Source organism: Lissotriton helveticus, chromosome 8, assembly GCF_964261635.1.
Source record: "Lissotriton helveticus chromosome 8, aLisHel1.1, whole genome shotgun sequence".
NCBI classification, from domain to species: domain Eukaryota; kingdom Metazoa; phylum Chordata; class Amphibia; order Caudata; family Salamandridae; genus Lissotriton; species Lissotriton helveticus.
Genome location: NC_136069.1, coordinates 753106875 through 753178963, shown reverse-complemented (window position 1 = coordinate 753178963; position 72089 = coordinate 753106875).

Genomic DNA, 72089 nt, shown 5'->3' with positions numbered 1-72089 from the left:
GGGACTTATACGGTGCACTCAGGTTTTTAGATTTTCATACACTGAAAATATTGTACAACTTGTCGGAAACAATGAGATTTAAATACTTTCAGCTACATGATTTTCTGATACGGAAAAACAAAATCTATGAAATCTTAGATTGCGATATTTGGAATTGTCTATATGCATCCAAAAACAAGTCGACTATAAGTGAAGCTTACAGGCGTCTCAGTGCTTTTAAAACTGATGATTGTTTAAAACTAGCAGAGAAATGGAGCAGTAAAATGGGTTTAAATATAACATCTAAGCAGATAGCTAGTTCTGTCTCTAACATTAATAATTCTGTGCGATCATCAAGTTTAAGGCTGCAACAGTTTAGAACCACCTGCATGTTGTATTATACACCAGAAAGGATTTCTAAGTGGTCCCTTAACAATACTTATAGTGACCGTACTAAATGTCCTAAGTGCCAAGCAGTTGCAGTAGATTTGGAACACATGTTGTTTTCTTGCCCAGCCTTAAGGGAATTCTGGGCGGAATTACATAAAGTTTTGGAAATTAAGGAGATTCATCTACCTTCTACTACTGCTTTAACCGTACTACTCGATATGCACCCTGTTTCTCTGCCCCGGCCTGCACTGGTTACGATCCTTTTTTCTTGTGCAAAATTAATATTGGCTGGAGCCTGGATTTCTCCTAAACCCCCTAACATTTCGGATTGGTGGTCATTAGTAAATGAAATTCACTCTATGGAGCTAGCCTTGGCAAAACTTAAAGGGGTTCGGTCACTAAAAAAAATTGGAAATATCTGGGGTAACTTTATCTAAAAATTTAAACCGGAAATACAACATTATTAGGAAGTCTTCTTCCCGTAGTGGGCCATTAGTAGGCCGTAGCATTCCTGCTGTTCCGCTTTTTGTATGTATAATATGAACTATGTTTTTTTCTTTCTCTCTCTGAGCTATGAAGCTAAATTCTCTCTATGTGTACTAAGTGGAATCTGAAATATGTTTTGGGTACCATTTATATTTATTTTGTAAACTTTGGCTTTCTTTATTGTATTTGTACTGGTATGTTTTCCTCATTAGTTTGTCAATAAACATAATTAAAAAAAAACCTTTCTCAGAAGAAAAAAAAAAGAAAGAACAGCATTCATTCTCATCTTAGAAGCACCGACAACTGACAAAGTATCCATGCAGGCATCAGGTGCACAGCAAAAGAGTTGCTCTTCCTTACTGTTCAGTTGAACTCACTTTGTGGGTGCCAAACCATATTATTAGACCTACTGGTGGTTAACACAAAACTATTCTTTATGCTTCTGCAACCACAGAAGGTGACATGAGTGTAATGAAAAAGTGTAATAAAATGCTAATGAAATCAAGTGACATCTAAAGTCTCATTGTAATAAAAGATACTATTTATGCGAATCATGAAAAACTGTTACATCTTTTGAAAGTTTGCAAGAATGTTTAGTTTGTGAATGGCTGCTGTTGCATAGGTGGCCCTTTCAAGATGTCTACTTAATTTATAGTCGGCGGCTCTGCTTACAAGGAGACAAGAGATGGGCACACGCAGCATGCCGGAATCGGATCAGGTTGCGCGCGTTAACACGCGCTCCGATTCCAGCATGCTCTTCAGTCACCATGGATCAGGACGCATGCATGCACGCACACAGACACACAGCCACATATATACACACGCACAGCTAACAGACACACAGCCACACATATACACACGCACAGCTACACACACGCACACACAGCTACACCCACACACGCGCACACCCCCCCCCACTCGCCCCCCACTCACCGGGATCTTTTCTCACTGCGCTGCTACGGGATGTTCTGGGAGTTGGAGGACCTTCCTCGCTTGAACCGTTATGCCTTGCCTGCTCTCTCCCGGGAACCCCAGCACTCCCGGATTCCCTGCTTTCTTCTGGGCTCTCCACTACCCACACCCCTCTGCCTCCAAGGTGCCACGCTCCGGACGAGCTACGTCACCGCGAGCCTGCTACAGAGGCGGAGCATCTCCCGGAACTTCGCAGGCTCCAAGGATCTTTCCTGCCTATCAAAGTAGAGCCCGCCTCTCTCGCCTGCGTTCCAGGCCTCGTTATTAGTAAAGTACCTGATAGAGTTGCCGGATTTCTCCCCACCCACTTACTGGAGTTGCCAGCTACGAGTCATTATCTGGGAGGGGTAATGGGGGGGTGTCAGGGAAGGAGGAACTCGACGCTCCTGCGACTTTTTTTCTCCCCTAGAGCCAAAGATCAGGGAAGGCTCGCTGCGTGTTGGGCGCGAGCCGTCGGTGTCGGCGGGGCGGGCGGGTTCTCGTGCTCCGGGGTCGAGCTGTGAGCGCGAGCCATGAAGACCTTCGTGGCTGTGATCCTGCACGCGCTGTCGGTGTAGGTGGCAGTGATGTTAGTTCTCATAATGGTGCCCTCCATGTTTGGCTTCTCGCTTGGGATCTCGGAACTGTACATTAAGACTTTGGTGAAAACCCTGGAGGTGAGTGACTTTGCCTTTTCTTTCAAAGCGAAAGTGCACATTGCCAAACAGGAGCACAGCTGCTGCGAAAACACGACCCTGAATACCCGCTTGCTTTCCGCGTGTGTCTGTTTACAGTTTTGCCAGCTCAGTCAGCACTTTTCCAGTCTGTCCAGAAGCACTCTGTCTCTAGACCTAAAAATGCTTGACTTTGCTGTATTATTTTTTTGCTTTATCACGCATAAAAGGATGCCTTACTCCGTGAATTTGAAGACCGCGAGCTGAAACCTGCCTGTTGTTATCGCTCGACCTGCAAGAAAGAGTCTTTGAATATTATATCCGGAATTAAAGGGTAAGCTGGACGACGTCTGCCAAGTCTAAATTTCTGTCTAGTATGGGAGACACATACTGTGTTCGTAGAATGTTTCCATAACAGAGTGTAGAGCCAAAATACTTTACTGTATTTTAGAGCCAACGCCTTTAAAATAAACATTATTTAAAATAGGTCAGTTCCTTGTCATACAGAATCTAAAACCAGGTGATAATGACCAAACAAAATTTTCTAACGAAAAAGGGAGCTCTCAGCGTAGTGTAGTTCCTACAGGGATGCCATGTTTGTTCTTTATTGTATGTGACAAGACAAACAGTTGTTTTGCTAATCAGGTATTATTTTGAAGGGTGTAAATTGAGGTTATAGTTAGTAAATTTAAGATCGTTAACCCCACCTCCGTAATTATGTTTATCGTTCAAGAATGTAAAACATAAGTGTTCCTGTTTAAACCCATGCTCTGCAGTATGTATTTCATACTCTATAAAATATAATTTCCATAGCATTTAAAACATATTTAACTCGTTTGCTAATAGCACCGCAAATTTGAGGCAAACTCTTCATTGAATGGCATGCCTCCTTATGTAGATATTGAAACTATTTCCCAATCTAATTCAGATAGATACAGTTGCTAAGGTTTCTTTCATAATAGAAGCTTCACTAGTCTGCAGTGGTTTCCCTGAATTGAACCCCTTGCTTCTTCTCCTATATCCTTTAACTTGTTTCTCTATCCTCTCACTCCACCCTTTATTCTCTGTACACCCTTTCTATCTCTCCATCCTCTCTAATTCTCCCTCTCTCTCTCCTCTATCGCTCCACCCTTTATTCTCTGTACACCCTTTCTCTCTCACTAAGGAACACCACAGCGTCACTCAGCGCCACCGGAGCGTCACTATACGCCACCGCAGCGTCACTATACGCCATCACAGCATCACTATACGCCACTGCAGCATCACTATACGCCACCGCTGCATCACTATACGCCACTGCAGCATCACTCAGGGCCAGCACAGCACCGCTCAGGGCCAGCACAGCACCGCTCAGGGCCAGCACGGCACAGCTCAGGGCCAGCACAGCACCGCTCAGGGCCAGCATAGCATCAATCACCACAACAGCACTCAGCATCACTCAGAAACACCACAGAATCTCTCAGTACAACCAGAACATCACTCTGCAGCTCCACATCATCAATCAGCATCACCACAGCGTCACTCACCACCACCACAGCGTCACTCACCACCACCACCACATCACACAGCACCACCACAGCATCAGTCATCACCACGACATCATCGCTCAACACCAACACAGCATCACTCAGGGCCACCACAGTATCACTCACCACAACAAAAGCATCACTCACCAGAACAACAGCATCACTCAGGAACACCACAACATTACTCAGGAACACCACAGCATCACTCAATACAACCACAACATCACTATGCGCTACCACAGCATCACTCTACAGCACCACAGCATCAAAAAACATCAGCACATCAGCAGTCAGCACCACCACAGCATCGCTCACGGCCACCACAGCATCACCCCTTCATTGTAATAAAGGATTATTCATTTCTAACATTGTGCGCAACACCCTGAATTAAAACATTAAAGCATTCAAACCACAATGTGTTGCTGTGGCATAGACCTATGATGGTGATTTACATTTTCAATGCAGTGAGTCCTATTGGTGGACTCACAGCATTGCCTTTCTATTGGCCGTTCTGCTATTTAAGTAACTATAGAAAAACAATTGTAAACTTAGGTAGAAAAATCCTATTACACATGGTTTCTACAAAACCCATTTACGATCTGTAGGGCTTCAGACATTGCACAGCCTGTGTCCAGTGCAAACACAAGGCTTTCTAGTTGCTTATTAATAAATTAACAACTGATGTCGATACACTTCAATATCCATGTGCACAATGCAAGTGGAACCTGTTTTAATTGACTCCATTACAATTGGGGAGAGTAGTTGGCCTAACGGCTAGAGCAGTCGACCTCGAATCTGGTGACAGGGTGCAAGTCTCGGCAATGATGCTGAACATCCTGTGATTCTGGGCAAATCACTTAATCTCTCCATGCCTAACAAAAACAAACATTTGCAATGCAATAGGTCCCGCATTTACGCAATTTTAAGCTATTGCCATTGTAAATGGCAATGCCTTTTATTTATGTTTAAAACACCAAATCATAAAAAAGGCATGGTCATTTAATGCCAATTTCTCAAACTTACTAAATGCGAGACCTATTGCATTGCAAATGCTTGTTATTCAGTTTGCTGGCACAGCACTGTACTGCCCTGTTTATTCACAGGAAGTTCCCTGGCAGAGGTGAGTGCGGGTGGCGAGCAGGAATTCTAGCGGTCAGCAGGGTGAGGTATTTGCTGCTGCGTCACGCAGGCTGCTGACAGTTCATCTGCCCCGGTGCCGGTGTCTGCCGCCACTTGTCTCCATCAAAGGCCCTTTGTCCAGGCGACACAAAAGAAGGATGTGTGCGCGCGCTGCGTGCCCCGCGAACATTCTCGGCGCCTTATGTAATGTATGCCTCGTGGACAAAGAGGAGGAATCCTTGTCTACCGGGCAGAGCACAATGTGTAGAAAAAAAACAGGGCGTGGCAGAGGGCAGCCAGAAAATAAATCATGCTCATTGCACACTGATATATGGGAAAGGAGCGTCAGTTTTGGGCACGAAAGTATTTCGTTTTCATAATATATGTGCTCTTCTTTTACTTGGAATTTGGTTTAAGGTGACATTTTATAGTTTCTCAGCCCTGCTTTCAGGATTTTGTTTTCCAATTTGATATAGCTCAAACTCGACCCAAAGGTATTGGAGCGCTTTACGTGAGCATCAGTTACGTTACACAAGGACGCATTCATTTTTTGGTAGGCTTGAGGGGCCTCATTTATGAAAAGTGACGCATCGCTGCGTGAAAACAGCGATGCATCACTTTTCACTGCGCTCTCCCTGCGACACTTATGATGCGTCATATTTACAGTATGACGCATCATGTCGCAAGGAGTTACAGATACGTCAGTATTTCTGACGTATCTGTAGGCGCAAAAGTGGCGCATTGCTGGAGTGTGTCACAAAAGTGACGCAACTCCAGCAATGTGTACTTTCACATGGGCAAGTTCCATGTTGTTAGTGCCTGCGTCAGTCTTACGCCTGCCATGAGGCACTCTGTAATGCGTCACTTGGTAAATATGGTGCAACACTTGCACCATATGCGTCACTTTGTAAATATGGTGCAACAAGGCACATTTTTTACTCCACTGGTGCGTCACAAAAAGTGACGCACCAGCGGTGTAAAAGTGACACACGGGCTCATAAATTAGCCCGAGGAGTTTAAGGGTGATCCATGCGATGCAGCGCAGCACCCCCGAGGTTGTGCTGGTTGCGCGACAGAGAGAGAGCACGAGAGAGCCATATTTTTAAAGATATGGCTCTATCCTCCCCTTTCCCTTACGCCGGTGTTTATTTCAGCTGCCATGCACATGGCAAACACCTTAGCGCCATAGCGCTAGGATGTGTGTGTGTGTGAGTCAAGCATAGGTTTTGTATAGGAAGTTTACCCTTCCTGCACAAAATACAATGCCTAGACACGAGGCAAAGCTTTTCCCACTTTGCATGTGTGCTGCACAGTACAGCACACATGCAAAGTCAGAAAAGGAAGGAAAAATCCTTGCGCTTACTTTAAAAGGGCACAGTTTTCTCACGCTAAACGCGATCTACTTTACTTAGTAAATTGGTTTTCTTCTTCTTATTATTATTATTTAGAGTTTTGTATAGCGCAAACTAGACCCGAGACATTGGGTATCAGAGCGCTTTACATGAGCACCAGTTTTGTTACAGATAGACACATTCATTTTTGTTAGGCACAGGGAGATTAAGTGATTTGCCCAGAATCACACGATGTTTAGCACCCTTGACGAGACATTGAACCCGGTTCCCCGTCTTTGAGGTCGACCGCTCTAGCCGTAAGGCCACACCCTCGTAGAAAACCTTGGGTGGCTGCATTGGAACGGCCATGCACCACCCTTGGTACACCCCCATGGCGCAAAGTAATGCAAAGCTGCACTATGCGCGGCTTCATGGCGCAGAGTAATGCGAAGCGACGCTATGCGCGGCTTCGTATTACTTTTACATTATTTCCAGTTTAGCCCTGGAAAGTAAATTAGGAAAAAAAGATTTTGCGCTGATTTATGTCTCTTTTGTGAAGCAAACACAGCACAAAATCATTGTAAATCTCCCCCTAAGTGATTTGTCCAGAATCACAGGAAGTTGAGCCCACGCCGAGCCTCGAACCTGGGTCCTGCGCTCCCAAGACGACAGCGCTGGCTGTCAGGCCACATCCTTGCCTCCTCAAATCTAAACCTATACTTTTTGGAGGAAGAAAAATTAGTGAGAAGGGGATCATTGGAATTCCTTTGAAACTGAATTCAGATTAAATTCGGTGCTCATATTGTTGATGATTTTTTTCAGCCATTTTGCTTGGCTTACTGCTGTTTTGTGCACTTTTTTTTTAAGGAACTGTATCTGGTCGTAAAATGGACATTTCACTAAAAGTAAATCTGCCCATTCCAAAACGTTTATCAAAAGGAGTATTTTCCCCTGACAGATTTTTCCTGACTTCTGAAGCTCGTAGTATTTCTTCCTCCGAATGAGTGCCATGGAGGGATGTTGCGGAACAGAGTGTGCAAAATATGCAGCAAGCCTCAAAATAAAAAATATGCACCTTTTTACCCAGCACCTATACTTAAATATACATATGGGTGGCACATGGCAGGGAGATAGGTAAACAGATAGACATGTTTATCCTATCAGAGGGACTGGGTGACAAAGCAACATGGAAGAGTAGCATTAATTTCATAGTATATAATAACTGTAGATACTCTTAACAGATGCAAAGGAGTTATGTGGTATCCACAGTAACATATTGCAACAAAGATTCATTTTCTTTTCCAAGATGTTTCCGCACGATTTGTGTCAGATTTCAATAGTTATGTGGATCTGGGCTATTTCGAATGACAGGATATTAAGCACAGACTCTACTTTGCATGGATGTCACTTGGAGTGTCCAGGGCACTGCCCTTTCTATTCCTGTCCTCAGAGGTCGTGACAGCAGTTGCACAAAGAGAAAGTAACCAGGTTTCTGAGAGTGCTGTTTCCTATCTTTTGTTTCAACTACTTGCATTGTCCCTTATGCCCAAGCAGCGAAAAAAAAAGCGGTGGGGCCGGCTGGGGGGGATTTCGAGTGACGACCACTAGTGACAATTATTATTTTTTTGGCAGAGTTTTATATAGCGCGAACTTGACCCGAATCGGGTATCAGAGACCTTTACATAACACCAGTTACGTTACATGAGGACACACATTCATTTTTGTTAGGCACGGGGAGATTAAGTGATTTGCCCAGAATCACAGGATGTTCAGCGTCATTGTCAAGACTCCAACCCAGTTCCCTAGATTCGAGGTCGATCGCCCTAGCCATTAGGCCAACTCCTCTAAGTTTCCCATGTGGTCGTCTCTCCAAATCCCTCCCAGCCGGCCCCACCGCTCTTACCTGCAGCTTCCGCGGCTTGATAAGGCATCAAATATGTGCAGTCATCAGGGGTCAAAGGTTCTTGATGTCTCTTGCACTGCCCTGGCATTCTGGTGAATCGACGACCATGCTGCTTTGTGCAGATGTTTAGCTACAAGGATCACACCTTCAAGCCTAGGAATACCAGGGGGGGGGGTGGGGAGTACCAGGCACTTCCAGAGCTTCAATTACCATTTAATCAGGTGGCAGAGTGTGCACACACAGCACCAATACAAAGAGATTGGTTATTACTGCTCTCCTGGACTGTCCATTTAACTATCAATATAATACTCAAAGGGAGCCTACATTGGAGTCTTTGAGGCAGGACCCTTGCTTGTTTAGGGGTGCCTCACTGCCTGTTAAAATATGTCTCTTTAGCATCTCTAAAAGATACACTTCTTTGTAAATGGCATGGCCCATTTTTAGGTCTTCTCTAAGACAGGGCATTAGCTGTCTCTTGCAAAATCTTTTGTTAACTTACAGTAGGCTTAGATGCCGCCCATTGCTTACCATTGGTTTACTGCATCGCTATAATTTGCTTGCTTCTTATTAGTCAGCTTCAGTAAGCTTTCCTCCCTCTCCTTGTGTTTGTCCCTCCACTAGAACATCAACACATTACTGTGTCCTTCCACTGCTTCCTTTTTAACCCCTTGGCTGCGGCGGTAATTCTGCCGCAGCGCTAGGTGGGGGGGGGGGCGCGCGGCACCGCCATGCTCGTGACGGAGCCCCTCCGTCACGAGCCTCGGGCGCGCTGCGCTTGTGACGGAGTGGTTCCATCCCGGCCCCGCCCACCCAATAGAACGCGCCACCCAGGCGCAAAATCAGCGCCGTGCAGGCACGGCGGCCGGGCCGCGACGGAACCACTCCGTCACCAGCACAGCGCGTCCGTGGCTGGCGACGGAGTGCTTCCGTCACCAGCATCGATGGTGTTAAGGTGCTACTTTTGTATCATTTTTAAGCACTCTATAGGAGTGCATGTGTTTTCCAGCTATCTGACTTGTGAACTTTTCCCCTCTCAATGTTTCTCCAATTCCCATCCCACTCATCCTCTTTTGTTTGTGTGCTTTCCCATCCCCTCCCGCCCACCCTCTGTTGTCCGTGTGCTTCACCTGTCCCTCCTGCCCAGCCTCCATTGTCATTGTGCTTCCGCCAGCTCCTTCTGTCCAGTGTCTATTGTTCATGTGCCGGCCCCAGCACCTCTCACCCACCCTATATTGTCTGTGTTCTTGTACCAGCCCCTCCCGTAGGCCCTCCTTTGTCCGTGTGATTGCCTTAGATAATACCCGACCATTCTCTGTTGTCTGGGTGCCTGGTCCAGATCCTACCGGCCCACCCTACTTTGTGTGCTTGCTCCAGGACTTTAAACCCCCCCTCAGTTGTCTACTCTATGTGCTCTCCCATCCTCTCTCACTTATCATCTGCCCCAGCTATATCTTTTTCTTCCATCCCCCTTCCTCCGTATTGCTTCATTTCAAACAGAGAAAGAGAGGGTGTGAGGGAAAGACACAGAAGGGGAGCAAGAACGGGCGAGAAGAGATGGTAAACACATGCCTCAAAATAACTATAAACAAGCTTTGGGAATGCAATAGGTCTCACATAAATTAATTTTAGAGCTATTGGCTTTGCAAATGAGAATGTTTTTTTTTCCCTAAAAATATCCTTGCAGTAGCACAGCTACAAAAGTAAATAAAAGTTATGCGGCTGCCATATTCTTTTAAAATGTATTTACTTCTATAAAAATACAGTTGTGTCAGCTGGGCACAACAAAACAAACCACAGTGGCCAAGTGGTACGATAATACAACAGAAACAAGACTGTGACTGCCATTGTTAACATTTAAGTGTGGTGTTCAAGAACTGTGGTTGGGTATGTAAGTAGCTGTTCTGCCTGTAACACAAGCAGACCAAAAGTCATTAACAAAATAGTGCAAACAAATTGTAAATAAAACATCCCAAGTAAGATTATATGTAATAGGGTCAGTCCTCATAGGAGACTACAACAGTAGAAAGGGAGGGACTACTGAACAAATTAACCAATGAAAGAAAAGCATTTACAAAAGACAGTCAAAGAAGCCAATTGAAAACATGAGCACGCAATGGGCGGAGTTTAAAGCCCATATCCTGAACATGGCATGTCTCGCAGAGACAGCAAAAGTGCTGCCTTGGTGAGACCGAAAAAAACTCTATGGCTTGGCCTCAACCACTTCACGTTAAAAAGAAATGCATTAGCACTGGATGCGATATACCATATTTTTGAAATTATTTTTTAATCATGCTGTACAGCAGGTGCTCTGCTGTACAAAATGGCTGCAAATTATTACTAAAACCAATATCTGTCATAGAACAGACATATTTCATTTGCCAATGCTTGTTTGAACCAGTGTTGGGACAGAAAAGTCCTCTGCATGGTAATGGATATGTACATCTGCATGGACGGCCAACTGTACAGTTGTCTGGATCCCTGATGTTGATTTTTGTTGTCATAGGCAAACATGGATCATTCATTGCATGTGCACCATAACATAGGTCTGTCTGAGGATATGTGGTCTTAGTGGACCGGGAGGGACTCCCAAGGTGCTACTCTCATAGTGTTGGAAGGTTACTGTCTTCACCAGGAATTAAGAAGCAGGGGCGCACCAATGGCAGCTTACCATGTAGTGCTCAATAAGAGTGAAGTTTAGATTTCACCTGCACAACGCTTACACTGTACTTGCAAAGTATTTCGTAAATAAAAAAAAATCTTAAAAGGGACTTAGAGGCCACCCATTACTTACCTTTATTTACCATTGGCTGGCTCCCACGCCACTCTCATTTCCTTGATTCTTGTAGGTCAGCACCTCCTCCCCGCCTCCGTCTTCATCCTGTGCTTTGGAGTTTTCGTCCTGCTGTGGAGCCTGGCCCAAATACTGCTTCTGGTGTCCAGTGGCCTTCCACTGCAGGTACTACATGTTTTTTAAAAAGATTTTCAGGACTGTTCTTTTACTCCTCCCCTCCCCTGATCTCTGTTATTTTTAAAACTCACCCCCACCCTCCTCCTGCTTTCCGTTCTTTTCAATCCCATCAATATCATTCTTTTTAAATCATCTGTTGCCCTCTTCCCGCCTATTTAAGCCACTCACCGCCCTCATCCGGGTGTCTGTTTTTTTTACGCCCCACTCCTGCCATTCTCTTTAACTCATCCCACTGCTCTCCTTTCAATTGTCCTTTCTGCGCTTGTCGAATTGTACATTGTACATGGAGCAGAGCACCAAAACGCTCTAGGTCACATCACAGATACCTTTGCAAATACAGCACATTCAATGCAGGCTTTCCATTAGTAATTCCGGTCCTGGTAACTTTAGGATTGGGGCATCTTCCCCATCTCCGTTTACAGACAATGGTGTTTTTTTACTCCCTCTTTTAATGCAAGTCCCTTAAATATTTAATTCAGAAACCAAGGTTAGATGTCTTTAAAACCTGATTGCTTTCTATGTTCAAATACACAAGCTATGTTTCTCTTGGGCTCAGACCCAATGTGCTATGTTCTTTACACAGAAACAAAATGCTGTTGTTATATATTTAAAATGCCAAACTGTGCTTATAGTGTCAGCACACACTCCCATATTCTGGTGTTTATAACCATTCTTTACACTTTGTTGAAACTGTAGGGCCTCATTTACTATATTTTGATGCATGGCAGCGCAGCAAACCTTCCTGCTGCACTGACATGCGTCAAAGTAAAAGGGCATGACTGTGCCATATCTGCAAGATATGGCGCATTCCTGCCCTTCTCCCTGTGCTGGCGCACAAACAGCAGACACCCTTGCGTCATATTGCAAGGGTGCCTGCGTTGGCGGTATAAATGTTTTTGTGCAGGAAGGTACGCCTTCCTGCACAGAAAACAATCATTGATGGCACTTTCCTCTTTCTATGCATAGATAGAGGAAACGATGAAGAGGAATGAAAGTATTTCTCCTCTTTGAACAAGTGTAGGATAATGATGCACTCCCAGCTTTACAAAACATTGTAAAACTGGGAATGTGTCAGGTTCCATGGATGTTGTGAGGGAACAACTGCAGCAAAAGCCATGGAATGCCTCTTTCACGCAGAGTAATGCATGAAGGGGGGCCATATTTACAAGGCCATTAAAAGTCACGCAGGGTGATTTTACATGGCCCTGTAAATATGGGCAAGCCTATGGCTCTGCCGGTGCATAAAAAAAAAGTCACGCACTGGTGGCACAATGAGCTTGTGAATGAGGCCCATAGTGTTTGCACATGGTTTGCGTCACTTTTACATTTAAATTAAATTGAGCGCAATGTAGGACCGTTTTCAAAACATTTGTGCACCTCCCTCCACACTGAGGGGCTTATTTACAAGCCCCTTGCGCCACCTGTGGGTCACTTTTTGTGATGAACCACCTCCTGCCCCATATTGACAAGGAACCGTAAAGCCACTCTGCGTGTTTTTTCCGGTCCTTGTAAATATGGCCCCTTCTCCTGCAACAGTTTGCGTGAAAGGGGAAAAACATGGGTGTTGCTTGGGTATTCCCACGCAACATCCATGGATTCTGATGCATTTCCAGAGTTACGAGATTTTGTAAACTCGGAAATGCGTCAGAATGCTACGCCACCCCATGGGTGGCGTAGCGAGGCGAAACAAGGAGAAATGTTTACATTTCTCCAAATTTTTTCCTCTTTCTAGGCGTGCTGCATTCTGCGTGCCGCGGGGGGGAGTGTGCTGCATTCCTCGTGCTGCGTGCAGATGGGGAATGACCCTCACAGGCTGCCACAAGTGAAGGGGAGAGGGTGAGAGCAGCAGACTCGTCACCTCCTCCGAGCAGGTCGCAGCACCTGTAGACAACCTGCTTGCGACCGGCCCTCCAGCTATGATACAACGCAGGGGACAAAGGGAAGGTGGACAACAGGAGGGGTGTGTGATAATGGTGAACACAGACAATGGGAAGGGGTGGGAACAAAAGGTATGCGGACAACGGGAGGGCAGCGGCAGCATTTTGAACAAGACAGTGGGAGGGGGCGGTAACAAAGGGAATGTGGACAACAGGAGTGGGGTGGGAACATGGTGAACTCTGACAACGAGAGGGGGTTAGGAGGCAAGTAAAACACAACAGGAATTTAAAAGCAAGCCGAGGTAAAAGAAAAAGCAGTGCGAGTGCCAAAACATATGGCGCGTATCGAAAGGATTCATACAGTAGGGCCAAATGCCATGGCTGAAACAAAACAGCCACATGTCGGAATGCATTTACTCCATCCAAGAACCAAAAGTATAGCATTTAGAAAGGCTGACTAAGTAACCGATCACAATCGGTGGGCATGTGGTGGGTGTCTCCTAACTTCACAGAAACATTACAGCGTGCCTCGCCCTAAAAAGCAGGTGTTGAAACAGGTCCCTATCAGGCTCCCAATTTTTGCCCTCATCCCTCAGGATGAAAAAAAATCTTAACTCTGCTGCAGGGCCACCCTTCACTGCCTTTGATGTAACTTCAAAGAGACTCGTTATAGTTCTTTCACAGTCCCATCATTTGAAAACAGAAGCATTTTTAACCCCTTCCATGCTCATGACGAGCTCAGCTCGTCATGCAGCACAGTGCTCTTGTGCTTATGACGAGACCACACCCGTTTTTATTGCTGTCCAGCATGGCTGGGGAAACTCTCAAGCAGAGATGAGGTTAATATTCCATACAACAAACCAATAATTTATACTTTTTTTATCTTATGCAACTAACAGCCATTGTCAGAGCCAATAGCCCTGGCTTGTTGTTGGTGTAATGTTACTTGTTGTATTATATATCTAGATGCAATGGCAGAAGCAGCAAAATACCATTCGAGCGGCATACTATGGTAGCACAGATTTTTAGCTTAAGTGTTTTTTAGCCACAACCTTAATTACATCAGTCACGCTCCTTTGAGAGACCGCCCCAGTTTTTTCATGTATCTTAAAGCCCTGAGTGAGGGGGACTTATTTACGCGCCTCATCCATATTAAGCTAATTAAAAGATTGAGCAGTGCTGAATCAAAAGGCAGGCATGAGCCTCCTTGCCGCAGATCACCACCTCCAAATTGCATCAACTTTGCAAAATGAATTATGGATTAAGAAATGTGGGGACTCTAGTCCAGGGGAGGGGTTTGAGAGTGAAGCTGAATAAATTCCCTTTTACCTATTGGCCTAACTTGACCCCTTGGAAGGTTACTGTACAGGATACACAGTCCTCATTGGCAGCAGGTGCAGGGGTGTAACACAGGCCCCTGCAGCCCTGCAGTGCGGGCGGGCCCCCAAGCTCCAGGGGGCCCTCTCAGCACAGTACTCTGGCCAGAGAGCTCCTGATTGAGTCCGGAGGGTGCCCCTCTACGTACCTTGCTGGGGGATGTGCCCTCATGATTCCTTACCCCGTGAGCAGGCGAGCAGGACAGCGTAGTGGGTTTGACGCCTTAAGCTAGGACCATGTGCCTCCTGGAGTCCTGGTTAGACTCACTGTCAGTGTGCTCAGACTTTCACTCTTCCACACTAAATCCACAGTTATCACTATGGGCCCACTGACTTTATGGGGGATATTCTCAAGACCGTGTGATAATTATCGCAAAATTAGCTAAACGCAACTCTTCACATCGCAGTCTATCACGACAAAATAACACAGTGTTAACATCGTATTCCCAACCCGGCAGCACCATGCGATAGTCTCAGGATAACGTGCCAAATGACTGCGTAAAAATCAACGTTACTCCAAAAAAAATGCGAAAATAGTTGCAATTAGGCCAATCTCAATACAAAAATCAGCGCTGACCAGCGACTGGCCTGCAATTCCCATGCGTCATGCGGAAAAATGCACCATAAAAGCAGAACAAAAAAAAAGGGTGAAAAAAATAAACTGTGTAGCACCATGCATGCACCCAGACCGAGTGCAGATGCCAACGTGATCCCCACAAGCCCCACAGACCACCAGCAAGGAACCCCGGGGTCGGGGAAGGCCAAGGAAAAGAGGAAGACAGGGTACAGTCTGCAGGAAAACCGGATATCCGTCACAGAGGAGATAGAACACTAGCAACAACTCAACTGTTCGTCACCTCCACTGTGTCATTGGCAACGCAAACGGGAACATGCTAGTCCATTGTGAACAACGGCAATGCAGTCGCAGTGTCGAGGAGGTCAATAGGCACTGGCATGATTTGAAAAGCCAAACCAATTAGAAACCTGCTGCCAACAGGAAGGCAGTCACGGCGATTGGAGGTGGGAGTCCTGCACCACAGGAGGAGCAAGAGGAAATGGTGGCCACAGTCATCAGTATGGAGACGGTGCAAAGAGTTGGGAGTCCGGACACAGCTCGATATTACCTGACACTACATCAACAGGGTGAGTAACAACCAGGGACTGGGGGGACGGGGGGAGATGGGCACAATGGCACACATGCACAATCATGTGTAGCACACTGCACACCCACAATGACCCAGGATCATGTCCCTGATCACCGTGGCACACTGCAGCACACATACAAACACCAAGTAGGCCCCTGTCCACCATGTGCCCAATGGGGTCCCACCCCACACATCAACAATCCCACAGCCAACACATGCAGATGTGCGAAACCCAGCAAAGATGCGTATTTGTGAGCCACACTGACAATGCAAGTGACACTACATGACGATCAGCATGGCTGCAGTAGAATCATCATGACATTGTGCACACCACAACACTGAGGTGGCTGAGTGTGGACCACATCCAGAAAGGAGCAGGTCACAGTCTGACACATCCACATGCACAAACAACCCCGGACGTCACCAATACATCTGCAGACAAACAATGCACAAGAGAACAAAAACCCGTCCAAGAGCACAAATTACCTAAGTCTCCAACATCTCAGCACCGTAAAAGCACAAAAGTCAAAGGCACACTGCCTCAAAGGGATAAGGAGCAGCAAAATTACTGCTGCGGGGGCTACTCCCCCACAATGCAGCACACACACATAGCAATAACAGCACATCCATATTGACTACAATGTGTACAAAGTGCAACACTTAAACTGCAGAACAGAGGACACAACTGGGTCCACTTGTGCGTAGAAACTGGCCAATCACACCTGACATAGCAGGAAAGTGTGAGAGGAAAATGTACGTGTACAACCTCACATCCGTGATGTAGTCCAAATGTCCAATGTCCCGCATCAAATAGTCCGCTCCTCCCAAACAGTCACAATGTACATTGTCATGCAGTCTGCATGTAAACATGAACAATGCGTCAACATACATGTCAACACAATGTCAAAATTGATTGCCTTTTCACATTGCAGAGGGACAAACAACACCTCCACAACCGTTCAGGGACATCTTAGGCAATCCACCTCTATGAGCAGGGCAGCCCAGCTGCATCAAGGAGACCCCACCCCCTACATAGACCACACAGATGGTAGGACCCACCACCACACTTGACTCCCAGCACCCCACCGAAGCACACATCGCATTCCAAGGGCAGGTGTCAGACTGCCAGAAGGAGGTGGCTGAACAGGTGCGGGTGGAGTTTGACCTCATGGAACCTGAACTCGATCACATACATGGGTGTCAGGGACCACTTACACTCTCCAACGGAGACCCACACTGCGATAGAGACACATGCAGTTGCACATTTCCAGTACTGAATCATGCCCACATCCCCGTGATAATCATTCACACCCCACGCTGGACTTGCAAACACCGGCCCAGTCCACTCCTCTTACGTACTGAGTGGGGGGGCGACAAAGCTACATGTCCAAGGTCTTACGCGCTGCCTGCGGTGACATGTTTGCATCCGCTGTACACAGCACAATGTAATGTTGTAGGGCCTGGGCCCTCATGCATACATTATGACCACATAGACACACTCAGATAGTTTGTGGAACTGGATACGGGCACGTGCGCCCTGCACCTTTATTGCCAGGGTCACATGTACAGTGACGCCTGTGCTGGATGTGTGAGGGTTGAGTGTAAGCCAGCCCTCATGGAGTGGTTGGTCCTGGCAACAACATGAACAGGTATCACAATTAAAAGCGGAAACAGAAGACACCAGCATAACAGTAACAATTGTGAAGCATCATGGTGGTAGCCAGAGCAAGTACAGAGGTCACCCAATATGCAATCAGAAGGGTCTGTGAGTTGCAGTGCACTGAGGTTGAGGCACCAGAGCTGAGCGTGCTCATGTGAACAAATTGTCTAGCATTGTGTCCTTTTGGGATATTCCTGCTGCAGCTGCAGTGGGGTGCGTTAACTTCTGCATCATCTTCTTCATCATTGTCCCAGTTCTTCCACACTGCCTGAGGTGACATTGCTGCATGATCTGTCCATAGCACAAAACTCAATCAGAAATGGTCCATGAGTTGTGGTGCACTGAGTTAGTGGCGCCTGAAGAGCTGAGCAGGGTATCAAGCTGATGATGGCACCCACAACAGGTGTGAGCAGCTCTGATAGTCTGGCAGTAAGACTCTTTCGACTCTGGCAGTTGTTGTTTGGTGGTGGTCCTGGAGGTGGTGGTGGGTGCTACCTGTGGCGATGCGATGTTCGGGCACGTCAGGACTCGATTTGAGGTGTGAGCCCAGGTGGACCGCAGTTGAGGCCGGGGGCAGCGGACAGCGCAGGGCCACAGACACATGGCATTGAAGACCCCCAGTCCATCGACCCAGAGGTCATCCAATATTCAATCCGACAGGGTCCATGACTTGAGCTGCACGGAGTTAGTGGCCCCAGATGCACTGCGGCCGGCACAGGCACACCGCCACTGTACGGTGACATGTGGTGCAATGAGGTAGGGCCACACGAGCTCAGCGGGTCCTCGTCGATATCAAAGGTGAATGTCTCGTAGGTTTGCTGGGGTCAGTTGAAGGTGTCCTCAAGGGCATGATGCAGAGGGCAGAAGCCAGCAGGAAGCAGCAAATGGAGGAGTGGAATGCTACAGCCTCGGTTATTACCACCAGGTCAGTATCACCTACATGATGATGAAGACAATCCCCAGTCCATAGACTCAGACGCCACCAAAGTTGAACCAGAGAGTGTCCATGTCGGGGAGCAGACTTAGTGGCACCGGAGCTGAAAGAGGATGCCGTCTGCGATGAGGCCTGTACAATGATATAAACTCTGCTATAAATAAATCAAGGCTCAGTTCCAAATGTGTGACCTACTGGACCGCAGTGTAGGCCGTGGGCAGCGGACAGCAGGGGCCCACAGCCACGTGTCGTTGGCTCGCGATGCACAGAGTTAGTGACAACAGAGCAGTTGTTGGTAGTGTTCGCTCACCTCTGTAACGATGATCCTTTATACTCCTCTTACACCTCTCCTTGTGTGCAATGATATGAACTCTGCCATTGAGAAATCAAGACTCAGTTCCAAATGTGTGACCTACTTGACCGCAGTGTCGGCCGAAGGCAGTAGTCAGCGAGGGACCACAGACATGTGTGGTTGGAATGCTATACACAGACTTGGGTTAACCAGAGGGAAGTACTTGGACATATCATTAACCCGTATTTATTTTGAATAATCCTTCTTTTTGACAAATAAGCAAGGTTTGGTGTTTTTTATTTCACCTATTTAATCTCACTGTTATTTTTTTGACATAGAACAAACATTGAAATCATGTCAAGAGAAACAAACACATATATTTAAACAAAAACATCAGAAATCACATACAAAATCTTTCACATTTGATTATTACAAGAACAAAACGACAATTTTGACAATCACTAACATGAATGACCAGTCCATAAGTTCGAAGAAAGTCTGTAGCAGTGCAGAATTGTTTACACTTTGACTACTGCCACCTGCTACAAACAACTAGACATGCTGCCTTGTTTGTCCACTGTATCAATCAGTGCAATACTAATTATTTTGTCTGGTTGTGTACGGTCAATGCGTTTCTGAACCCTATTCTCATTGGAGAGTTCTCATCAGGACTCGGTCAGGTTCTTTCTTATATGTTAGATAATTACGATGGCTTTTGATATTCTGATTCGAGATGTGTCAAGGTGTTCAATGCGTTTCTGTGAACTTTCACAGATGGGGCCAAGTCATTAGTGCCCAAGTTCCAGCGTAGCGAGGCGTGGATCGGGGATTGATCAAATCAGCAGATGCGGTGGGGATTCCTCAATCGTGTATCTTTTTCAACAGTGGAGGTGCTGGAGACATATTGGTAGTGGGTTAGTCACCACTCCTGGGCAGTTGCTCCTTACCTCCGTGTGTCTTCTCTTGACATCTGATACTAAGCGGACTACACAGACTTGGTGGCACCGCATCGAAGGGAGTACAGTGATATCAAATGTCCCATGAACATATGAACTCGGCCATCAGGATATCAAGACTCAGTTCCAGATGTGTGACCTACTTGACAGTAGTGCAGGCCAGAGGCAGCAGTGGAGTACGTCATCAACGAGAAAGGAGTACTGCGGGCCTGAGTTGCAGAGGCTGTAATGGTCGGAGGAGGCTGCCAAGGTCGCTGGCCTCTGGCTTGGAGCTTGCACCGGCACGTGGTGGGCCCTCTTTGACACACGCCGGTGTCGGCAGGTGAGCAGGGAGGCCTGGGTGCGCAGGTGCGGGCAAGACGAGTTGGGGACCAGCGGCCGGGGAGCAGCAGGCGCACAGGATCGCAGGCACTACCGCTCACGGCAACGGCGTCTGCCTCGTGGCAGAGGTGAGGCGCCGCCTTGGCAGACACGTTGGGCATTCCGGAAGAGAACCACGCCCAGAACTACGTGCTTTTTATTCACTCCCCTATGCTGGCCTGGCGTATGCCGGGTCAGCCTACTCCGCTCACGCTTAAAGAGGGGACGTAACAAGCTACATTTCCGCGATCTTCCCCACTGGCTGGGGTGACATGGTAGCCTCCACTGTCCACTACACTCAAAATACCAGCAGTGTATGTCGACATGGATTTGTCTGTGGTCTGCATACTTGAGTAAGTCCAGCACATCCAGTCACACTTGGCATTGTGAACATTCTCATTCATGGGTCACTTGCCTCCTTCGCACATGCCTGGTTCCCACCTCTCCCCACATTCTGCTATTGTGTGGCTGAGGTGCCAGGCTGTTGATGGCTCATGTACATGGCTAGCCCAGGTTACCACAGTAAGTTGTGCTGTCGTGTCTGGTGGGTGGGCATGTTGTTTGGCATGTTGTATGTGAGTTTGTAACGTGTGCATCCCCAGAGTTGTGAGTTGTATGGTTGTGGAGTTGGGGGTGTGTGGTGTGTTCATTTGGTACTTAACAACGAGCAGTGCATTCCCATAGGTGCCATCCTGGAAGTGCTGGTAGATGATGGACTGTCAGAAGATGTACGAATCATGCACACTGCCTGGGTAGTTGGTGACGACATTGGTGAAGAGTCCCCAGTGGTCCACTATTGCCTGTACATTGATGGAATGTGTGTGCTTTCTGTTGCGGTAATTGTGTGCAGTGTCGGCAGGGGGCACAAGTGGGACATGTGTGCAGTCGATTGCCCCCAGCACGTGCAGGAAGCCAGCTATGGCATAGAAGCCTTGCTTGGTCTCCAGCTGTTCCTGCACAGTGTGGGAGAAGTGATAGTGCTGGGGTACCAAGCTGAAGATGGCACCCAAGACAGTTGGGATGACCTTTGATAGGGCTGGCTGTGAGACACCCCGACTCTGGCAGTTGCTGGTTGGGCAGGTACCAGAGGTCAACATGTGCAGCACAGACAGCAGCTTTGTCTGCGAAGGGATGTTGGTTGTCTGCTGTGTTGGTACCGTCAGCCAGTGGGCTATGATGTTCAGGATGCGGAGAATGGTTGTACTTTTGAGCCTGTAGTGGGCAATGACATCCTCTGGTTTTGGGTCTGTGGGGCTTGTGCATTTTCTGAAGGTTCGCTGTCTTTGTCTGTGCTGCCTCTGTGGTAGTCGGGGGGTGCGGGGGTGGTCTGAGGAGGGTTGCCAGCCTGGGGTGGTGGCGGTGGGTGTTGTGCCCCTCTTGGGGCTCGGAGCTGCATGATCAGTGTCTCCTTGGCATCTGTTGTTCTTCTGGAGTGGCTCTGGGCTGGGCTCCCTTTTCTGGTGCAGGTTGTCGTCCGAATTTAAGAGCAGGTGTTAAATTCCTGCTACTAACGCGCCTTATCGCATGTTTTGTGATCTTATCGCCGATCTGGCTGGTCGTTCAGAATGTTGCGGAGTGGTGTTGTGGCGGCTACTCTGCATCTCATTAGCGATAGTTGCCCAGGTCATCTGTGGTGATGTTTTTGGCAGCTGCAATGGCAGGTAAACTGGTGATATGGGCTGTTTGCACCAGCTTGTGAATGGGGCGATACATTTATCGCCACTTTGGCTGCGATAAGGTGCGGCTAACTCAGCAATAAATCCTTTAGAATATGCCCACATGTCATTAAGCGTTGTTGCTAGCTGTGTTAATCCAGAATTAGTGTTACTCCCTGGACCCTACAGCACATCCAGGAAACTTCTTTTATCCAAACCAGGTGGCCCATAAGAGAAGTGCGGAAGAGATGTGGTTGCTAACCACTATAGAGCCAAGATAACAGAGGTTTCACCAGTGTTCCCATGATTTGACGCAAGTGAGCGATTCTGGGCAAAGGGCAAATTCACCATATTTGTCTAGATCTGCCCTGATCTGGACCAACAACAGCAGCCGGCTCCAGATATGGTAATAACTCGTCATTTCCTGCTCTGGAGCCAATCGTTTTAATTGGATCACTGAAACAATATCGATGACACAAATGTAGAACTACCAAAATATCGAGTAAAAAATATAGAATGCAAAAATATCGACTTCCTATCTCCAAACAGGTAAGTACAAAAATATCAAATCAAAAATATTGTGAATAAAAAAAAGATAGTCAAAATATCGAATTTTTTAAAATGTTTTAAAATAATTAAAAATTAATGAAATAATAAATATAATTAACTTAAACATACTTAAAATAATTAAATAACCTTAACATTAATAAATAATTAATGTAAGTAAAAAAAAACCATACAAATTAATTAATTAATACATATATATATATATGAACGTAATATTAATAAAACATATAAAATATTGTTACCGTAGGATAGCGGAAAGGGTAACATTTACTATTACCACTCCAGTGAGTGCAACAGTAGGGAAAGCGTTGGATAGCGTAGGGGTCAAAATTACTATCCCCACTCCAGAGAGTGCAACAGTAGGGAAAGCATTGGATAGCGCAGGGGTTAAAATTACTATTCCCACTTCAGAGAGTGCAACAGTAGGGAAGGCGTTGGATAGTGGGAGGGTAAAAATTACTATTCCCACTCCAGTGTGTGCAACATTAGGGAAAGCGTTGGATAGCGTAGGGGTCAAAATTACTATTCCCACTCCAGAGAGTGCAACAGTAGGGAAGGCGTTGGATAGTGGGAGGGTAAAAATTACTATTCCCACTCCAGTGTGTGCAACATTAGGGAAAGCGTTGGATAGCGTAGGGGTCAAAATTACTATTCCCACTCCAGTGAGTGCAACAGTAGGAAAAGTAAATACTTGAATTATTAATTAAAAAAAAATATATTAATACCAATTACAAAATAATTAAAAAATAATTACAAATTTAATATAATATAATAATTAATCAAATAAAAATACAAATAAAAATAAAAATCATTTATTAAACATCATTACCTATTAATACAAATTAATTACCAATTTACAATTAATTAATTAACAAATAATTAACAATTAATTAAAAATAAATACCAATAAATACATTTAAATATTTAATTAATAACAATTAAATTACTTCCCACCCTATTCCCCTATAAACCCACAACCCGCTACAGTGAATAAATTAATAAAATTAACATAATTATCAATTAATACAAATTAATTATCAATTATAATTTAATTAATTACCAATTAAAAATTAATTAACAATTAATTGAAGATAAATACCAATAAATAAATTGAAACATTTAATCAATTATAATTAAATTACTTCCCACCCTATTCCCCTATAAACCCACAGCCTGCCACAGAAAATAAATTAATACAATTAACATAATTATCAATTAATCAATTAATAAAAATTAATTACCAATTATAATTTAATGAATTACCAATTAAAAATTAATTAACAATGAATTCAAGATAAATAGCAATAAATAAATTCAAACATTTAATCAATTATAATTAAATTACTTCCCACCCTATTCTCCTATAAACCCACAACCGGCTACAGAATTAAATTACGCAAAAATGAAATACCATAAAATTCATTCCTTAAAATAAATTATAAAATAAATATACACTTTTCACACATATACTAACATAAACAACACGATGTTATTAAAAAAATCGATATATTTAACATCTATATTATATATTTCGATATTTTGACTTTCTATATTTATGTAAATATATATTTACTTACTTACCTCAAATTCGATATTTTTGTAGTCTATATTCTGTCCATTCGATATTTTGTCCATTACATTCGATATTTTTGTTGTCTATATTCTGTGTATTCGATATTCTGTCTATTGTATATTTTTAACTCGATATTAATGTAATTCTATATTTTGTACTCGATATTTTGACTGTATACCGTTTTAATTATCTGTGTGGTAGAATCAATATTATAAATTCATATAAACACGACAAACACTAGTGATACTTTCTTAATTTAAATGTGAATTAATGTTGAGCTTCTTAAAGCGCTTGCATCAGCTTTCGGTGACTTTTGGGCTCGGCAGATTTTCTTAAACACATAATCCAGTCTACAGTCACACAGAATGAAGTGTCATTCACCTAGTTTATTCAGTTACCTGTCTCTGTGCAAGGCTTAATAATTGACATAGTTTAACAATTGGGTTCAATATCGAACACTCTGATATGTATTCGGGTGGAGCTGAGCAAGTTTAACAAAACAAACTACAAACACTGCAAGAAACACTCTGAGGAATGCTGGCTCCCGGGATCCCCTGGCCTCCTCTTAATTCGCTGCGTAATTAAAGTGTAGCGTTGGGGGAGTTGCGGATTATCTTTAAATGTGCAACACTATAATTTCAGTTTCTAAGATTCATGTTTCTGAATTAAAGTATTTTTTCATTTATGTAAAAAATCTTTGACGATCACAGCTGTGATTGTTCTTGAAAATGGATGCAATAGCTGTTCGAAGTGCTGCTTCTAGTGCAAACCCTCGCAGAAAGCTCCTAAAGTGAAACGGTTCGTGCGCCAGCCGGACGTCAGGGAGGTCAGGACAGACGCAGAAGTCCCGTGTGGGTAGAGCTGACCCAGGCGGCCCCAGGATCAGAATTCATGGGGGTTTTAAGATTAACTGCAGGAAACCTACCAGTGCTTATATTTACCCTGTCGTTTCCAGTGCTGGGTACTGGCACTTAATTGACAATACCGGCCCTTATGAGCGCCGGCACATGGTGGTGCTGGTTGTCTAATTTTAACATGAGCACCACAACAGTAGTTTAATAATTCAATATACATTAAAAATGACTTGTGGGGGGGCGTGGCCGGCGATCAACCAAGATGGCTGCGATCTAGTGAAGCTCCGAGGGTGAGACCGATTCCCCGTAATTATCCGGCCAGTTATCCTGCTCCAGAGTAGCACGGGCTGAAGGATGCTGTGGCGGAGGTGAACCGGAGCACATCGGCCCCGCTCCGAGCTCTCTGCGACATCGGAGCCCGGAGCTGCATCGTGCACGAGTTTGAGGCCTATAGCCGCGCCATAAGCACCAGCCTCAATTTGGGACGACCGCCGGTGGAGCGCCACTGATTGCCGACGAGCGACATCGCGGAGCGGAGCTGAGGCGTCCGGAGGCGGGCGGGTGAGTGGTGTGACGGCTCGCCCCCCCACCCGGCTTCGCCCCCCAGCGAGCATACAGGCGAGATTACTGCTGCCTTCCAGCTACGCTCCTGACTAGCTGTGACGGGGAACCCGAGGGTCCGCCGCTAGCACCAGGAACTGCCGCGGCCGGGCCCACGCCCTTCGCACCCCGCTGGGACGCACAGATACCGGGCACGCTCCTGATCTCCCACCGACTGCTGGGGCCCATTCCTGGACCTGGACCCCCCCTGACGGAGCGGACCTGGCGCCTTAGGGCCTGACCAAACGCTACTAGAGCCTGAGACTGGTGTCCCCTCAAGGCGCCTTGACGACGTATGCGGTGAAGGGAGCGACGAGTGGCACATCTTGGGAGGCGATCGCCGGACATTCTCTGTTTAGGGCCTGGTTTACTTGATTGGCGGTGCGAACCCATAAACTGCGCACCCACTAACTTTATCCAGTGTGGCCCGAGGCAACACTCCTCGCTAACCCACAATGAGCGGCAGGGGTAATCGTGGGGCCCAGCAGAGCAAGCTAGATAAATTTGCTTATGCCAAGGACTTTCCCCCGCTGACGGAGCAAAAGAGGACCAGCACTAAGGGTGCGGAGGGCGGCGCTATCCCTGCTATAACGCTGGAGGACATCATGGCGGCCCTGAACCAGGTACAAACCACGGTGGGTTCAATCTCGACGTATGTCACACTTTTGCGGGCAGACTTACAAAAGATGTCATCGGTGGAGCGGGCGCACAGGGTTCCGGGGGGGCGCCCACGCCTCGGGGCGCCACCGAGACCTGTTATAGCGCGCATATTCAATTTCAGAGATCGCGACGCCATTCTGCAAACGGCGAGGGTCGCGCCGCCCATACGGATAAAAAATTCAGAAGTTTCAATTTTCCCGGACTACACGACGGTGGTGGCGGCGCGACGGAGGAGTTTCATTGAGGTGAAAAAGACATTGAGGTCTCGAGAATTGCCCTATTCCATGCTCTTCCCAGCGCGGCTCAGGGTGGTGGCTGATAAAAAGACCTGGTTCTTTGATACTCCGGAGGAGGCGCACAACTGGCTCGAGGGGTGGCGTCCGGCGGAGGGCTCTGGCAGACAGAACAGTAGGCGCAGAAGGCAAGGACAAACCGACGAGCCTGATATGACCGGACAAGAGGAGAAGATCGAGACCGACCAGGCCGCAGACTCTGGGGAATGACACCTGCTACCTCAAGGGAAGTACTTCTCTTTTTCCTCTGTGAACTATGGCCAGTGAGCCCGAACTTTCCCGGTAGGGGTTCACCTCCCTTACTAACTACTGAGACTTTCACAAATGAGCTGGGACTCTGGAACTGTTGGGGTCTATCTGGTCCTCCTTGGACTTTCACCCCCTATGCTCTTATAAGCAACGTTGTTTTTTGACAGGGATCATGAGCACTCTGCTGAGTAGGGGTGGCGGGCAGTTTGGAGTCCGCGCGGCAGGGAGGCAGGGAGGGGGGAGTGTTTTTTGTTGTTCGTTGTGTTTTATGTTACTGCGATACACCGATCTAAATTGAGCGGCATGGTGTTTTGGATCACGGAAACTGATTGTTGTCTAGTTAGTAGGAAAAATTTAAGATCCCTGACTTTTTGCTAGCTTGTTGACAATAGCAAAAAGTATCCTCAGTGGACCCGATCTAGGTTCAGAAGGACAATTATGTAGGTTATCATACATTGGACTAAAATCTCCACTAGGCAAAATTAAACAGCTGAACCCAGAATTTTTTTTAACACACAGATGAAAATATCAATCGAACAAAGTTTATGTGATGTAAAAAATGATCATAAATGTTATTGTTAAGCTCCCAATTGGGTTACAATCTAAAAGGATATACCGCACATGTAATTAAAAACCATCATCAAATACTTAAGTCAAAGTTAAAACAACAGTCGACGCAGCGTTTCGGTGCTTTTTTCTTTTTTAACACCTTCTTCAGGACTCTAAAACATTTGACTCCAATTGCTCTACAAATAAAATAAGAATATTTTAGTATTTATTTTTATATACAAGGTTCATCTCATTTGCCTAGTTTGTACTCCTCATCCTCCATTCATCTATAATTGTGCTAGACCACTCAACTAGAGATCAGAACTATTTCTGTACCATCAGTAACAATGAGCTACTGATTCTTATGAAGGCCCTGCATGAGGTAATCCTTCTGAGTCAACCAAACAATTGATTATTTCATTTTACTACATGCATCCCTTATGAGATTTATCAATACGACTTGTTCACCATACCTGTATTATGTGAACGATTGGTTTCAAATAGATTGGTTTCAAATTGATTCAACACGTATTATTAGTTGCTCAGGTACCTCAGGTTTCCTTAAGCTCTATAATTGATGGATATAAAAACCATGATTCAGTAATGGCGTTCTAATTTGTTCTGCATTTATAATGGTGTAAGGATATAAAGCAGTGTCATTTTACCTCTCATTGGAGTGATATGCTCTTCTGATTGCACGGAGGAGCCACCGTTAATGATAATAAAAAAAGGAACTTCTATGGTTTATAAGCCTGGAACAATAGAGAAATTTTTCTTTTTTTAAAAAAACTAGCCAGTCTAGGCAATTATTATCCTATTTTACTCAATGATGCGGTATACTAACCTGTTGTAGATAGAGGCTACTTCTTTAGAAGAACTTAATCTTGCTCGTTTATATGCTTCAAGTAACAAGTTTCTCCTTGTTTCGATATAAGGGCCAATCTGCGACGGAAAAAAGACCACATCGGGTTTTATTTCTAGGGTCTCTAATACAGGTCATAGTATATACATATATTATTTTCTACGATTGCAGTAGTCATTTCCTCTGAATAGGTGCACAGTTTTTTATCACTCAATCAGGTTGCCTTTACTCTTACATGTTCCCCTTATGTCTGTTTTGCCCATTACTTAGAAATCCCCTACTTTCTAAACAAAGGATGTTGGGTATGTCTTGGGGTTTAAGTGCTCCAAAATATGCACGCACTCGAACCCAAAGTTGGGTTTTGTTTAGTCATTACTCACTAATCCCAGGGCTTAGTCTCACCTCTTATTCGGAATTCGGCCTCCCTGCTCCTCCGTGACAGCGTCTTCTTTGAAATTTGAAGAGTCCCGCCAGTTAGCCCTACCGGTGTTTTTATAGGTCAATCACACTGAGTTACCCGGAAGTGCTTGCGTTTTTAGCGATGTCGAATTTCTAAGTGTTCAAAAAGAATTAATTCCTTTATTCTTTAAATATTATCGACATTGCCATATGTTTGGTATCCATGATTGTTGTTACTGTGCAGTAAGGAACTAAATAGCGGTAAAACGGGCGCGATTGGGCCGGAAGTAAATAACCCTCGATTGTCGCTAGATCTATATTATTTCGTTATTTAGGTCAGGTATCACAGAATCAATTATTTCCTAGTGCAAAGACCGAAATAAGGTCCGTCCATTGATTATGATTACCCGCGATATCAGTTATCGTCTATATCGTATTAAGCCGCGTTTTTAACTTCGGCCATCTTGGAACGGGCTACTCCCTATCAATCAATGCCAGAGTATATACTGGGAATCGCTGGTTTTGGTTCTACCTGCACCACGTTATTACGTTTACTGTGTTTTTTATTTATAATGACATTTCTATTGCTCACCTTATATTTGTGGTTTATTTAAATACACTTTTAATTATTATCAAACATATACTCGTTTACGTGTTGACATTGTAAAACATCGATTGATCTCGCATTTTCTAATTATAATACATTGCATACAATTTCTACAACCTGGGTAAACAAACATTTTCATGTGATCACAGTGCAGTGTTTCCTCGCTCATGATTATAATCACAGTATATTTCACATTTCTTATTTTCCTGCTCATATTTACAGTGTGTTTCTCATTTATTAAGGCATCAAGAATACATAAATCTTAGTCCATTTGCAAGCATGTAAGGACAGGACTTTTTGCAATATAGTATAATCCCGCACCACTCTGAAAACATAATACCAACTATTTAACCAATATTGCTAAGGCATACAGATAACTAAATTCTCAGGTTATCTCTCGATAAGCACGCTAAAGCATTGTATAAATATAACGCGATATGGTCCCGTGGGTGTGCCACCACGAGGGAATACTCTTAATGGGCTCCGTGTGGAAACTTTGTCATTATTTATCATAACAAGAACTAAATTCAGAAGTGGGGCTAGAATATAGCTACACTGCAAAGGTTGCTATTGCTCTTGGATCCATCATTGGTTTATAGGATCAATCTCTCCCATTCTTCCCTATTATTTAAACCAGTACGGAAAGTATTAAATAAAGACATGTAGAACTGTTCCCTTTTTTTTCTTTTATTGTCTATATTTCCGCCTCGGGTATTATGTGTGATGGCCTCTATTACACACCATTTCAGATCTTCTATTTTATGTTTGTGTGTAAGCCAATGTTCCACTAGAGGAGCAGATTTCTTTTGGGTTCTAATGGCAGACTTATGTTCTGTAATTCTGGTTTTTACTTCTCTCGCAGTTTCCCCTATGTAAGCTTTCTTGCAGGGGCATACAATCATATAGATAAGATTTTTGGTTTTACAGTTAACAAAGTTTTTAATCTTGTGTTCTAATCCATTGTACAGGACTACTTTACCTTTGATTAGTGATTCGCAATTCAAACACATATTACACGTAAAGTTCCCAACTGGGAACGGTGTGTTATTGATGGTATTTTGGTTGTTACAGGTCTTTTCTTTAAAGGTATGGACCAAACAGTTTTTAATTGTTCTATTTCTCCTAAAACTAAACATAGGTTTAGGAATCTTTTCACCCAGTCTGTCATTCAATAACATCCAATTCCGATTTATGATGTTTTTAATCTTATTACTTGCTGCACTGTAGTTGGTTACAAAGATTAATCTGTCTCTGGTCTTGTCTACAGCATTTTTGTCCTCACGTTTCTCAAACAGTGAGTCTCTATTGAAATACTTCGCACGCTTATATGCTCGTTTGATAAGGTTTTTTGGATAACCCCTATGTCTAAGTTTATCTGATAAGACGTCGGCATGTTTGTTAAAATCTCGCATACTCGTACAGTTCCTTCTGATGCGTAAATACTGTCCGAACGGTATATTATCCTTTTGACTATTGGGGTGGTTGCTTTTATAATGTAATAGCGTGTTCCGATCAGTAGGGTTAGTGTAGAGATCGACACCTAAGATTCCATCGTTTGCTCTTATCTTAATGTCCAAGAATTCTATTGTCTCTTTGTTGTAATTAGATGTGAACTTCAAGTTTTTGTCCCCTAAGTTTAGCCACATAATGAATTCATTAAGCAGCTCTACCGTGCCGGACCAGATACAGAAAATATCGTCGATGAACCTCGACCAATGTGTAATATTTTCACTAAATGGAGCCAGATCATTAAAAATGTGCTTTTCTTCAAACGCCGCTACATAAAGGCATGCTAGACTAGGGGCACAGGTGGCCCCCATGCTGGTGCCCTTTGTTTGTTTAAAAAAATCATTTTTAAATAAAAAAATATTATTTTTTAAAATAATTTCTGCACAGTTTACAATAAATGTGGCATGTTGATTTAAGTCTTCCGAATCTCTTTTTAGGAGGCCCTCTAACATTTCGATGGTATCATCCTGGGGAATGTTTGTGTAGAGGGCCTCTATATCTAAAGTCACAAGCCATTGTGCAGTCATGTCATATGCTAAACCTTCAATCTCATCAATCATGCAGGTTGTGTCCTTTATATATGCTTTCTGCTTAGTTACGATTGGTTGCAAAAATCTATCAATATATTTGCTCAAAGGTTCAGTGACAGAATTGATTGATGACACTATTGGCCTCATTGGCGGATCGAATAGACTCTTATGGACTTTTGGAAGCCCATATAGGGCAGGAATTATTGGTGCATCATTTTTTAAAAATTTATATTCATCTGTGCAGATTATCTCATCCTCTCTGGCATAATCAAGGAGCGTGTTTACTTTCTTAATCAACGCATTCCATTCGGATCTACTGGAGGAACAATAGTGTTCTTTATTATTGAGTAGAACCATCCTTCTATTGTCATAAACATCAGAATTCATAAGCACAATACTCCCTCCTTTGTCCCCTGGTTTGACCATTAGGAGATCATCATTTTCAAGGTTTTTTAAGGCCGTTCTTTCAGTTAGACTTAGATTGTTTATGCCCTTGAGTGGGTGGGTTAAAAGATCAGAGATATTGCTTTCAACTACCTTCTCAAAAAGGTCTACTTGTTTGTTCACCATCCCGATGTTGGGTGTCCATGTGGATTTTGCTTTAAGCCCAGATTTATTCATTAAATTTTCTTTTGGGGGTTTGTCTCTGAAAAAATCCTGTAATCTGATCTTTCTAAAAAATCCCTGTAGGTCTCTTTCTAAATTATATTTATTAATTTTACTACTAATTGCGAAACCTAAACCTTTCTCAAGGACTTCTTTCTCTGTTTCTGTTAAGACAATATCAGAAAGGTTAATGATTGCGGCTTTTTGGTTTAATCCCATTTCGGTTGGCTTCTGGTGTAGTACCTCTTCTGTTGTTGAGGTTGAGGGAAGAACTTCCCTCTCCCATTGCCCCTCGATTGATTGTGTTGATTTTGGTGGTTCCCTCGACCACGTTGGCCTAAAAAAGATAGTGATTCTCTATTTGGGGTTGATGTAGATTCTCCTGCTCTGTTTTTATCTGCTGTTTTGTCTTGTTCAGATTCCGTGCTCGTATACGAAGAATCTGACCAAGTTACGCGTTTTTTTGGGTATGTGCGCCATGTTTGTTGTCCTTGATTTCTATATGGAAAACTTTCTCTTGGTCGATCAAAAAAATCTTTCTGGGTATAAGGATAGACAGTTTCAGTATTATAATTGGAAACGTCTTTGTTGAATTTAGTCATTTTTTTGCCGAATAGATAATCCTTATAACCTGAGACATCCCTTTGAATTTCCTCTAATTTTTTCTTGGCGTCTTCTAATATCGAGATATCCAGTTTAGCTTCTAAGTCCGCTATTTCTTTCCTCTCAATAATTAAAATGGAGTTAGCTGTTTCGATTATCAGCAACATCCAATCCCTGCTGCATCTGTTAGCAATCAGGGTCCAGTTTTCTATAAACCCTGGATGTCGGATAAAGACACCAGGTTCGTTTCTCACTTGGAGCCCACTAGGAATTATCCCCTTTTTTAAGTAATCAATAAGAAAGTCAGCATGCAACTCTGTGCGTATTAATTTCTTTTTGTTGTTCCATAATTCCCGCCATTTTTCCTCATCATTGTTGGTACTTGTGGTTGCAGTATAATTTTTTGATGTACCATTTACAATTTTGTTAAACTCTTCTTCTGAGAACCCTTTGGTTTTTAAGGCATCCATTTTTGAAGATTACTTGGATGCACTATGTGGGCTGATACCCTAGACGGATTCGTCTATAACGAGAACAAAGCCTCCCAGCTAACAAGCTGTACCATTAACGTATCAAAACAAATTGGAGGTACCCCTGTAATCTGTGGCAGGGAAGGGGGTCTAACAGTAGGAAAAATTTAAGATCCCTGACTTTTTCGCTAGCTTGTTGACAATAGCAAAAAGTATCCTCAGTGGACCCGATCTAGCTTCAGAAGGACAATTATGTAGGTTATCATACATTGGACTAAAATCTCCACTAGGCAAAATTAAACAGCTGAACCCAGAATTTTTTTTAACACACAGATGAAAATATCAATCGAACAAAGTTTATGTGATGTAAAAAATGATCATAAATTTTATTGTTAAGCTCCCAATTGGGTTACAATCTAAAAGGATATACCGCACATGTAATTAAAAACCATCATCAAATACTTAAGTCAAAGTTAAAACAACAGTCGACGCAGCGTTTCGGTGCTTTTTTTCTTTTTTAACACCTTCTTCAGGACTCTAAAACATTTGACTCCAATTGCTCTACAAATAAAATAAGAATATTTTAGTATTTATTTTTATATACAAGGTTCATCTCATTTGCCTAGTTTGTACTCCTCATCCTCCATTCATCTATAATTGTGCTAGACCACTCAACTAGAGATCAGAACTATTTCTGTACCATCAGTAACAATGAGCTACTGATTCTTATGAAGGCCCTGCATGAGGTAATCCTTCTGAGTCAACCAAACAATTGATTATTTCATTTTACTACATGCATCCCTTATGAGATTTATCAATACGACTTGTTCACCATACCTGTATTATGTGAACGATTGGTTTCAAATAGATTGGTTTCAAATTGATTCAACACGTATTATTAGTTGCTCAGGTACCTCAGGTTTCCTTAAGCTCTATAATTGATGGATATAAAAACCATGATTCAGTAATGGCGTTCTAATTTGTTCTGCATTTATAATGGTGTAAGGATATAAAGCAGTGTCATTTTACCTCTCATTGGAGTGATATGCTCTTCTGCTTGCACGGAGGAGCCACCGTTAATGATAATAAAAAAAGGAACTTCTATGGTTTATAAGCCTGGAACAATAGAGAAATGTTTCTTTTTTTAAAAAAACTAGCCAGTCTAGGCAATTATTATCCTATTTTACTCCATGATGCGGTATACTAACCTGTTGTAGATAGAGGCTACTTCTTTAGAAGAACTTAATCTTGCTCGTTTATATGCTTCAAGTAACAAGTTTCTCCTTGTTTTGATATAAGGGCCAATCTGCGACGGAAAAAAGACCACATCGGGTTTTGCAGTAGTCATTTCATGAGGAAATGACTACTGCAATCGTAGAAAATAATATATGTATATACTATGACCTGTATTAGAGACCCTAGAAATAAAACCCGATGTCGCAGATTGGCCCTTATATCAAAACAAGGAGAAACTTGTTACTTGAAGCATATAAACGAGCAAGATTAAGTTCTTCTAAAGAAGTAGCCTCTATCTACAACAGGTTAGTATACCGCATCATTGAGTAAAATAGGATAATATTTGCCTAGACTGGCTAGTTTTTTAAAAAAAAGAAAAATTTCTCTATTGTTCCAGGCTTATAAACCATAGAAGTTCCTTTTTTTATTATCATTAACGGTGGCTCCTCCGTGCAATCAGAAGAGCATATCACTCCAATGAGAGGTAAAATGACACTGCTTTATATCCTTACACCATTATAAATGCAGAACAAATTAGAACGCCATTACTGAATCATGGTTTTTATATCCATCAATTATAGAGCTTAAGGAAACCTGAGGTACCTGAGCAACTAATAATACGTGTTGAATCAATTTGAAACCAATCTATTTGAAACCAATCGTTCACATAATACAGGTATGGTGAACAAGTCGTATTGATAAATCTCATAAGGGATGCATGTAGTAAAATGAAATAATCAATTGTTTGGTTGACTCAGAAGGATTACCTCATGCAGGGCCTTCATAAGAATCAGTAGCTCATTGTTACTGATGGTACAGAAATAGTTCTGATCTCTAGTTGAGTGGTCTAGCACAATTATAGATGAATGGAGGATGAGGAGTACAAACTAGGCAAATGAGATGAACCTTGTATATAAAAATAAATACTAAAATATTCTTATTTTATTTGTAGAGCAATTGGAGTCAAATGTTTTAGAGTCCTGAAGAAGGTGTTAAAAAAGAAAAAAAGCACCGAAACACTGCGTCGACTGTTGTTTTAACTTTGACTTAAGTATTTGATGATGGTTTTTAATTACATGTGCGGTATATCCTTTTAGATTGTAACCCAATTGGGAGCTTAACAATAAAATTTATGATCATTTTTTACATCACATAAACTTTGTTCGATTGATATTTTCATCTGTGTGTTAAAAAAAATTCTGGGTTCAGCTGTTTAATTTTGCCTAGTGGAGATTTTAGTCCAATGTATGATAACCTACATAATTGTCCTTCTGAAGCTAGATCGGGTCCACTGAGGATACTTTTTGCTATTGTCAACAAGCTAGCGAAAAAGTCAGGGATCTTAAATTTTTCCTACTGTTAGACCCCCTTCCCTGCCACAGATTACAGGGGTACCTCCAATTTGTTTTGATAAGTTAATGGTACAGCTTGTTAGCTGGGAGGCTTTGTTCTCGTTATAGACGAATCCGTCTAGGGTATCAGCCCACATAGTGCATCCAAGTAATCTTCAAAAATGGATGCCTTAAAAACCAAAGGGTTCTCAGAAGAAGAGTTTAACAAAATTGTAAATGGTACATCAAAAAATTATACTGCAACCACAAGTACCAACAATGATGAGGAAAAATGGCGGGAATTATGGAACAACAAAAAGAAATTAATACGCACAGAGTTGCATGCTGACTTTCTTATTGATTACTTAAAAAAGGGGATAATTCCTAGTGGGCTCCAAGTGAGAAACGAACCTGGTGTCTTTATCCGACATCCAGGGTTTATAGAAAACTGGACCCTGATTGCTAACAGATGCAGCAGGGATTGGATGTTGCTGATAATCGAAACAGCTAACTCCATTTTAATTATTGAGAGGAAAGAAATAGCGGACTTAGAAGCTAAACTGGATATCTCGATATTAGAAGACGCCAAGAAAAAATTAGAGGAAATTCAAAGGGATGTCTCAGGTTATAAGGATTATCTATTCGGCAAAAAAATGACTAAATTCAACAAGGACGTTTCCAATTATAATACTGAAACTGTTTATCCTTATACCCAGAAAGATTTTTTTGATCGACCAAGAGAAAGTTTTCCATATAGAAATCAAGGACAACAAACATGGCGCACATACCCAAAAAAACACGTAACTTGATCAGATTCTTCGTATACGAGCACGGAATCTGAACAAGACAAAACAGCAGATAAAAACAGAGCAGGAGAATCTACATCAACCCCAAATAGAGAATCACTATCTTTTTTAGGCCAACGTGGTCGAGGGAACCTCCAAAATCAACACAATCAATCGAGGGGCAATGGGAGAGGGAAGTTCTTCCCTCAACCTCAACAACAGAAGAGGTACTACACCAGAAGCCAACCGAAATGGGATTAAACCAAAAAGCCGCAATCTTTAACCTTTCTGATATTGTCTTAACAGAAACAGAGAAAGAAGTCCTTGAGAAAGGTTTAGGTTTTGCAATTAGTAGTAAAATTAATAAATATAATTTAGAAAGAGACCTACAGGGATTGTTTAGAAAGATCAGATTACAGGATTTTTTCAGAGACAAACCCCCAAAAGAAAATTTAATGAATAAATCTGAGCTTAAAGCAAAATCCACATGGACACCCAACATCGGGATGGTGAACAAACAAGTAGACCTTTTTGAGAAGGTAGTTGAAAGCAATATCTCTGATCTTTTAACCCACCCACTCAAGGGCATAAACAATCTAAGTCTAACTGAAAGGACGGCCTTAAAAAACCTTGAAAATAATGATCTCCTAACGGTCAAACCAGGGGACAAAGGAGGGAGTATTGTGCTTATGAATTCTGATGATTATGACAATAGAATGATGGTTCTACTCAATAATAAAGAACACTATTGTTCCTCCAGTAGATCCGAATGGAATGCGTTGATTAAGAAAGTAAACACGCTCCTTGATTATGCCAGAGAGGATGAGATAATCTGCACAGATGAATATAAATTTTTTAAAAATGATGCACCAATAATTCCTGCCCTATATGGGCTTCCAAAAGTCCATAAGAGTCTATTCGATCCGCCAATGAGGCCAATAGTGTCATCAATCAATTCTGTCACTGAACCTTTGAGCAAATATATTGATAGATTTTTGCAACCAATCGTAACTAAGCAGAAAGCATATATAAAGGACACAACCTGCATGATTGATAAGATTGAAGGTTTAGCATATGACATGACTGCACAATGGCTTGTGACTTTAGATATAGAGGCCCTCTACACAAACATCCCCCAGGATGATACCATCGAAATGTTAGAGGGCCTCCTAAAAAGAGATTCGGAAGACTTAAATCAACATGCCACATTTATTGTAAACTGTGCAGAAATTATTTTAAAAAATAATATTTTTTTATTTAAAAATGATTTTTTTAAACAAACAAAGGGCACCAGCATGGGGGCCACCTGTGCCCCTAGTCTAGCATGCCTTTATGTAGCGGCGTTTGAAGAAAAGCACATTTTTAATGATCTGGCTCCATTTAGTGAAAATATTACACATTGGTCGAGGTTCATCGACGATATTTTCTGTATCTGGTCCGGCACGGTAGAGCTGCTTAATGAATTCATTATGTGGCTAAACTTAGGGGACAAAAACTTGAAGTTCACATCTAATTACAACAAAGAGACAATAGAATTCTTGGACATTAAGATAAGAGCAAACGATGGAATCTTAGGTGTCGATCTCTACACTAAACCTACTGATCGGAACACGCTATTACATTATAAAAGCAACCACCCCAATAGTCAAAAGGATAATATACCGTTCGGACAGTATTTACGCATCAGAAGGAACTGTACGAGTATGCGAGATTTTAACAAACATGCCGACGTCTTATCAGATAAACTTAGACAAAGGGGTTATCCAAAAAACCTTATCAAACGAGCATATAAGCGTGCGAAGTATTTCAATAGAGACTCACTGTTTGAGAAACGTGAGGACAAAAATGCTGTAGACAAGACCAGAGACAGATTAATCTTTGTAACCAACTACAGTGCAGCAAGTAATAAGATTAAAAACATCATAAATCGGAATTGGATGTTATTGAATGACAGACCGGGTGAAAAGATTCCTAAACCTATGTTTAGTTTTAGGAGAAATAGAACAATTAAAAACTGTTTGGTCCATACCTTTAAAGAAAAGACCCGTAACAACCAAAATACCATCAATAACACACCGTTCCCAGTTGGGAACTTTACGTGTAATATGTGTTTGAATTGCGAATCACTAATCAAAGGTAAAGTAGTCCTGTACAATGGATTAGAACACAGGATTACAAACTTTGTTAACTGTAAAACCAAAAATCTTATCTATATGATTGTATGCCCCTGCAAGAAAGCTTACATAGGGGAAACTGCGAGAGAAGTAAAAACCAGAATTACAGAACATAAGTCTGCCATTAGAACCCAAAAGAAATCTGCTCCTCTAGTGGAACATTGGCTTACACACAAACATAAAATAGAAGATCTGAAATGGTATGTAATAGAGGCCATCACACGTAATACCCGAGGCGGAAATATAGACAATAAAAGAAAAAAAAGGGAACAGTTCTACATGTCTTTATTTAATACTTTCCATACTGGTTTAAATAATAGGGAAGAATGGGAGAGATTGATCCTATAAACCAATGATGGATCCAAGAGCAATAGCAACCTTTGCAGTGTAGCTATATTCTAGCCCCACTTCTGAATTTAGTTCTTGTTATGATAAATAATGACAAAGTTTCCACACGGAGCCCATTAAGAGTATTCCCTCGTGGTGGCACACCCACGGGACCATATCGCGCTATATTTTAACAATGCTTTAGCGTGCTTATCGAGAGATAACCTGAGAATTTAGTTATCTGTATGCCTTAGCAATATTGGTTAAATAGTTGGTATTATGTTTTCAGAGTGGTGCGGGATTATACTATATTGCAAAAAGTCCTGTCCTTACATGCTTGCAAATGGACTAAGATGTATGTATTCTTGATGCCTTAATAAATGAGAAACACATTGTAAATATGAGCAGGAAAATAAGAAATGTGAAATATACTGTGATTATAATCATGAGCGAGGAAACACTGCACTGTGATCACATGAAAATGTTTGTTTACCCAGGTTGTAGAAATTGTATGCAATGTATTATAATTAGAAAATGCGAGATCAATCGATGTTTTACAATGTCAACACGTAAACGAGTATATGTTTGATAATAATTAAAAGTGTATTTAAATAAACCACAAATATAAGGTGAGCAATAGAAATGTCATTATAAATAAAAAAACACAGTAAACGTAATAACGTGGTGCAGGTAGAACCAAAACCAGCGATTCCCAGTATATACTCTGGCATTGATTGATAGGGAGTAGCCCGTTCCAAGATGGCCGAAGTTAAAAACGCGGCTTAATACGATATAGACGATAACTGATATCGCGGGTAATCATAATCAATGGACGGACCTTATTTCGGTCTTTGCACTAAGAAATAATTGATTCTGTGATACCTGACCTAAATAACGAAATAATATAGATCTAGCGACAATCGAGGGTTATTTACTTCCGGCCCAATCGCGCCCGTTTTACCGTTATTTAGTTCCTTACTGCACAGTAACAACAATCATGGATACCAAACATATGGCAATGTCGATAATATTTAAAGAATAAAGGAATTCATTCTTTTTGAACGCTTAGAAATTCGACATCGCTAAAAACGCAAGCACTTCCGGGTAACTCAGTGTGATTGACCTATAAAAACACCGGTAGGACTAACTGGCGGGACTCTTCAAATTTCAAAGAAGACGCTGTCACGGAGGAGGAGGGAGGCCGAATTCCGATTAAGAGGTGAGACTAAGCCCTGGGATTAGTGAGTAATGACTAAACAAAACCCAACTTTGGGTTCGAGTGCGTGCATATTTTGGAGCACTTAAACCCCAAGACATACCCAACATCCTTTGTTTAGAAAGTAGGGGATTTCTAAGTAATGGGCAAAACAGACATAAGGGGAACACGTAAGAGTAAAGGCAACCTGATTGAGTGATAAAAAACTGTGCATCTATTCAGAGGAAATGACTACTGCAATCGTAGAAAATAATATATGTATATACTATGACCTGTATTAGAGACCCTAGAAATAAAACCCGATGTGGTCTTTTTTCCGTCGCAGATTGGCCCTTATATCAACACAAGGAGAAACTTGTTACTTGAAGCATAGAAACGAGAAAGATTAAGTTCTTCTAAAGAAGTAGCCTCTATCTACAACAGGTTAGTATACCGCATCATTGAGTAAAATAGGATAATAATTGCCTAGACTGGCTAGTTTTTTAAAAAAAAGAAAAATTTCTCTATTGTTCCAGGCTTATAAACCATAGAAGTTCCTTTTTTTATTATCATTAACGGTGGCTCCTCGGTGCAATCAGAAGAGCATATCACTCCAATGAGAGGTAAAATGACACTGCTTTATATCCTTACACCATTATAAATGCAGAACAAATTAGAACGCCATTACTGAATCATGGTTTTTATATCCATCAATTATAGAGCTTAAGGAAACCTGAGGTACCTGAACAACTAATAATACGTGTTGAATCAATTTGAAACCAATCTATTTGAAACCAATCGTTCACATAATACAGGTATGGTGAACAAGTCGTATTGATAAATCTCATAAGGGATGCATGTAGTAAAATGAAATAATCAATTGTTTGGTTGACTCAGAAGGATTACCTCATGCAGGGCCTTCATAAGAATCAGTAGCTCATTGTTACTGATGGTACAGAAATAGTTCTGATCTCTAGTTGAGTGGTCTAGCACAATTATAGATGAATGGAGGACGAGGAGTACAAACTAGGCAAATGAGATGAACCTTGTATATAAAAATAAATACTAAAATATTCTTATTTTATTTGTAGAGCAATTGGAGTCAAATGTTTTAGAGTCCTGAAGAAGGTGTTAAAAAAGAAAAAAAGCACCGAAACGCTGCGTCGACTGTTGTTTTAACTTTGACTTAAGTATTTGATGATGGTTTTTAATTACATGTGCGGTATATCCTTTTAGATTGTAACCCAATTGGGAGCTTAACAATAACATTTATGATCATTTTTTACATCACATAAACTTTGTTCGATTGATATTTTCATCTGTGTGTTCAAAAAATTTCTGGGTTCAGCTGTTTAATTTTGCCTAGTGGAGATTTTAGTCCAATGTATGATAACCTACATAATTGTCCTTCTGAAGCTAGATCGGGTCCACTGAGGATACTTTTTGCTATTGTCAACAAGCTAGCGAAAAAGTCAGGGATCTTAAATTTTTCCTACTGTTAGACCCCCTTCCCTGCCACAGATTACAGGGGTACCTCCAATTTGTTTTGATATGTTGTCTAGTTAGCACACTGATCCATAATGATGGGGGTTGACACTCGCACTGTTCTACAGGACGGCGCGGCTAGAGTAACACCGTCCTTGTCTGTACTCTCATGGAACGTCCGAGGCCTTGGTGACAAAATTAAGCGGGGTCTGGTCCTGAAGTGCATTAAAAGGGAGGGGGCGGCAGTAATACTCCTACAGGAGACACACCTCCCTGGCACGGCCACAAAAGCAATGGACAGATGGGGTTTTCAGATGGTAGCCCACTCCGAATTCACCTCTGGGTCCGGGGGAGTTGGCGTTCTGGTAAAGAAACAATTCCCCCTACTCATACAGTCCGCTAGGTCGGACGCAGCGGGTAGATTTGCCGCAATACACGCACAGTGGCAGGGAAAGCCCATTAATATTGTCTCAGTCTACATTCCACCTACCTTACAGGCGACGGCCCTATCAGATCTTAGCGCTTTCCTACTGGGGCTCCCGGAGGGGGATTTGCTTCTCGGGGGAGATTTTAATTTAGTGGCTGATAGCTTGGTGGATAGAGTCCCCCCGAAGTTAGCTCCAGCTGGTACAACACGATTGGGGGGCTTCCTGACTGATATGAGACTGGAGGACCTCTGGAGGAAATACAACCCCCTAGACCGCCAGTTCACCTACCACTCAAGCGTCCATAATAGTCTCACTAGACTTGACTATTTTCTTGGCTCACCGGGTGGCCCTGGCACTGTGCTCAAGGTAGAAATCCGACCACGAGGCATTTCAGATCACTCTCCATTGCTAATTACCTATGCACACCACCAACCTACACGGCGTCGGACCTACCCAATCCGCGCTGCATACCTCCACAATTCTAAGATCAAGAGGGAGCTAAAGGTAGGGACTAAACACTATTTCCGGGACAACACCGGCTCGGTGTCCTCCGCTGTTACTCTGTGGGAGGCCTACAAAACAGTGGTTAGAGGACGTGCAATAGTCTCCATTACAGCGCTTAAGCGGGAGGGGCGAGTGGAACTGTTAGCTCTAGAAACGGCGGTGGCTGAGGCAGAGACAAGGCACGCGACGGATCCAAACCCTGCTACGGCCCACAGTTTACATATAGCACAATATCTCCATAGAACACACCTGACAGAGGAAGTCAAGCTGCAACTGTCCGCCACACACCACAAAATTTACGAGGTGGGCGACAAAGCGGGCAAATTACTGGCTTGGCTGGACAGGCGTGACAGACGGGACAGGTGGATAGCACAACTGACGTTGGAGGGAGGTGACCCCATTTGAGATCCCAGCACAATAGTACACATGCTAGCCCGGCACTATGAAACGGTGTACTCATCAGCGTCCTCGATCTCGGAGGATGAGGCATACACCTACATTAAAGATCTCAAAATGCCCGCATTGACAGAAGAAGAGGCACAGGCCTTGGACGCAGACCTAACGACCGACGAGGTGCAATTGGCGATCAAAGCCCTGCAAATGGGTAAGGCACTAGGACCAAATGGTATACCGGTTGACTTATACAAGCAACAGGCGGACACGCTTGCGCCGCATCTGCTGCGCATGTTTACGGAAAGCTTGGAGGCAGGGGAACTTCCATTAGATCAACGCACGGCCACTATTGTAGCTATATTAAAACCTGGGAAACCAGCTGACCAATGTTCGTCATACCGCCCGATTTCCCTCATCAATGCCGAGGCTAAAATACTTGCGAAACTGTTGGCGCAGCGCCTCACGTCCCATTTACCCAAACTCATACATAAAGACCAGTCCGGCTTTATGCCCGGCAGAAACACGGCACTCAATTTGCGAAGAGTACATGGTGTACTGGTGCCCGCGAAGTATCTACTGGGACCCGCGGTGATACTATCCCTAGACGCCCATATGGCATTTGACACGGTCCACTGGCCCTTCTTATTTGCAGTACTACGCCACTTTGGTTTTGGCCCGAAGTTCTGTTCCTGGATCCGTCTACTCTACGCAAGACCTATGGCGCATGTTGCTGCCAATGGCCACATCTCGGCGGACTTTCCATTGTCTAGGGGCACGCGTCAGGGTTGCCCACTGTCCCCATTACTGTTTGCCATGGTTCTTGAACCATTGGCCGAATGTATAAGATGGGAGCCCACTATCAGTGGTATCCGTTGGACGGACGAGTGGGAAGACAGAATATCCCTATACGCTGACAATGTTCTGTTATATCTCACCTCTCCCAAGCGCTCGATTAACACCCTTCTAGATGTCTGCACGGCATACGGCCGAGCTTCCGGCTACTCGATCAACTGGTCCAAATCTACCATGTACATACTGCACGGTCCCGCACCGCGCTTGCCGGACGCCTGCCCGTTGCGGACTTCTGCTACCAAGTTTAAATACTTAGGGATACACATCACAGCTGACCCTGCCGACTTCTATACACACAACCTACAGCCTCCTCTTGATCGCCTCAAACGTGACATCCGACACTGGGAATCACTACCGCTGACGCTGCTAGGAAAGGCGGCTCTTTTCAAAATGATGGCCCTACCCCGCTTCCTCTACGTTTTAGAAAATACACCCTACCCGGTCCCTCCCGCATACTTCAAAACCATCGCAGCGCAAGTCTCGGTGCTGCTATGGGGTCCTAAGCCTGCACGTATAGCACAGGCCAAGCTCCCGCGCAGCTGGTACGACGGAGGCATAGCGCTCCCTGACGTCAACCTTTACTACTGGGCATCACAGTTGAAGATTCTTAACCAATGGCTTCATCTCCCCCAGTCTGAACCAGCTCTAAAGGCAGACAGGGCACAGTTGGGGTTCGCTGGAATGCTGGCCCCCCTGTATGATAAATCATTAGTCGCCACGAAGTTCGGCCCACTACATCACACGCTCACCGTATGGCACGCGGCGCTGAGCAGGTTGAAATGGCAGGGAATACTGACACAGTTAACCCCGTTGTGGGACATAAAACAGCTGGGGAAACTCAGACACTCCAAAGGCTTCGACCGCTGGGATGCTATTGGCATCTCGACCATTGGCGATCTATGGCAGAAGGGGCAGATGCTGCCTTTTGAGATACTGCAACAGCAATATGATCTGGCACTAACAGAACGTTTCAGATACATGCAGGTACGTCATGCATTGACGACAGCATTAACGTCCGGAACAACTATCACGGAAGCGTCCCCACTCGAGGACAGGCTACTGACTGACTTTATGCCGTCAAAGGCGACATCTCTGACGTACCGAAAACTCGTAAACAATTTACCTGATCCTCTGGAGGCCCTGCGGGAGCAGTGGGTACATGACTGTGGAGACATTGATGCCTCAGAGTGGCAGGAGGCGACTGCGTCTCCGAAAGAAGTGGGCGTCCCATCACGTCTCCGCCTGGTGCAACTACGCATACTACACAGATCATACCTCACTAGGGACGCACTACATAAGATGAAAAGGATTTCACACCCATACTGCCTGCGGGGTTGCGGGGAAATAGGGAGCTTCTACCACACAATATGGGATTGCCCCCGAATTGCACACTACTGGGTTCAGGTGATGCGCACCATGTCTCAATCAGAGGAACTCTCCATACAGCCTGACCCCAAGCGTTGCCTTTTAAACATATGGGAACCCAATGACCTCACATGATATGGGCAGAGCTGGATGACACTAGGTATGATGGTAGCAAAAAGAAATATAGCGCAGAAGTGGGGTGGGGGGATGTCGCCAACATTATCAGCCTGGAAGCAAGATATGGACGCTACGATGATTGCAGAACGGCAGTGTTACGAAATAGAGGTTGTCCCAAGAAATGGAATAGGATTTGGGGGGCGTGGAATAAGTACAGGGGAAACATTTGCGACCCACCTTCTGATACTGACAGCTCTAGCTCTGATTCGGAATAGTGCTTTGGAACCACAACATTTGTTGCCAACCCGTGTTCTGATTGATAGACAGAGATGCTCCTGTGTTAATGATGTAATTCTGCTGGTTTCTGTTGACAAACTACTATGCCTAAATTACTTTGTGTTTCTACATGACACTGTATCGCACTGTTTTAAAAATGCCATTAAAAATAATTCCCCCCCCAAAAAATGACTTGTGCTTGCTGCCCAAGCCATTCTTAAAGGCTTTGGGTGGCCTGGAATAGTCTGAATCGTCACACTTGTAGGAGCATGATGGGTAATATTTGTGTTGGTACTGTCACTGGCAACTCTGATAGGGCCAATGGGTGGTTCAGGCTGCAGTGACCCTGACACATATTTATTTTCACAAATTAAGCCCTGCCTGCCCCCAAGGACATCTGCAAGAGAGGTTGCCTACAGCGGCTTTGCCTCCTTTACCGGTCACAACCACTCTCTGTTTCACCAATATCCTGCCCGAAAATTCCATTACCAACTCCACTGCGTGTGAGGCAAAACAACTCTTGTTTGACCAGGGCCGGACTGGCCGCACTGGTGGGGGACGGTTTTAGGCCCCTGGGGGGCGTTTTTGTTACAGGGCCGAATCGGCACTGTACGAAAACCAGAGCTCGGCGGCACCTCCAACCCCCCCTCCCCCCCTCCCGAGTGGGAAGGGGTGGGGGCGGCCGAGCACTTTGCCAGGGCCGGTTGTGGTTCCCAGTCCAGCCCTGTGTTTGACGCTCAGGGAACTCGCAGTTAACCTCCAAGATAAATAAAGACATCTTTGGCGGAATCTCTAGTAAAAAAAATATTACAAGAATTGGCAACACCAGTAGGTTTTACCTATGCAAGATCTATTGTCAATGTTTTTAGACATGGTGCACAGCAATGTGGGTTGCTGTGCAACATGCTGAAAGTACAGAAATTAATATTGGTATCAGGTGCTTCACAGCGTTTTTTTGTTCTTTACTTTAAGCCATGTTGCACAGCAACCCACCCTGCTGTTCAGCATGTGTAAAAAACACATTGACAAAGCAAGTTAGATCTTGCATAGGTAAAGCGTATTGGCTTTGCCAATAGTTGTTAACCTGTGTTCTTGAGCGAGGTCTATAGACTCACTCACTTTTTAAAGTTCCAGTGCTGTGTGCTTAACTCACCCTTGGCCAACATCAGTTAGATGCGAAATACTGTACAGTGCAGGAGTGGTGGTTCAGTACTGCATGTATGTGTGCCTCAAAAGGGTACAATACAGGGATAGAGCAGTGCAGTGCCCTGCATCCATGAGTGCATGTACTGGGTGTATGTGTACATGCGAGGAACGCAGTACAAGAAAAATTTAGTGCTATGCAGTGCGTGCACGGTGAGTGCATGTACTATGTGTATGTGTACCTGCGAGTAGTACAGTCCATGAAGGGTGTAGTGGTGTGCAGAGCGTGCATGGTGAATGTGTGCGCTGGCTGTAGGTGTGCCTGCCTGGCACAGTACAGAAAGGCTACAGTACTGTGCAGTGTGCGCAGAGCAAATATCTGTGCTGAGTGTATGTGTGCCTGTGTTGACACAATACATGGAGGTAAAAGTGCTGGATAGTGTGTGTGCTGTGTACATGAATTTAGTGCAAGGTTGCCTATAATGGTACATTACATGGAGGACCCTGGGTTCTATTTTTGGAGGCCCAGGCCTGCCCGGTGAAGGCATGAGGATATAGAGGAATACCCCAAGCATATTTGTGTATTACTGGATTCCTGTGAGCTGGGTGGGACACACCGGAGAAGGGAGAGCCAGGTCCCCCTGTACACTTCAACGGGTGCTTTTTTTATTCAGAGAGAGATCACAAGGAAGGGGCCTGGACCCACCTCAGGAAGGAGATTGGGCTGATAAGGAAATCACAAAGAGTGAAACTGGGAGCCCCAGATTAACATTTGATGCTCATATCACTGTGGCTTAGGGTGAACTCTAGTCACTCCCATGGCCTATATTGTGGGATTATCAGATTGTGAGTCTCTCCTGCTATGACAGGAGGCTTTCCTGACAAAGTGGAAGAGAGAGAGGACGACTATGACTCAGACACTAAATCACATTTGGTGTCTGGAATGGAGAATAAGAAGGGGAGGCGGAGACCCCACAGATTGTCCTCTGCCAAGCAGCCAGATGGACAGTGTGAGAGATGGGAATCTTTGCTAGATTTCTAAGTGTGACCAGGACTGGGGGCCAAGACCTGCTAGTCTCCCTGCTGGGGTAGGGGACATCGCCTAGGGAAACCAGGGCCACCTTCTCTGGCTCCAGGAGCACCAGCTCCTGCCTGCTGGCCAAGACCAATGTGCCCTGTGAGGAAGAGGAGAGTATTGGAGGAAGCGTGGTACAGTGGGAATCCCTGTTGAGTGGACTCCCGGTGCGGGTATAAGGAGATGGCCCCTGCACCGATCAGGCTGTTTTCTATGTCCAGGTCTGAATCAATGACCCCATATGCTAGAAAATGGCAGTCCTGAAGATAGTAGTTTTAAACGATTGCCGTGTGGTTAGGGTGGATGCCTGCGCGGTATCGATGTAGCAACACCGTGAGTCAGGAGGTACTGCTTTGGAAAATACTGAAATCGGATCAGGGCCAAAGCCTACGCAACACCGCTGTGGCAACCCCATGCCAGGATTGGCAACTGTGATAAGGACTGTCATGCTGTAAGAGCTGATGTCTTGCATAGCAGTAGAGTGGCAATCTCATATGCCCCAAAATCCCACATGCATTTCGCTATTGATAATAAATATGCAATGAAAGGACAACTTGTGTACAGTTGAGCAAGGATGAGCATTTCTGAGTGTGCTGTCTATAGCGGGTTATTGTGAGTTGTGAGTCTTTTTTCTTCTCCGTCTCCGTCTCACGCCTTTCACAGGGAAATATGAGCCCCGAAGCAGGATGTCAATGACCCCATAATTGTCTTGTTTGGGGGAAATGAGAAAATTGAAACAAGGAAAATGACATTTGAAAATACCCTCACTACTACTGGAGGTTTGTTTCAGGTCCTGCTTTTTTAATGCGCAGTACCCGAGGGGAAGGGAGTTGTAAAACACACACAGCATATTTTCAGTAGTGCTTTGGTGTGTGTGTGGGTGTGTGTGTGTGAATCTAAAGAAGTAAAACCAAAATCCTCCCTAAGCTGTCTGTAGCGAGACTGGCAAAATTGAGCCAGCTGTCGCTGACCAATGAAAAGAAATGAGAATGACGATGAAGCCAACCAGTGGTAAGTAATGGGCAGCCTCAAAGCCATTTTTATTAAGTTTTAGTTAATAAAAGATCTGACATTGTCAGCCCATGCGCTGTCTCAGCCGAGACATAAAATGGGTAAGGGATTTTAGCTAAAGTTTTAGGAGGGGGAAAGCAGTCTGGTGTGGTTCTTGTTCTCTCATAAATATATGTCCCTTTAACCGCAGTTTTCCGCGTAAAAGGTGGGTGCAATGGGTGTTGCTGGGAGCGCTACAAGCAACATCCATGGCATTTTTACACTGCTCCAGATTTACGAGAAATCGTAAATCTGAGGCAGCACCAAAAACATACGCCTCTCCAGGGGAGGGGTAAGGGCGGCACAACAAGGAAAAATATCTTTATTTCTCCTTTTTTTCCCCTCATTTGTCAATATGCAGAGCCTTCAGAAAAATAATCCAATTCAACTAGGACAGGGGAACCTGGTCTCTGCGTTAGGAGGGGATGTTTTAAAAATCCCGGGTAGTTTAAGGTTTGTATCCCCCCCGCCCGGTCGAAAAGGACTAACTTCACTGAAACAGGTTATTGATATAGTGGCATTAATGAAACGAAAAACCTGTGTGGCATATTACTAATCATAGGACCAGATGTTTAAAAAGAGGGAAAAAACAAAAAAAAACAGAAATCATGAGAAGCAAAAGACCAAGGTCCTATACTAAATTCTGAATGAGAATAAACATGACTAGGCTTTGTCTAATTTCTATATGCTTCTAACTATTTATCCCAAAGTTCCCAGAACCTTGTTTTCCTACTGGACCTAATCGTTCGATCTAGGGTTGCCCACTTTGAACTGAAAGGACCCATTCTACCTCTGTGGGGGAACATGGAAATATCTATTTAATAGAGAGTTCCGTTCTTGCTATCAATATTAAAACAAAACGAATGGATTTATGTATATTAGTGAAATTGCTGTTATCTGCCGCCCCCGTTAAGACTCCAAAAATGACAATATCCAAGCTCACCTCTAGTTACTGCTCTAGGACCTCTGAAATAATCTTACCCACTTTCTCCCAGAAGCACTGGATCGAGGGACACTGCCAGAACATATGGACTTCATTCGCATTATCATCACCGCACTTAGGACATTTTCTTACTGTTGGGCTTCCCATCTTTGATAGCCTCCGAGGTGTCCAGAATGCCTTGTGAACAGAAAAGAGATGTTTTTTTCTTAATGGGGTAGATCTCACATACCGCCATAAATGAGCCACAGATACTTGCCATAATAGATCGTGGACTTTATCCGGCAGTTCCCTCTTCCAGCTTTCCGTCGATGCATTCTAGGCTCCTTCCTCTGCCTGAATAAGCAGCCAGTACCATTCTGCAATTTCTTTATGTAGCTTGGGTCGTAGTTTAATCCTAGATTCAGCCTCGAAATTCCCCTCACCATTTTCATCCAGTGTATTTGCCCAGCTGGCTAATTGGTAGTATTTAAATTTGGAGACAGTGTTATTGGAAACCCCGGACAATCTCTGCCATGGTATTACTTTTGAATTTTCTAGCAGTTGACCCCAATATTTAATCCCACTCTCTCGTAGCTGGATTGCTAGCGAGTCCAAGTGTCAAGCCGGGGTGCCCGGAGAGTTCCAAATGGGAGCGGAATCACAATAATATGGAATTTGAAGAGTAAGTCTTATGTGATACCAGGTCTTCTGAAGTATTTTTAGTTTACATTTTTTGAAAAATTTAGGGTGGCCAAATTTGAAGAGAAAATAATCTGATTGATCCTGGGAGCCTTTCACTAGAGCTTTTAGGTGAGGGACTAAATGAGCTGTCCTTTAAAAGCTGACTAAAGTTCTTTAAATTAAAGGCTTGATAATATTGATACAGATCTGGGGTGGCTATACCGCCATGTTCTTTTTTCCTGCGTAGTTTTTTTTAAAGCAATTCTGGGACTTTTATTTCCCCCAATAAAGCTGGTAAACTCTCCTTGTATTTTTTTAAACCATACTTCATTAAACTCTAGTCGGATGGTGTTCAAAAAGGAAGCACCGACATCTTTAGAAGGTTAGATCTGCCAAGAAAAGATAATGGCAAGGCTCCCCAAGCCAGCAGTTGTTTTCTGATTATACGACCAATTTATCAAAATGTATCTGTGCTAGTTTTTCCAGATTGTGGACGATTTGTACCCCCAGATATCTTGTTTCTTGCCTTATCTAGGTACTGCGGTATTGCGTATTCCATTGCATCAGCTCTGTTTTTTGTTGGTTTACAGAGTACCCTGAAAAGGTTGCGAAAAAAAAGATCTAGCGTTTCACAAATTGCCGAGAGGGAGCTGGAAAGGTCTCCTGTAAAAATCATTAGTTCGTCGGCATAAAGACCAATTTGTTTGGACCATCCGTTACAGGAAAAAGGTTGGATATTTTGGTTTGCCCTTAATTTGCAAGCCAGCGGCTCGATATAAATATTAAAGAGGAGGGGGGAGAGGGGGCAGCCTTGTCTAGTCTCTGTTTCAATTTTTATTGGTTTAGTCAAGTTCCCATTTACTAGGACCTTTGTGAGTGGATTTTTATACACTGCTTTGATTGCTGCTAAGATTTTTTCTCCGAGGTTAAGACGTTCTATTGTTTTATACAAAAATGCCCAACTGACCTTGTCGAAAGCCTTAGCAGCGTCTAGTGTCAACACTGTAAAGGGAATCCCGCTCGATTTCGCCAGGTCTATAGTTGCAATAAGTTCATGGGTTAACTCATGAAGTTGCCTCCCTCTTCTAAAACTTTTTTGGTCAATGTGAATTAAGGTACCTATCACCTTATCCAATATTTTAGTTAAAGCCTGAGTAAATATTTTGTAGTCACTGTTGAGAAGAGAAATTGGCCTATATGATTCGCATTCCCTCCGATTTTTGTTTGATTTTAATGGTATGGTTATGGTGGCCATATCCCAGGACAACGGGAAACTCTGTCTATCGAGGAAAACAGAATTGAACAGTTGTAGTAGTATCAGGGCAAGTTCATCTTTAAGCAAGGAATAGATCTCATTTGGAATAGCATCCGGTCCTGCAGCTTTCCCCTTTTTTAAGCCCTTTATAATAAGAAAGATTTCATCAAGACTGAAGGGACTGTTCAGTCTAGCCATTTCCGATTCTTGCAGAGACGAAGGTCTGTATCTTTAAGGAAATCCTCAATTTGTTTATCATCAGCTTTAGAGTCTTCCTTATAAAGATCTTGAAAAAAGGAAACAAATGTGTCCTCAATCTCTTCTTCATTGGCGATTAAGTCACCGTAAGTTTGGCATCTGAGGTCTCTGATTTGATTTCTTGTCTGGTTAACTTTTGCCTTCCATGCAAGCAATTTGCTGCATCCCTCTCGATAGTCATGATTCGACATTATATCTTTATGTCTCCTTGTTTTTCCTTTTATTATGTGTGCAGCAGAATGCAGCACACATAGAAAAACGAAAAAGCCTCTTGTGATTGTTTTTGTGCAGGAAGGTTTCCCTTCCTGCCCAAAAACAATCATCCCCTCAACGCAGGCACCCTTGCACCATGGTGCAAAGGTGCCTGTGTTGGCGCACGGCAGCCCATTGTGCACCCGTGTAGGGTAAAAGGACAGGAATGAGCTGTATCTTATAGATACAGTGCATTCCTGCCCTTTTCTTTTTTCGTAGGGCAGCGCAGCAGCAAGGTCGGCTATGCTGCCCTATGGCAAAAACACATAAATGAGGCCCTGAGTTTCCCAAATCCTCCTTTTGGAGGATAGTCTTAGACTCTCCTTTAGCACCCTTGCCCCGCTCTCCTTGAGTTGTAAATTTCTTTAACAGGCAGCTTTCCACTCACATGCATAATCCTTCACCTGTCCCAATTTTTTGCATCTAGGCAGTGGGTCAATTCTGATGGTTTTTGTCTCGACAAATCTTTTCAGTTGTGGGTTTCTGTTCAAAATTACTATTTGAACTGGCCGTACCCTTTATCTCAATTTTTCGAATGATTTGTTCAGGAAAGCTGTGATTTGGCTCAAAACATTTCTGTTTCTGTGCGTACTTGCCTGTGGCTTGACCCACAAATTCGATTTCAACTAATAACCTACTGATTGGAGGCAAACCCAGTGCTTTAAATTGGCCGGTACTGTCCGGAACGGAGTACTGGCACATTTTATTTTGAGAGGGAGAGTACCGGCAATTCTCACGAGAGATGTAACACTTTTAATTGGAGAGTACCAACACTTCTCAGAAAAAAGCAGGTACTCTGGCACAGAGTACCTACACTTCTATTTTTCCTTTTCAAGCACTGGGCAAAACCATTTCCTAAAGTAGGCATACCATAGCATAATGTATCTGGAATACTTGCCATAGTGCCATATCATCATTTATTTGCGATATCTGATTTCAGTAAGTCATCCTTGGCCTGTTAAGACTATTACATTGTAGGAAAATACCATAAAATGCATACTTTCCTATTACAGTGTTTTCCAGCTGTGTTAATCCACTCCAGGAATGTTCGCCATACTCTACCTCAACTCCAGTAGTTACCATCAAAGCGAAATATGGGGCATATTATCAAGAACGACGTTAAAATTATCGCTGCTTTAGCGGCAGAAAACTGCTGCTAATGCGGCAATAATGGGCTTGATATATGCACTGGAGAACTCCAATAGAAGCCCATGTTCACACCAGAACATGGATTTCTATTGGAAATCTCAAGGACATATTACCAAGGCCATTATCGCCGCTTTAGCAGCAGTTTTCTGCCACTAAAGTGGCGATAATTTTTAACGCCGTTCTTAATATGCCCCTAAATATCCAAATTCCTAAGCATTGTCCACAAAGCACTGAAAATAACTTTTTTTCAATGCAGTAAAGGTAAGATACATTATTTGGAGAAATATTGAACAGATTGAGTAAGGAAGGGGGGAGCTGCAAACAACTATAACATTCAATAAAGGCTTATATCTAACTCAACAAATCCATCACATCATGAAGGTTTCACCCATCTGTTTTCTGGGATGCTACAATTCCTTTTCTCTTATTATAAAGACAAAAACATAAGGAAATGTTAACAATTGCAATAAACTTGTCAAATTTCTCAACTTGTATATGCATATTCAAGTGAAGGGAACCAAAGATGGAATATATAAAGCGGTTTTAATAAATCTCTTTCATAATCGTGTGTAAACACGGTCACCCCTCTTTTGAATATGTCACCCCCTTTTAATGATTATAGAGCTCCTTGCGCCCCCTTTCTCTGGATTGCAATTCCTTCTCCCTTGTAATTTTTCCCAACATCCTATTCTCCAGCACACACTAAGTAACAAGGAACATGTATCACTTTACACCAGTTTTGAAACATTTCCATGACTCAGCTCTACCACAAACTGCCCAACCCACATTGCTTTCAGCTTTTTGGAAAACACAAACAAATCCCTTTTTTTTTATCTATCTGATAAGACTTAATTCATCCTTAGCCATTGTCCCTCACTAAGGTTTTCAACATCAGACCCTGTTTTTTTTGTTGTTTTTTTTACTCCTGCATTACATTTTGAGCTGGTAGGTGTTCCACGGGTGGAGGATGGGTGTTCCTGTGCATTCACCCATGGATCTGACGCAATTCCAGATACACAAGAGGATGGCGTAACAAGGAGAAAATTATTTTTTCTCCTTCTTATTTCCTCTTTCTATGCGTCATACGTTCTGCATCACACATAGAAAGAGGAAAATGCTTCTTTGGATTGCTTTTGTGCAGAAAAGTGTCTTTTACTGCGAACAAACGCCCTCTGCCATTACGTAAGTGTGCCTGCATTGGCGCTAAGCAACACACAGTGCGACAGCACAAGTAGAGAGCAGAAATGCTCCATATCTTTGTAAATATGCAGCCTTTCTGCTCTTTGCCTTCCACTCAACGCAACGCAGCAAGTTCCCTTGCTGCCCTACGTTGCATGAAATAATAAGAAATATGCCCCCATATTAATTTAGCCGCAACTGATCCTCATATTTCTATTTAGTCTTCAGTGGCCAAGATTATACCGCGTTTGTGGTTGTGCAAGTCATTCTAAACATTGCTTTTGGAGATTATATGAGAAGGGCATGGCAAATAGAGGTGTGCTCAGCAATGCTGCTTTCACAATTACCTATTTGTTTTTTAGGCTGGTTTGTTGATCAGAAGGCTGATATGGGGTTTCTACCTTTCACGGGACAGAGATAACATGATGGTTATCTCAGAAACCGCTTGCCTGATTAGGAGCTGAGCGGCAGTGCAATTGCAATATCATCTGTGACGTGGTTTCAGCTCAGTAAATCTGTTCTAAAATTAGCATTACAACTATGTGCACGAGGGCCTGGATACTACATGTATCACAGGGGTATGTGGTCACTTAATTTTTGTGTGTGTTTATAGTGCGTATGGTTTTTAAGTCAAAGCTACTATACAGTCTGATGCAAGGCATGTTGTGACATACTAAGAATGTAGAGGGGCTAGGAACCCGCCCACTGCATACCATTGGTTGACTTTCTTAGTGACTCCCATTTGCCTACTTCGTATACTTCAATCTTATAAGCTTGTTAGCTTGTCAATCTTGTGTTTTGTTCCTCCCATGGAGCGTTGCCCCTTTTCCATTGATTTGATTGGCTGGCATTTCTGTTTCAATGACTTGCTTTTCAGGAACTACTTTTTTCTGTTACGCACTCCATGAGAGTGCATGTGTTTTTGAGCAGTCTCCCTAATGTATTTTTGCCCCTGCATTGGTCTCTGACATCTACCCTCTCCCTGTTGCAGTCACCCTTGTGCTTCTCCCTGTAGCCTCCCCTTCCTACCCCCTCAGTGTTACTTCCCCACCCCTCCCGTCCTGCTCTGTTGGTTAATTCATCCCTTCCAACTTCTTCCTTTTGCTTTCATGTCCATCTCCCACACTCTCCTGTGTTACTTTTACATTCGTTCCTTCCTCACCCCTCCTTCCGTGTTGCTTCGGGTGGTGGCTAAAAACCATTGGCAAAGCCAATAGGGGACAATGCCGAGCCCTAATGGCTTTGCCAATGCTTGTTGAGTGTGTTGTTGTTAATCCGTGGGGTTCAGGGGCAGATTTACAAGCCCCTTGCGCCTCATTTACGCCGCCGTTGCATCACTTTTGTGACCCAGCATCGGCGCAAATCCTGCTCCATGGTGCGGGGGTACTTACAACGTGACGCATCTGAGAGATGTGTCACGTTGTAATGCCCTGCGCCACATGTAGGCGTTCCTGTGCCGGGGGGGGCGTTCCGGCACAGGAACCACTCCTAAAAGTGGCTGAGTGAAATCTACAAGATTTCACTCAGTCACTTTTAGGCCCATACTGCATCAAAACCCTGCGCCTGCCTGAAGCAGGCGTAAGGATTGACGCAGCATTAACTAGATAGGGCCCCCAGAGCATTGCTGGAGCTGCGTCGCTCTTGCGACGCAACTCCAGCAATGCCTCACTTTTATGTCACAGATACGTCACGCATCTGTGCCGTTTTTGCATCATGGTGCGCCGCATTGTAAATGCGGCGCATCCATGATGGCGGAGCTGAGGCGCACAATAACTGGCGCATCCCTGCTGATTTGCAGGGATGCGCCAGTTATTGTAAATATGCCCCATAGTCTTTTGCACACTGTATATTTTGCGAAAATGCTGCTGGTATATTTTTGTTGTTTAGTTGCATGCCCATTGTTTTAAACATTAGTCTTTCAAAATGGTTCAAATCTTGGATTGTGAAACTGCCAAAAATGTCATAGCCAAGGTTGCCTAGCATATTTCGTGTCTGCTTGCCAAAATGCTCAGGCAGATTGTTTTCATACCTTCAAGTCTCTGCTGTCCTCTTGTTTACAATTCAGATGATGTGGCCTCGTGCGCACACCGTCCAATAATGTGATTGTGCCAGCTGGCAGGGGCCGCGTGTTGTCGCTTCTGTTTGATTTTCTTAATTACAGATTATTAGCACATGCCTGACAGGGCGCGAGAAGAGCAGTGGCCTTTCTGGCGATTTAATCTTTCCTTTCTTACACCGGGATCTGGTACCCGACGTCCCTGAAATATATATATATTTTAAAATGAAACAAATATATGTCTTTTATTGTCTTTTCACGTTGCTCCAGTGAGCGGGATCTTTGTGGAAGACATTTTCAATGTGTTAATTTCTTTGATCATGTCCATTAACTGTTATGTTTGAAAAACATGAAAATGGGATAGGGCATGCTTCTGTGATATATATAATAATACAGTTTTGTCAATTAGAAGATAAGGAATATGTCTTTCGACCTCTGTAGAAGCTGGAAGCATAAGTGTCCAGTATAAAAATGTATACTTTTATTATGCTAAAGACTTTGCTGATGCCATATTTCTTTGGTGTTCGATTCTACAAGTGGTCATTGGCAATATCATTGTAAGCCATTTTACTTTTCACACTCAGACTGAACGCGAACCCCAAAGGAATATTCTTAAAACTGACCACTCTCAGAATATTTTTTCAACTGGTGTCAAGCAAATGGATACTGACTCGCACAATACCAATCAAGGCTAATTAGGAAATTTTGTGTGAGAACCAGGGTCAGACTGACCTGTTGGGCAATCAGGCAGTGCCTGAAGGGCTGGTCTGACAGGTCAGTGTGTGGGACCGTTTTTTGGCTGTTTGTGGTCCTGTTTTATGGTGTGCTGGGCCGGTTTTTACTATTGATTTCACCAATATTAAAACAAATATTACCTGCAGTGAGTTGAAATCCATGCAGTATTCCATACCTTGCAAAACACTTATGCAGCATATTGTAACAAGTTCTGAATTTCCACAATTGCTTCCACTGATCTTCATTACTCCGAGTCATACCCCACATGCATCAAAGGTTTTTGGAATCGCAAACGGTGCGAATCGGAAAATTCGGCCGTTTGCGATTCCAAAATCACTTTTTGCTATGCATGAAACTTTTAGGAATTTATTGTACTTCTAAAAAATGCGTTTGCATTTAAGGAATCGCATGTGTGCGATTCCTTAAATGCAATGCATCATTTTTTTAAAAATAGCGAATTTTGAATTTGGAAGTGCAAATTAACACGAGGTTGACCCTCGTGTTAATTTGCGAAAATTTTAAAAGAAGCAAAAAAATGCATTTTTTAAACTTGCATGTTACAGACACACATGTCCTTAGGACATGTGTGTGTGAAACATGCACTTGAAAATACATTTCAGGGGTGCAGGGGGACCCCCTCTGCACCCTTGCAATGCATCAACAAATTGCGAGTGCAAAAAAAAAATGCAAAACGGCATTGATTCCTATGGGCCTCTAGGCCCATAGGAATCAATGTAATGACATTCCTTAATTGCGATTCGCAATTAAGGAATTGCAATTTCCGAAAATTAAGAAATCCTAAAAACTTTTAGGATTTCTTGATGCATAGGATTTTGCATTTCCTAAATAGCGATTCCTTAATTTTCGCTATTTAAGAAATGCAAAATCCTAGATTGATGCATGTGGGGGTTTGTCCTCCTAGTCCCACTCATGTCAAAATGAGCATTCCTACTCGAACCAACTGTATTCATCAATAAAATAAAACACATAAGTGCCCCTCCCAATATGGCCGCCACAGGAAGACACTATCCTGTGACCCATATATGAGTTTGCCAACATGCTTGGACTTTCTGTACTACCCAGCAAATTCAAACAAAACACTGTTTTCCACCTCTTCCCAGGAGGGAAGGGCAGGAATTAGGACTGGGACAAGGTAGACTGTGACACAGAGTAATGAAGATTATAGTGAAGGGTGGCAGCATTGCCATCCTTGTCCGTCTTCCTCGTCCCAGTATTGACAAAAAATGAGCATGGACACAAGCCATAAGATAGGAAAAAATTGTCATACCAAACCACACAGAATGTAACACTGGAGTGAGTTTATTCAAGCATCCAAATAGTGACAAACCATAAAATAAGAAAACATTGTCATACCAGACCACACAGAAATTGAATGCAACACTGGAGTGAGTTTATTCAAATATCCAAATAGTGACAAACAGTTACTTGGTTGTGGACACAACTGCAGACTCAAATGATGAAGTCGGCACATCTGCCATTCTCAACCTATAGTAGAGATTAAGGTATGTGGGGAACACCAAGTAGCTGCAGCACACGTCTTTTAAAGAAACCCCCCGTGAATGATGACCAGGAAGAGGAAATCTCTAGTGGAGAGGTTCTGAACTTTGATAAGCAAGGGAACTTCTGCTCTTTGGTAACCCAAGGAAATAACCAGTTTTACACATCAACTCAAAGTGGAGACCGTGGGACTATGGCCTTTACCTGCAAGAACGAAGGTTACAAATAAGGAGTCTACCTTCCTAAAAGAGGAAGTCCTTTCAGGGCAAATCGAGAGAGCCCTGTGTAAGTCTAAGGAATCAAAGGAATCGGGTGATTCGAGCACTGCTAAAGTTATTATGTAGTATTAAAATGTTTACTGTGCTCCAGGAACACCCTCTACTCCGGGGTGTAGCGTATACTCAATGGAAATCACAAGTTCATAATCAACTCGTATGCCTGGGCACAAGTATATGCTGTGTACCAGCAAAAATTATTATTTTTTTTTCTCAATTAAATGCTTAATTACTAAAGTTGTTGTAAATTTCTTCTTTATTGGTAATCCATAGATTGTCACGACATCTTAATGTTGCTCCACATTAAATGTCTCCATCAACAAATTTCTTAAAATTTTATTCATTTTAATCGCCAAAACATGGCCTCCAATGGCCTCCCAATGCATTTCGGCGCAAGCCAGCGCCTTTATCAAGGGATCTGCAAGTTTAAATAATGATAATTACCACCAGATCGTAAGCAGTCAACAAAACTACATGCACTAAAATAATGCCAATATACTTTTCCAAAATAACCTAAATGTCAAGTTGTTTACACAGTAGATAAACTAGATGCTCACAAGTGACTATCTGAAAACGCGCTGCGTGTGCCTAAAAATAACTCAACCGTTGCTAGTGTGAGAATAAGCTCGGTAAACATACTAAACACGCTAGCTGGGAATGTTTACTGATGCACAGTGAAACTCATCTCAAAATGGCTCGTCCACACAAATCGGTGCGAACTATGCGATAACGGGTGGTTCTGAGACAATCCTGGCGGGAAACCGCACTATCTGCACAAGAGCTTAACTAGATGCTTAAAAGGTAACAGCACATTACTATCGCTTCTAAGACTGCTAATGTGATCGCGCTTACCAAAATGAGTCGGAATGCCGCTCTCAAAGGTCTGCTAAACTCCGGTTCTTCCTACGCGGAGTGGCGGGGACGGTTAAGAAATTTAGGGGGAGGAGTTAGGATCCTAGCCTAGCGCTATGAATCTTGGTACTAGTAGGCATATGCATCACCTGAGGCCGTATTCTACTACGAGTAGGTGCGGGACAGAGAAAGAGGTTGAGATATCCGCTGTGCTATGCATTCTGGTATATGTGTTCAAACATTAAATCAAAGCACATCATGCAAAAATTATATACATCAAACAGTCAAATGATTTACAAATAACACTGAAACTCCACCCTTTCGTTGAGACCAAACGGTTTCAAAGTCCTAAGACGATATATCCAGTGATTTTCTCTTTTCAGCAGCTGGACTTTGTTGTTGATCCCTTCGTGTTTCTCCACATTTTCCAAAATACATGCTTTCAAATCACTGATTTGATGACCAGCTTCCATGAAATGTGCGGCAACCGTAGATTTGAGCTGTTTAGTACGAATGTTACTTTTATGCTCATTCAAGCGAGTTTTAAGTTTGCGCTCTGTGTGGCCAACATAATGCAATTTACAAGGGCAGCTTAGAATGTAAATCAAATTCATCGAGTCGCATGTGCCATTCACCTGTAGATTGATATTTTCTTTGTGTTCTGGGGGTGATAGCTTATTGCCCTTCTTAATGTTCCCACAATTGCTACAATTCAAACAAGGTAGAGTTCCTTTCCAAATCATGTATGGGTTAGCTTTAGTTCGAGTTTTCAGCAGGATATATCGTCTTAGGACTTTGAAACCGTTTGGTCTCAACAAAAGGGTGGAGTTTCAGTGTTATTTGTAAATCATTTGACTGTTTGATGTATATAATTTTTGCATGATGTGCTTTGATTTAATGTTTGAACACATATACCAGAATGCATAGCGCAGCGGATATCTCAACCTCTTTCTCTGTCCCGCACCTACTCGTAGTAGAATACGGCCTCAGGTGATGCATATGCCTACTAGTACCAAGATTCATAGCGCTAGGCTAGGATCCTAACTCCTCCCCCTAAATTTCTTAACCGTCCCCGCCACTCCGCGTAGGAAGAACCGGAGTTTAGCAGACCTTTGAGAGCGGCATTCCGACTCATTTTGGTAAGCGCGATCACATTAGCAGTCTTAGAAGCGATAGTAATGTGCTGTTACCTTTTAAGCATCTAGTTAAGCTCTTGAGCAGATAGTGCGGTTTCCCGCCAGGATTGTCTCAGAACCACCCGTTATCGCGTAGTTCGCACCGATTTGTGTGGACGAGCCATTTTGAGATGAGTTTCACTGTGCATCAGTAAACATTCCCAGCTAGCGTGTTTAGTATGTTTACCGAGCTTATTCTCACACTAGCAACGGTTGAGTTATTTTTAGGCACACGCAGCGCGTTTTCAGATAGTCACTTGTGAGCATCTAGTTTATCTACTGTGTAAACAACTTGACATTTAGGTTATTTTGGAAAAGTATATTGGCATTATTTTAGTGCATGTAGTTTTGTTGACTGCTTACGATCTGGTGGTAATTATCATTATTTAAACTTGCAGATCCCTTGATAAAGGCGCTGGCTTGCGCCGAAATGCATTGGGAGGCCATTGGAGGCCATGTTTTGGCGATTAAAATGAATAAAATTTGAAGAAATTTGTTGATGGAGACATTTAATGTGGAGCAACATTAAGATGTCGTGACAATCTATGGATTACCAATAAAGAAGAAATTTACAACAACTTTAGTAATTAAGCATTTAATTGAGAAAAAAAGAAAAACATTTTTTGCTGGTACACAGCATATACTTGTGCCCAGGCATACGAGTTGATTATGAACTTGTGATTTCCATTAAGTCTAAGGAATGCCACTGAATTTCCTGTTTTGAAGATGGAATAGGACGAAAATGAGAAGGACGAGATCCTGAGAACGAAGGAAAGAAGGGATCTTTGCCTAAGTAGTCGGATCTGGCCTCAAAAGAACTTTGTCTTGGAAAAACTTTATATAATGGTCAGGAACTAAAAGGGTGCCAATCTCTCCCAATCTTAGCTCTGAAGTCACCACTACCAGAAAAATACATTTATGGTGAAATACTTCAAGGAATCCGTGGAAAGAGTTTCACACAGCAAAGTCTGCAGTACATTCAAAACCAGTGGCAAATCCCAGGAGAGCGCAGAAGCTTCCCAAAAGATGTCAAGCAAAACGATCGAAATCGGCAAGTGAGGGACCTCTAATGGCTCTCATCACAGCCCACTGGATACACAATGTTGAAACATCCAGCCCTAACAAAAACCTATCCCTGAGCAATAACTGAATTTTCTCACCTTCACAAGATAAAGGAGAAAAACTCTTCTAAGCACACCATGTAAAAAAATCCTCCAATGTCTACAGTAGACTTTGAAAGAGCTCTGTTTCCTGAATTTTTCAGTATCTGGGGCTGTTTGCGGAACAACCAAGACACAATAATCTCCGCTCTCAAGTTCCATAACCCCAGGAAGAGGTGTAATAGAGATCTCTCAGGCAGATGGGGAAATGTGTGGGGTGAGCGAACAACTGGAAATAGACATCGGGGAGTCCACAGCCACCTGTTATAATAATGGGACCAAGGACGATGGGTCCAGGACAGCACCACCACCAATATCGCCACTCTTTCCTATCTAATTTTGGACAAAACTTTGCCAATGAGGGAAAATTGAGAAAAGGCATAAAGGTGCCACTTGGGCCACTAGTAGCTGAATGCATCCACACTCCCCACCCCCCAGGATAGAACTAGGGAGCAAAGTCTGGGGGAAAGGGTGTCCTGGGGAGAAGCAAAATATCCTTCCAAGTGGTTCAGAATCTCCTCATAATCATTATATAAATCTGAGGGCAAAGCACTATATCTACTGAGGAGCAATCCATGTAGTCTGCAATATCTTGCAGAACACATACAGCGGGTAATTTGCAAACATTGGGCACTTTTACACATACAGCGGGTAATTTGCAAACATTGGGCACTTTTTGGGTTAGCTAATTCACAAATGAAGCCTTTTTTATTTTGGTGCCTTACCCTATCTTCTGTTCAAGCCCTTTTCTGGTCACACAAGAAGAGGCATAGCATATAGGAAACCACAAGAAGGTGTATTGGAGCACAGCAAATATTGTGACACGGAATTGTGGCGGTTTCAACCGCCACCATTCCTTAACTACTCTCCAGCCCCCTAAGAATTCCAAAATGATGCAGTGGGGCTTTGTGATGACACAGAATCATGCACCATCCACTGATATCACTAGTAATCTGTATTCAATAGCTCCCCACGAAATAAGGATACAGTGGGCCACATTTATGACCTGGTTTGCGTCACTCTTGCACCATGTAAGGTGGTGCAAGTGTGACACAAACCTAAAGTCATATTTTTGAAGCCATGCACAGTCACTTTGCGTAGCTTAAAAAATATGGATTAATGCAACGCAGCGCAAATCGCTGCTTTGCATTACTCTGCAGAAGGTAGGCATTCCATGGGCATTGTGTGGGTGTTCCTACGCAACTCCAATGAATGTTGACACATTCCCAGAGTTACCAAACCTGGCAAACCTGGGAATGCACCAAAAAGATGCACCTCCCCAGGTGAGGCGTAATGAGGAGAAATATATTTATTTCTCCTAATTTTTCCCTCTTTCTACATGAGCTGCATTCCGCAGAACACATAAAAAGAGGAAAAAGTCTCTCAGGATCGTTTTTGTGCAGGAAGGTGTCAGGTTTCAGCTCTACCCACATCACATCTTTTGTGTGAGCTTATGTAAATTTGCTGAAATCTCTCTAGACATCACAGGTATAGATGGACTACGAAACAGTCACAGGCACTGATGCAGTTAACTAGATCATTCTGACTGTGAGGCTTTTTGAACCAATGGTTCTCAGGTTTGTGAGATAAGCACAGGAAACGCGGTTCCTATAGTCTCATGACTTGGTCAAAGTTGAAGTAGAAATATATGGTTGTATGTATAGGGGTGAAGGTATCAATTAGGAAAAAACAAAGAGCGTGAGAGAGGAAAGCCAAAGGCTTACAGGGCCCTCAATGTGAGAGAGTGCATAGGTTGGAAGATAGGTGCACTGTCAGGCGCACTAGTGGGATGCACCGTATCAGGAGGTTCGGGCATGCCCACGGGGCACGTCGTGTTTACAGGATAGGTGCATTCATTGACTGCATTCATTTGTGATGGGCCCTCCTTCCCTTGGCAGCACATTCAAGGGGCAGCAATCCACTGACCCAGGTTTCGGAGTGCTTGAGGTACCATGCTGGCCACAAGGGAAAGTCTAAGGCAGGAAGTGACTGAGCCATGCTGGGGCGGGACATCCTTGCCATTAACCCAATCCACCAGGTCCGCCATCCCATAGACTATAAATGAGTTAGCCCAGTTCAAGGTGAAGGAACCACTTCCTTTGAATGCCAGTTTACCTCCAGATCATTTTTCACTATTTAAGTCTCTTGCATACTTCATCCAGCATGTCTCAATGCACCTGGATGTTTGACTACCTCTTCTTGATCTTTAGTATCCTTTAGCCTTTCTCAGAGGACTATGATGCGATTGTTGTGGACAAATCAGGAGTTTTTTTTCTGCTGTATGCTTTTGTCACTTTGCAGATTCCTTAGAGGGCACATTCCAGATTTGTGTTTCCTTCATTAGCTGGCAGGTGTCTTCCAGAGATCTTTCAATCTTTAAATCAAGAATCTTCAGACCCAAACAACCCTCCTTGCGTCCAGCCATTAAAAGATTGCAACGCCAATGTCACCTGATATAGACAGATCCAAGCAGACCTTTTAGGACCCTGTTCCCCAAGGGACTGAAGGATGAGATCAAGAATGAGCATATCCACATTCCTTTCCCTGCTTCTCTGAATGAGGTGATTGAGTCAGCGTTAGACACCAACATTGTCTGAATGAGAGAAGGAACGATAGGAAGGGTGTTCAATATCAGCTCTCTTCAGTAAGCCAAGGATGCCTCCACCCCGAACAGTGAGTCCGGCTTCTACTTCAGCTTCTGAAGAGCCTATGCAATAGGGATCACCAAAGGCCATATATCTGAAGAAGAGAGACATAGAGAGCGATTAAAAGGGATCGGTCTGTATTGCAGAAAGAGTGGTAATCTTTTACGTCAGTGTCCCAATAAGACCTGTGAAGACTAGGTGAAACGAGTAAGCCCATCCCATGAGAGGAAGGAAGGTTGGGAAATGCATTTCTTCCTCAGGTCATGTCTTCTGAATCCTCAGAAAATCCTGAATATGCCCATTTATTGCCAATCTCCATTTGAATTGTGTCCTCCTTTATTTCTGTGTTGGTCCTACTGCACTCCGGTGAGACCAGTATTTATATGATTAAGGAATGTGTGTTTCAGTAACAATTCTCCACTGCAAGCCAAAGCTAAAGTGGATATTGTACAAACAGTAGATGATACCTCAATAGTTTCTGGACCAGTCACTCATTGTACTGAGCCTTTACAGGCTGTGCTGTATATCCATCAGGAACATTTGGAATTTGACTTGATAACATCAGCAAGCCACCCTGTGATTGTTGGCGTTCCATGGTTAGTCCACATTAACGAGTATACAGAAAAATCCATTAGGATATTGTACCTCAGCTCTGAATATTGTATACAGAATTGTCTATACTCTAAACAGGTTGATATTCATGATGCACTGACCGCCCCTGAAAGGTCCATGATAATAACTGCCAACTGTCAGGGATTCACAGGTAGCCACCATCTTGCCACTGGGGAATGCGCTGGTGGCCTTTGCCTACTAACCTGTGGTTTTCTTGGCACCTTCTTTGGAATTCTACACTCTCATCCACGCTGTAAGCGCTTGCACCACATGGCCTTCTGCACACACTTACAGTTCATCATGGTCTTGGATATATAGGGTATAGAACTTGGCACCTTAGGTCACCCTTTTAGCACAACATTAGGGTATCTCTCTACCTATACGCATTGTGGTTTATGCTTTAATAGACCTCTAATTCAGATTTTGCCTCACGCCTTGGAATGGGGTCTAAATACTGGTGAGTCATCCTCAGCTGATGAGTTATCTACATCAACAAGTCATCTTCAGCAGCCGAGTCATCCACAACAAGATAAGATGGCCAGCCAAGATCTTGTGAGATTTCAAAGTATTTGCGACCATTTTTAAAGCTCTGAACTATAAGTAGCCTGGGTCCTGAACATTCGATGCTTCGCATCAAGGAATCCAGATTTGACGCATCTCCTACCTAGCCTCCGAACTCAGGTCATATGTCTCGATCTGGATACGATAGGTACTGTATTTAGAGCTCTCCCGCTTAGACATTAGTCCCATGCCAGTCACGCTCATTGGTAGAAGCTTTATTGCCTTGTTTGGTCTCTTGCCCCAAACCTGCATAAAGGGAAGCTTGGTATCTCTCACTGCTGGCGAATACTGTGCACATTCAAGCTGCTGAACATTCTAAAAACAGCTATACTAGGGCTATTTAGCTGCACAGCTTATTGTTTATTGTGTGTATTGTGTTCTCTTTCAGCCTTTCTAGGACCTCTTTATTTTTGTGTAATCTGGTGTGCTATCTTGTGAGGAGAAACACTAAACATCGGTGTGCACTTTGTCAGCACACTAATGGGAATCACGCATCTCCTAGGTAGAAGATTGATACTGTACAAGAGTTACATATTGTGATACATAATATTGAGCTGTGACAAGTAATGTATGTACACTTGTGATATTCTTCTATATGCACATCATCGTGAGGTCATAGTTTGTTGCCCCTCCTCCAGTGTACTTGATTAGTAGGCGCAGTTTCATGTTTCCCCTCTTTAGCAAACACTAAGTACCGAGAAAAAGAATGTTTTCAGCTGTCTGCGGAAGGACATGTAATCGTCCTCCAAACTAATATAATTTGGAAGAGCATTCCAGCTCTTGGAGGCGATGTAGGAGAATCCTCTTCCCCCCACTCCTGGACCTATATATTCTTGGGACTACTGCCATGCGTTTATTTCCAGAACGCAGGGCTCTACTGGGACGGTATGGAGAGATGATGGAATGTAGGATAGGTGGACCCTTGGAGTAAAGAATCTTGTGGACAATACATAGGGAATTAAACTGGATCCTCTCCGCAACTGAGAGCCAGTGTAGGGAGGCTATGGCTGCTCATGCAGATTCTCTGTGGGGGGTCTGTTAGAGGAGTCGAGCTGCACAGTTCTGCACAGTCTGAAGCTTCTTTATCGTTGAACGTGAGAAGCCCAGATAAAGGGCATTTGCGTAACCTCTGGAGGATAGTTTATCATTCTGTTTGTTATTTTGGTAAACTGTTTTAATCTTTTATTTTAGCTTGTTATTTTAGAATGTTGTTTGTTCACAAACACCTTTCCCTTGTGTTCATCTTGAAACCTTTGCATTCTTCTTCTGCTGTAGTGGTGTGGTGGCTGCAGCAGAGAGACCGGCACGCTGCTCTTGCAACAGTTGGTCTTGGACCTCGTGGATGATGACCTAAACCTGCAACATGCTCTGACACCAACTTGTCTTCAGTTCCTGTACATTAGAATGATTGTGGTGATGTATCTGAAAAGGCTAAACCTTTGCCAAATCTGGGACTGTGCCATATGTTTAGTTCTAGGTTTGGCTATACTTTTGGCAGGATTATCTGCTCTTTGAATCAGAAAAGAAGGTGTTGCACCAGTACATTGATGAGAATCTAAAGAATGTTCTAATTCTTCCTTCAGTGTCTCCTTCCGGGGAACCTCTTTTTTGGTGCCTGAAATGTCAAATGAATCGAAGCCTTGCATAGAATATAGAAACCTAAACAAGATCATGATCAAAGTTGGTATCCCTTACCATTAATAGAGGAAATTCTGGACTCAGTGATTGGCACCCAGGTGTACTCCAAGCTAGAATTCAGAGGGGCATATAATTTATTAAGGATAAAGACTGGAGATGAGTAGAAAACAGACTTCCGGACACCATAAGGGCATCTTGAATACAAGGTCGTGTCCTTTGGTCTGACAATGCTCCATCAATCTTCCAACGTGTCATGTACAGTTGCTGTTCAGAACTATTGAATTTAAATTTCATAGTTTATCTAGACAATATCTTGACATTTTCCAAGTCCCTGGAAGAACATCGGCAACACATTCAAAAAGTACTTCAACAATTGAGGAATCACTCCTTAATATGTCAACTGGAGAAATGCCTATAACAACAAGCTAAAGTGCTGTACTTGGGATTTATTCTATCTCCCAGAGGTCTTTCTATGGATCCTAGAAAGACCAGACTAGTGTTAAGTTGGCTATCTCCCTTGTTAATAAAGGAAACCCAAAGCTTTCACAATGTGGTCAAGCTTAAGTGGCCTTTGTAGCTTTGGAGACAATGTGTTTTCCTTTGTTCCAGTCCTTAGGCAACAAGATCCAATGAAGACGTTTGTAGTGGAAACAGATATGTCTAAAAGAGCCATTGTAGCAGTTTTGCTGCAACAGCAAGAGGATGATGGGCTGGAGCATTTTATTTACCATTCAAGAACTCTGTCATCCTCTGAACGAAACTATTCACTAATAGAAAAGGTAAGTAAGAACCATGAAAGAAGCCTACATGGAGTGAAGACATCTCCTTCAAGGTTCTCTCAACCATTTAAGATCAGGACAGTCCACTGCAATCTTTAAGAATTGTAAGAATTTCAATGTCGAAACAGTCAACTGCTTCTCGATTTTGTTATTACTACAAAAGAAAATGTCATTTTAACCTGTGTTTTTAAGTTATTGTTTTTTATGAATTTGATATATGTCATTATGTATTGTACTTAATAAAACGTTGTTTTAAAAAAAAACGTATTTTAAAAAAAAATCTTCAGTATGCTTTTTGTGGATTATGTTATATTGACGCTGTGGCACTAGTATTTCTATCCGAGCATTATTAGTTGTAAATTCAGCTTGACTTAACAGATGCTCAGCATCTAGTCTTGTGACTGGGACTTGTCTGCTTTTTGAAAACAGTCAACAAGCCAGTTGGGCATATTTTTTCCCAGTCCCATTTTGTGGTCATGCATATTCCTCGGTCCAGTAATGTTATCAGGGATGTCTGTCCCATCAAGCTTTACCTCATCATAAGATTCAACCACAAACCTTGTTGGCTCCTGCATGAATAATTTCACTAGCCAATTATTTTTTGGACAAAGTCAAGCAAGCCTATCTTTCTCTGGCTAAAGAAGAGGATTGAATACATTGGGTGAAAACTTCAAAATTAAGAGATGAGGTGAACTGTACTACTTTTTAAAAAAGTGCCGTTTGTTCTAGTACCATACTTAAAAAGGTCTGTCTTGAATTTGTGAAATGACACTTTGACAAAAGAATATTCTACATCTAGGTCCTTCTGGTGGCAAACTGTGACGATGGATATGGAAAATATATGTCTTATAACTCAGTATGTGGTCAATTTAAGGCTTTTCATTCTAAGACCTATGGCCTTGTGCATCTTTGCCAGTTGCTCCCTAGCCATGGACATCATATCAAAAGATTGTATCGTGGAACTGTCCAAATCTGAGGGTTACATAGTGATTATGGTAGCTGTTGATACATTCTCTTAAACGTTGGATGTAGCACAGCAATTTATTACCGATATCTCTTGTTTACACGGAGTTCCATCTACAGTTATTTCTATTAGAAGGCTACAATTCAATTCCAAGCTTTGGAAAGCTGTCATCATGATTTCATCCCCTGATGAATGGACTCAAGGAACGTACTAACCAAACCCTGGAACGGCTCCTACAATGCTTTTATAATGCCACATATGATAACTGGGCTTGCATAAGGCCCTATGTGGAATTTGCTTACAACGATAGCACAGATAGTGCTACTGTAGCTTCACCTTTTTTTTGCTTACAAGATTTCCTCCTTGAATGAGTCCCGAAATAGTCCCTACTGATACGTTTGTGCCAGCAGTCTTAGTATGTTTGGACCATTTAGTTTTAGTGAGGGATACAGCTAAAAGACTTTTGTCAGTAGCCGTGGAGAGGATGAAGGTGCATCATCGCCCTGCCTCTAAATACTCTATAGGTATAAAGTTTGGCTATCCTCCTTTTGTTGCCACTTCATGGAAGACATCCTAAACTTGGCCCACGTTTTCTTGGTCTTTTTCTATAGTCAAGGACATTAATCCTGTCGCTGCTCACATTCAACTCCCACCTTCTTGGCGGGTACATCCCGTGTTTCATTTCTAACAGTTGGAACCCTATATACCCAATTGTTTGTCTCATATTAGACTGCCCCCCTCCTCCAGTTTTAGTGCAAGAAGATCATGAGTTTGAAATGTCAGAGATGTTGGGACTCTCGTTTGTAAGAAACGCAGTTCTTGTTCCATTGGAAATAATACTCTATCAGTTACAAGTCTTGTTAACTGACTTCCGCTGTCCACACTCCTACATTGGTACTAAAATTATTTTCTTTGCATCTGGATGAATCTGGAGCCCTGGAATGGGTATATGGTCAAGTGTGCACACTGGACATTGTTTCAGAAGGCTTGGGGGTGCCTGCAGAGTATGTCGTCCAAGCAGAGTCGGGTACGTTGACCGGACACACTCACAGATGCACTCCCCACCAGCCCGCAGCTCCATTCGTAGTGCATCCTTCTCCCTGTGGTAGCACATCCAAGGGGCAAAGCATGTGCAGGGTTGTGAGCATCCTGGGGGACCAAGCCTGGCTTGAGGAAAAGATTGAGATAGGAAGTGACAGCGTCATGATGGAGCAGAACTTCCGTCATTTAGACTATAAATGGATTAGCCCAGTCCAAGATGAGGGAACTTCTTTTGAATGCCAATTTTCCTCCAAGTCATTTTTCACCACTTACGTAGCCTGAATTCTTCATCTGGGCGTCATAACATTCCCGGATGTTTGTGTTGCCCTTCTTGAGCCTTAGTTTCCTGGAGCCTTTCTCCAAGTACTTTGATGCTATTGTTGTGGGCAGTTCTGGAGGATTTATTCTGCGAAAAGCTTTTTCCTCCTAGTGGTTTCCTTGTAGGGCACGGTCCAGCTTTGTGTCTTCCTCACTAGCTTGCAAGGTGGCTTCCATTGGAAAGTTTCCAATCTTCAAATGAGGAGCCTTGAGCCCCAAACAGCTCTTCTTGTGTCCAGCTCTTGAGATGCAGTAGGGGAATGTACAGGCCGGGGAAGGTAGCTAACACCAGAGGTGAGAGGGCACTGGATGAAAGAGAAGGTGTAGGTTAATTATGGGAAAGTGAGTTTTGAGAAAGAATATAGATGAAGGGATAGAAGGTACAAGTCTCAGACTGATGGGTGAGAGAGGGAGCATGAACTAGGAAAAAAGCAAAAGAGACCTCAAAGTGTACAAAAGCACACCGTAAGTAACAGCATAAAAGCGAACACTCAGAGATAAAATGCACACTTATAGGAAAGCAACAAGAGGAACAAGAGGCTACAGAGTTACAGACAAGTCAAAAGGCAAAAAGGAGTGGGAAGACGCACACACTAGAGACAGAGGACACATAGTCTGAAAAAAATGGAAACTGTTAGAAATGCCACACACCTGAGTGAGTGGACACACAGTTGAAACAGAATGCGGGAAAGTGTACAGTGGCAAACTTGGTGTGCAAGTTATGGTTTGCATGGCAGTTGTGAAAGTTATGGATTGCTGCTGATTGAGTACCATACAACAAGCCCTTGGTAAAAGACAAAAGTGACTTGTGTCCTCTGCAGTGAAAAATTGATACTACCCCTCTCCATCACCAGCCTCCTTCCTTCCATCAATTTTGCCCATGACAAGTCTTTGTCGAAAAGAATACCAGATAGGGAAAAGAGTCTACAACCTCAATTTTCCCTGTGTCTGCGCTGAAATGTGGGACTTTGTCTCTTTTAGTATTGGGAATCCAATGTGACAAATATTCAGGATTCCATGGTGTTCGACTTCAAATGAGAAATGGTTAAGATTAACAAGTCGAAGTGTCAGACCCTTTCAATGTATCTGATGGGGTCTTCCTCAGGAAAAACCCAAAACGTAGTAGCAACCTACAAAAGATAAAAGAACTGGCAGAAACCATAAACAATGTATTGGTTCATAGGTGGAAATATATGTGAATTCTGCTCACCTGAAGATCCTGAAAAAGCATGGAAAATCACGAGACTCTTGATGAGAACTTGCTCAAAAATATCCAATTAAGGAACCTCAATAATGTTAGGATCAATGTATTCAGGTTTGCATCCTGAAAAAGTCACTGAATACAGGCTATGCCAATAGTCACCAAAACGAATCCTCTTCAGCAAAAGGTCAATCAAAACGTAGTAAGTGCGGCTTCCCAAACATATAGTGTCTGTGAAAGAGGCATGAATAGGGATTCTAAACTTCAGTCCGGGTGTGTAGATCTCAAAAGGCCTCGTATTGTGAAGGGGACAGTATTCCCCATAGCACCTAAGCCAAAATGTAGGGCCTCTGACCTAAATCTAAGACTAATAGTCTGAAGCCAAGAAAGCATCAATTGAAATGTAGACACACGTGTCCCCTCATAGGTCCATATTAAGTATATTGCGCGTTTTCATTCTTTGCGCTGGGCGCACCTTTTAAAAGGTGCGCCAAGTGCAGACAATGTAATGCACCCTATTATGCTGAATGTGCTGCACCCAGGCAGCTGTGAAGTGCGCTTTCCAGTGAAAAATGGAGCGGCTGCTTTAAAGTCGCTCCGTGTTTTCACTGTGC